At 46.7% G+C, this 72,089-nt stretch overlaps 1 long non-coding RNA gene across 1 annotated transcript; it reads left to right on the top strand.

Annotated features, from left to right (window-relative positions):
* Positions 1-62,066: 62,066 nt before the first annotated feature.
* Positions 62,067-63,531, top strand: LOC138520639 (uncharacterized). Its single transcript, XR_011282830.1, has 3 exons — positions 62,067-62,112; positions 62,858-63,004; positions 63,124-63,531. It is a non-coding gene; the product is annotated as an uncharacterized lncRNA (long non-coding RNA).
* Positions 63,532-72,089: the final 8,558 nt, after the last annotated feature.

Raw genomic sequence — 72,089 nt, 5'->3', positions numbered from 1 at the left:
CAGACAAGTGCCTCAGGCCATGTCAAATTATTATTGCCCGATCTGAAGAGTAACATTTCATAGAAAAATGCGTCTCTTCATTTGCATGCATTATTCAAAGTAAAGAAGAGTGGGTTTCAAAAAGATATTGATTTTAGAACTTAAATATACTACTACTGTCATTTTGAATGGGAATAACTTTTAGATTCCCTCAAAAATAATTGTACTCTCAAATTTACTAAATAGGGAGCAAATTACTCCCACTTAAAAATGTTACCTAGAGGCTTGGGTCTACCCCTCCCTTATGACATCTTCCTTTCTGGTGTAAGTTGGATTCTACCCCAGGTGTATTTCATTGGTTGTTCCCAAATGGACTGGTCATGCCTCCAAAAGGTATCTGTAGAAATTGATCAAACGTCCCGCCGCCATTTTGAATTGTCTTGTGGAAACGGTTACCAGATGCAGCTGATCAATGTAGCTCTTCTCGTCCTCCTTGTGCCAGGCGCAGTGGTGAGCGTGGAAGCTCAGTGCTCATCCAAGTTCTTCCACATGTCTCCTGCCACTCCAGCTGGTAGTTGGTGTTCCGGGCTATACTCTAGGTCAGGTGTCTGCCACCTTTGGCTCACCATATGTTTATTTGACTATGACTCCTATGAGCTCTCACCAGTGACTACGTAGCCTGGGGCTGATGGGAGTTGAAGTTCGAAACTGCTGGAGACCAAAAGGTTGCAGAACCCTGACCTAGCTAAACCTCCTTTTCTTTTCAGTCTTGTCTGTCAACTTCTCGTGGACATACTAGTCCCACTTCCGCTCCTCGAAGTAGAACCAATGCTTCCTGTCAAACCAGCAATGCTCATAAAACAAGGAGCAAAACCAGAGTTCTGGTACCCTCATCACAAGGCTAGTCTGTTTAATCTGTTAGGTATGTGCTCAAGGTGGTGTGTCTGGGATCTGCTGGTGCACATTCAATGCAAATGAGGTGAACATCCACAAATGTTCACCAACGTTTTTAGATACGGACCTAATTTACAGCTGAATGGCCTGGATTTAGTAATACATAAAATATGCAATAGTGCACCACGTTGTCCTACTATCACATGGGGGGTCATTACAAGGTTGAAGGTAGCCATGGCGCTAATAGCACCATGGCTACCCCCTTACTGCATACCGGGTCTGGGTTCCTCGAATGAGGAACTACCGGGCCATTCCAAACTTGGAGGACCCGGTAATTCCTCATTCAAGGAACCCGGACCCGGTACCTCCCCATTCCCATTCGAGCCCCCATAAGGCTCAATGGGAATGGGGAGCATGCTAATAACGGGCCCGTCCAACCTTAAGCGTACGTACTGTTTGTAATGTAAAGCCTTACCAAAGGTCATCATATTAATTCAGCTATTCCTAAATGTCTACTATTGAGACTTCAAATCCCTAGGCATGCCCCAACAACCACCCCACCGCCCCAACCCGCTCTTTGACAACTCCATTGGCGGCGGCAATGATTCATGGTAATTGATACGCGCGCTAAGTTTAAAACGTTGTGTATATTCAGTAATGAACACAACCAGTCAGGAACAACCTACATTATCCACACATTTGCTAAATATATTCATTCCCCTTTGTTCATTATGCGCAGCAGACCTCGATCTGGTTTGCCAAACACCAAGGCTCCCTCCAGGGCATACGTTGTGCTGTGTAAATTAAATAAAAACTAAACTAAACCACTCAAGTTCGAAGTTTACTTACAATCCTTCCGATCTGGTTGCCATCTCTCTCAGGTTGGTGAATTTGGCACCTTTATGGTCACCTTACAGGTTCATGGTCTCAGTTTGTGGGTTTCCTCACCTCTTGGGTTGACTTTCTCTTTATCTCCGAGGTTTTAGGTTCCCACGCCTCTCAGGTTCAGAGAGCCAGCACATCTCACAATCCATTTCTCTTAGAGTCTCCTCAACCCTCAGAATAACAATTTTCACCCATCTTCATTTCTGTTTTTCCCAGGGCCTCATCCCCCTCAGGTTCAAGGTTTCCTCCCCTTTACGATTCAGTTCCTCTCATTACCTCCTCACCCATCTGGTTCAGCGTTTCTGTAGGTTTTAGATTTGAAGTCTCCCAAGGTCTCCTTTCCCCTCAGGTTCAAGGTTAACTCCCCTTTACGATTCAATTCCTTTCATAACCTCCTCACCCTTCGGGTTCAGATTTTCTGTAAGTTTTAGATTTGCAGTCTTCCAAGGTCTCCGTTCCCCTCAGGTTTCATGTTTCCTCCCCTTTATGATTCAGTTCCTCTCGTAACCTCCTCACCCAGTGGGTTCCGGTTTTCTGTACATTTTAAGTTTGAAGTCTCCCAAGGTCTCCTTTCCCCCCAGGTTCAAAGTTAACTCCCCTTTAAGATTCAGTTCCTCTCGTAACCTCCTCACCCTTTGGGTTCAGGTTTTCTATACATTTTAGATTTGAAGTCTCCCAAGGTTTCCCTTTCCCTCCGGTTCAAGGTTTCCTCCCCTTTACAATTCAATTCCTCTTGTAACGTCCTCACCCGTGGGGTTCAGGTTTTCTGGAAGTTTTACATTTGAGGTCTCCCAAGGTCTCCTTTTCCCTCAGGTTCAAGGTTTCCTCCCCTTTACAATTCAGTTCCTCTCGTAACCTCCTCACCCCTCGGGTTCAAGTTTTCTGTAAATTTTAGATTTGCAGGCTTCCAAGGTCTCCTTTCCCCTCAGGTTCAAGGTTTCCTCCGCTTTATGATTCAGCTTCTCTCGTAACCTCCTCACCCATCGGGTTCAGGTTTTCTGTACATTTTAGATTTGAAGTCTCCCAAGGTCTCCTTTACCCTCAGGTTCAAGGTTTCCTCCCCTTTATGATTCAGTTCCTCTCGTAACCTCCTGAACCATTGGGTTCAGGTTTTCTGTATGTTTTAGATTTGAAGTCTCCCAATGTCTCCTTTCCCCACAGGTTCAAGGATTCCTCCCCTTAGGATTCAGTTCCTCTCATAACCTCCTCAACCATTGGGTTCAGGTTGATTGTAAGTTTTAGATTTGAAGTCTCCCAAGCTAAACCTTTCCCTCAGGTTCAAGGATTCCATCCCTTTACGATTCAGTTCCTCTCGTAACCTCCTCACCCTTCGGGTTCAAGTTTTGTGTAAGTTTTAGATTTGCAGGCTTCCAATGTCTCCTTTCCCCTCAGGTTCAAGGTTTCCTCCGCTTTATGATTCAGTTTCTCTCGTAACCTCCTCACCCATCAGGTTCAGGTTTTCTGTACGTTTTTGATTTAAAGTCTCCCAATGTCTCCTTTCCCCTCAGGTTCAAGGTTTCCTCCCCTTTACGATTCAGTTCCTCTCGTAACCTCCTCAACCATTGGGTTCAGGTTTTCTGTAAGTTTTAGATTTGAAGTCTCCCAAGCTCCCCCTTTCTCTCAGGTTCAAGGTTTACATCCCTTTACGATTCAATTCCTCTCGTAACCTCCTCACCCATTAGGTGCATGTTTTCTATAAGTTTTAGATTTGAAGTCTCCCAAGCTCTCCTTTCTCTCAGGTTCAAGGTTTCCTCCACTTTATCATTCAGTTCCTCTTGTAACCTCCTCAACCATTGGGTTCAGGTTTTCTGTAAGTTTTAGATTTGAAGTCTCCCAAGCTCCCCCTTTCTCTCAGGTTCAAGGTTTCCTCCACTTTATCATTCAGTTCCTCTTGTAACCTCCTCAACCATTGGATTCAGGTTTTCTGTAAGTTTTAGATTTGAAGTCTCCCAAGCTAAACCTTTCCCTTAGGTTCAAGGTTTCCTCCGCTTTATGATTCAGTTTCTCTCGTAACCTCCTCACCCATCGGGTTCAGGTTTTCTGTACGTTTTAGATTTGCAGGCTTCCAAGCTAAACCTTTCCCTTAGGTTCGAGCTTTCCCCCCCTTCATGATTCAGCTCCTCTCGTGACCTCCTGAACCATCGGGTTCAGGTTTTCTGTACGTTTTAGATTTGAAGTCTCCCAAGGTCTCCTTTCCCCTCAGGTTCAAGGTTTCCTCCCCTTTACGATTCAGTTCCTCTCGTAACCTCCTCAACCATTGGGTTCAGGTTTTCTGTAAGTTTTAGATTTGAAGTCTCCCAAGCTCCCCCTTTCTCTCAGGTTGAAGGTTTCCATCCCTTTACGATTCAGTTCCTCTCGTAACCTCCTCACCCATTAGGTGCATGTTTTCTATAAGTTTTAGATTTGGAGTCTCACAAGGTCTACCTTTCCCTCAGGTCCAGGGTTTTTGAACCTTTCGTATTCACTTTCTCCCAGGATCTATTCTCATCACCCTTAAGGTTAAAGATTTCTGCACCAATTTGATCACTTTCTCTCAGGGTCTTGTCACCCCTAAGGTTCAAGGTGCATGGATGTGATAGGTTGAGTTCCTCTGTGGGGTTTGTCATTCTTCAGGTGGAATGCTTCAGCACCTTTCAGATTAGCTTTTTCCCTGAGTTTCATTAGCGCCTCTGTGCATGCCTTTCCACCTCTTAAGTTGATTTTCCCTCAGGGATTCATAACCCTCAGGTTCAAGGATTCAAGTGCAATTCGGGTTCAACCACCTCTAAGGTTCACGGTAGCCGCAACTGTCTGATCCAAGTGTTCTTGGGGCCACCCTGCCCTCAGGTTAATGCCCTCACCTCCTTTCAGACACAGGCTTTCCATCTCTACGACTATGCTCTGACTCTCCCGCTCTGATGTTCAGACGTTGTCTACCCAGGCTCTGTCCTGGGAGCCAGCCTCTGTAGGGATCTATAGTCCTACAGATGAGTGGCCTACCAGCCATTTTTACTCCTTAAAATCTGGAAAATACACTCACCACAAATAAACAGGCAGCAACACGTCTTACTTTTTTAAAAAAATAGGAGCTTGATCCCTGCTTCCATCCTCACAGTTCCATGCATGTATCCAGATCAGTGGTAACAGCAGAGAAGTACCATAGGAACTCCAATATTATTTGTTCTTGATTTGAAGAGGAACTTTTAACATTAAAATGCATCCCTTAATGTGCATGAATTACTTGAAGCAAAGAATTGTGGCTTACTGCAGATATGGGTTTTAGAATCCGAAATATGCATAATTCTCTTAGAATGTCTGTGTTTTGACAATAGAGCATATGCATAACTATGCTTACCTTGATACCGGGCTGAAATCCTGTGCTGGTAAAGGAAACATTATCTCGAGATAGCCATGGGACCACAATGGAGTGACTGATTTTTCAGCCATTCTATCCACACATCCAAATCTTGAGGATGTCCGAATGAGTTTATATGGTTCAATGTTACAAAAACGTTATTGTTAGGGAGAGTGTTCTGAAACATGAAATGAGCACCAGGCCCAGTATGGATTATGTGCATACATTTTATCACAGACACATTTGTCAAATCTAAATGGTCATTCTTATGTTCTCAAAATACTCTTTGATTTTATGCAAAGCAGACTGGAACCCTCATTGGTACTATTTGTTGCCTTACTCTTTCCCATAGGGGTATATGAATGAGTACAGGAATATACCAGACTGTCCTTCTTGCAATGATAGTTCCAGTTTACTTTATTTCAGATGAAAAACATTTGTCCAGAAAAGCATAGATGTAAAATGTTCTCATTCTAAAAGGGTGTCCAGACATTTGGTCGACTGAAAACTGGTCGAAAGACATTTGGTCGACGCAATTTGGTCGAATACCAAATGGTCGAATTTTTTTTATTTATATATGTATTTTTCGGGTTTTCGTTTTTAAAAAAAGGGGGTTTTAGAAAGAAAAAAGGGGTTGGGGGGGACCCCCTCCCCCAAAAAAAGGGTGAAAATAAAAAAGAAAAAAAATTCGACCATTTGGTTTTCGACCAAATTGGTTTCGACCATTTGTCTGGTCGACCAATTTTTTTCGACCAAATGTCTGGTAACCTAAAAGCACCATGTAAGAAGTTCTCAACAGCGAAAAATACATGGGTTTGTAAAAATACCAGAGCAGGGCAACACTGTCTAAAATATTCATTTTTTAATGCCGAAACTAAAGTCCTTTTTCTTAAAGTAGCATGAATGGGACACAAAAGAGTGACATCCAACAACTCCTACTCCAGACCCACTTGGCAAATGCATCATTTGGCACAATTTTTTCCACCATACCATTTCGCATTCAATGCGTTTGTTTACTGGGAGCTGCTCAAGCCTAAATCTAGAAGGGACAATGCATGCATTTTTAACCCACATTAGTTAAGGTTCAGCAACTTCTACGCTTTTTTACAAAGACTAAGAGCAAACAGGTTTAATTTTTTCAGTACATTTTTTTCTATGTACGTGGAATTTGTTATAGAGAGTTTTCATGATCCGGCATGAGGTAGTATCTATAGTTTTGGGGTTGGTAAACCCCAAATTAAGACCTAATTTGCAGAATTAACTTTTTACAAACCATAACCATCTCACTGTATTGCACCAAAGTATTGCACCAATCACTTTGCAATAGGTTGGATAAAATATTCTTGTCAAGTCTTGATTTGATTTGATTATTTGTAATGCTCTCCAAAGCAGACTTAACTGTATCCGGGCGCGGATGATTAAGAGGCCTCGGCATGAGGTACTGAAAGACATGTGCACAGGCTTTCCCTGAACTAGGAAGGTCTACTTGAACAGATGGGTTTTTAGGGCCTTCCTAAACTAAGTCTTCTGTAGAGTTTCACCAAACAGGACGCCATGACAGAAAGAGTTTCATTTTCAGATTGTCCTTCAAATATGAAAAAATAGCCTTCTTGCGTATCCCTCTAGCGTGCTTTTTATTGATATATAGAAAAAAGGCTGTTAAGCGAAGGCTGTATAGGCATAAATGAGCTTAGAGGTTGGGTCTGATGAACGACCTGCCAGACGTTTTGGTAATTCAGCGTGCATCCCTTGTGGGATGAGGTGCACTAAATAGATGCCTGATTTCCTTTATAAAAGTAAGGAGTGTTTTCTAATTTTAATTCTATTTATGGTCATTTTGATTTGAGAATACAAGGATGGTTTATATAATTTATAATTACATACACAAATCATCAATGAGTACATCCAATTGAGGAAGACTAAAAGACTGATGTGGGAGCATGTATGCTGGTGTTTTTTGGTTCTAATCACTAGTGGTGAAAAGTTCAAATTCACCTAATGCACTTTTTCACCCAACACGGTTGTTCATGTATTGGCAGAGACTCCGATAAGTGAAGGTCCATGAAGCGACTTTTAAATTAGTCCAACTAAAGTTGAAATAGGTGAGGTAGTCAGAGGATTCAATTGCATATCTGTAATAGGTATATTTCCCTGATGAAGATGATACCCCAAAATGTATTTCCCTGATGAAGATGATACCCCAAAGATGTCGCCGGTAATGAGACCGGTGCCGTTAAATCCTAACCGCCCTACTACGAGTTCCCTTTGCGGGTCCTTACTTAACGCCTGCTTTTAGCAGGCGTTAACGACGGGACCCGCAAAGGGACTCCGGGGTCAATAACGGTACCGTAATTTACGGTACCGTTATTGCCGCCTTCTCATTGAGCCCTATGGGGGCTCAAATGGGAATGAGGAATGGCCCTGGTGAATGGGGAATTACTGGTCCCTCCGACCTCGGAATGGACCAGTAATTACTCCATTCACCAGGCCGGAGTTTGGACGAGTTCGGAGGCAGCCATGCCGCAAATAGCGGCGTCATTACCTCCGAACTCGGAATGAGGCCCATTTACTGTGACTAGGCAAACTCTTTTACAAAATAGCTAGGAACATAGATTCCATGACAGATACCACAATATCCTGCGTTCTGAAAATTGACTAAGTCACATAGGAACTGATGGATTTTGAGTAATTTCAGGTAGGCTGGAGATTGGAGAATTTAAAGGACAACATATATGTATTTTTTGACCAAGACAATCTTTCTAAATATGAAGTATGACTATGAAAGTATGAGAAGGAAAATGGGTAAATAGAGCTAACATCAATGAATGGCAGAATCTACAGTGTAGGACCTCCAAATAAGGTATTGTATTCACATGAACGAGAAATCATAAATACTTGAAACCTCTGCCAACTTGTGTGGCAAGAGGAAGCTTCACTCAGGTGCAGAGGACTTTCATTCAGGAAGTGGAGGCACTTGACCTGAGATTCCTTCACAGGTGACTTTCAGATGGACATTGGTGGAATCCAGTCCACCCAGATATGAATAGGAGAAGCATCACTAGCTGTCATGAACTACAGAACACGCCCCTTTTGGACTTCCTGGTCCTTGTCTCAACGGGGCTTACACTCCCTTGTACTTCCAACATGGCCGTCCACGGTGAAACACCTTCCTCGCTCTACACCTTAGACGTAGCGTGTTCTTTCCCGGATTCCTGGATCCTTGCATCCCGGAACTTTGAACGCACGCTGGAGTCGGAAGAGACTTGTGCAGCCTTATTCAAGACTCGATCAGTCTGCAAGAAGACATCGATCAAGCAATCCAGCAAAGATCGAACTCAGGTGAGAACGGGGGAACTCCTTGACAGTTTGAGACGCCAACCGACCGAACTCGATATGGACATGGAAGCGGCCGTCCAGGACCTGATGCGTGGCATGCAAGAGCTATCAACCGAGGTGCAGTATCTAAAGGCGGAAAACGCCGCTCTCAAACAATTAGTTATATCCCGTGATTCTGCCACAAAAGAAAGTGTGTTGCTGGGCGGCATAGTGGACAAATACGATGGCTCGGCAAAAACCCTTCTCGGATTCCTGGATTCATGTTTGGTCCACTTTACTTTTAAGCCCTACTACTTTTCAACTCCCAGGGCTAAGGTGGGGTTCATAATTTCCCACCTTTCAGGAAACGCCTTAACCTGGGCTACAACCCTCGTTACTTCCGGCGATGCTCTTCTAGGTGACTATGATGGCTTCATACAAGCCCTTAAGACCATGTTTGATGTCCAGAGCAGGTCTATAGTGCCCAGGAACGCCTGTTAGACTTTCAGCAAGGATCCCAGGATATGCTCACCTATGTTACCCGATTCAAGCAATTAGTCAAGGAAGCAGATTGGTCCCCTGAGGCGAGTTTTACCCTTTTCAGGAGAGGACTGAACGAGGAGATTAAGGATGAGTTGGCCAGAGTGGCTCGCCCAAACTCATTCCAGGCACTAATAGACCTTGCCATGCAAATAGATTTCCATATCCAGGAAAGGAAGGCAGAGGAGAAGAAATCCAGGGGTAATCCTCTGAAGCTGTCCTTTGAGAGTACTACCAAGACAGACACAAACCCAGGCTCAGTCTCTGAACCAGAACCCATGCAGATAGGAGCCTTCCGTGGACCTATATCTCCACAAGAAAGAATGAGAAGGATTCATACGGGGTTGTGCATGTATTGTGCCTCAGACAAACACTTGGTTAGGGAGTGTCCTCTAGCCCCTCCTCAGCAGCTTCTGGAGAGAGATGTTTGCTCCACATCAATTCCATCCTTGAACTCTCATGGACAAAACAATTTGGTGATACTACAGGCCTTCCCGTCGCCCTCCAAGAATAAGACCTATCCCATTCTGGCCTTGGTAGACTGCGGAGCTATGGGAATTTTCATTGAGCAAGACTGGGTTGTTAGTCATCATATTCCGTACGAGACATGAAGCATCATGCAGCCGGTGGAAGCAATCGACGGAAGATCCCTCACTTCAGGACCCATAAGCCTGTAGACAAAAGAGATCCAACTTTCCATAAACCATCATCAAGAGCGGATTACATTCAACATCATTAAGTCAGCTCATTACCCCATGGTATTGGGTATGCCCTGGTTACAGAAGCACAATCCGTATATCAATTGGACAGCAGGATCACTATTCCTAGGCTCAGAGTTTTGTATGTCCCACTGTCTATTCCTGGATCCCTCCTCGACACCCCCTAAAGAACCACTAAGAGACCAGAAAACACCACTCAGGGTTTCCAATATCATACAAGTCCCAGAGGCCTATCAGGGATATGCTGATGTATTTTCAACTGCCATAGTCCAGGCCTTACCCCCTCACAGACCTGAAGACTGTGCCATAGATACAGATCCCTCAGCAGTGATTCCCTTCGGCAGAGCAGAATGTTCATTCTTTCCGAACCAGAGAAAAAGGCCATCTGAGAATACCTGGATACCAACCTTGAAAACGGCACCATAAGACCCTCCAAATCTCCAGCGGGTGCTTTGTTGTTATTTGTTCCCAAGAAGGACACCAAGGAACTCAGACCTTGCCTCGACTATCGTGGCTTAAATCAATGCACCCTCAAAGATCGGTACCCACTGCCCTTGATCTCGGATATCCTGGAAGCTGTGAGAGGCGCCGTAATATTCACAAAGTTGGATCTCCGGGGTGCCTATCATTTGATCTGAGTCCGGGAAGGAGACGAATGGAAAACAGCCTTTAGAACACCCTTTGGTCACTATAAATATCTAGTCATGCCCTTTGGACTAGCTAATGCCCCCGCAGTTTTTCAACGTTTTATGGATAGGGTGTTTTCTGACATGTTATTCCTCTTCGTCATTGTCTATCTGTATGACATATTGATCTTTTCCAAGGATCCTCTAAAGCATGAAGAACATGTAAAGGCAGTATTATAACGACTCTGTGAACACAAACTTTTAGCCAAACCCGAAAAATGCTTGTTTCACGTTACTTCTGTTCACTACCTTGGGTTCATCCTCAGCCCAGAAGGAATTGGTATGGACCCTTCAAAGGTAAAGGCCATACTGGCATGGCCAGCTCCCATGTCAATAAAACAAGTTCAATCCTGCCTGGGGCTTGCCAACTTCTACCGGACGTTCATTTCTACCTTTTCCGAGATCGTTCAGCCGATCGTTGCCCTCTTGAAGAAAGACACCCCCTTTATCTGGTCTACACCGCAAGATAAGGCATTCCAACGTTTAAAGACAGAGTTCACGCAAGCCCCCATCTTGGCCCAACCCAACATAAATCGGCCATTCCTAGTGGAAACGGATGCCTCTAACTACGCCATCGGAGCGGTCTTGAAGCAGGAACTTGAGGATAAACTGGAACACCACATTGCTTACCTCTCACGAACCCTGACTCCCAGTGAGACTCACTATTCCGTCCTGGAAAAGGAACTGTTAGTCATCCGCCAATCCTTCAATGAATGGCGACATCTACTTTTGGGTGCTAGATATTCAGTTCAGGTCCGCATGGACCATCAGAATCTTCCAATTCTACAGTCGTTGGAGTGCAGGAACAGACATCAGGAGCGTTGGGCCTACTTCTTTGCCCAGTACCAATTCCAAATCGCTCATCTTCCCGGATCACAAAACATGATTGCTGATGCCTTATCCCGACATCCTGACTATGTAACCACTGAAGACAAGGCCTATCCTAAGATGTTTCCCCACACGATCTTTGTAGCTCAAGCAGTCAATCTCCTGGAAGAAATTTGAGTGCAAACCCAATTCGCTGACCTCTGGAAGGATATTTCAAGGAAGAATCCATGGAACCTAAGACTTAAGGGACAATGCACTGGTCATTCCTACACAGAAATTACAACAAAGAATAATAAACCTCTGTCATGATACCCTTCATTCCGGACATCGTGGCATAACCAACACCCTCCGTCCTATACAAAGACAGTTTTGGTGGCCTGGAATGAAGACCAACGTACAGCAGTACATCAAAGCTTGTAGTGTCTGCAGTCAAAATGAACATGATAACAAGAGACCGGCGGGTCTTCTACTGCAACCTACACTGCCAGCAAGGCCATGGGAATTCATTGCTACAGACTTTATTGTAGAATTACCACCTTCCTGAGGGTACACGACCATCATGGTTACCATTGACTTGTTCCCTCATATGGCTCATTTTACACCCCTGTGTAAACTGCCATCCTCGTCCGAGCTTGCTGGAATCTTCCTGGAACACATATTCCGTTTACATGGACTTCCTTCCAAGATCATATCTGATCGAGGACCTCAATACGTCTCGCAATTCTGCAAACATCTCTGTCGCATTTTGGGAATCCAACGCGCCCTCTCTTCTGGTTATCATCCCCAAACCAATGGGGTTACAGAACGTGCTAATCAGACCCTGGAGCAGTATCTTCGATGTTTCGCCACCAAGGTTCAGGATGATTGGTCGCTCCTGATACCCATGGCTGAATTCGCCTACAACAATTCTGATCATTCAGCACTTAAGACTAGTCCCTTTTATTGTAGCCAAGGTTTCCATCCATCGGTTCTACCCTCTGTTCTCCCTCATCCTACACCAGTACCTACTGTCGACTCCTGGATAGAAACCATCATCAACGTCCACCAGGAGGCCAAAGAAAACTTAGAGCCAGAACACAGACTAAGAGGTATGCGGATTTCAAAAGAAGACCAGGTCCTTCTTATGCAATCGGTGATCAAGTCTGGTTGTCCTTGAAATTACTACCCTGACATCTACGGCCAAACAAGTTGGCCCCTCGGTACTATGGTCCATTTCCCATCAAGGAAATTATCAATCCAGTTTCATACCGGATCAGACTACCAGACTCCTGGAAGAAAATTCACCCAGTATTTCACACATCCTTATTAAAACCCTACACCCAATCCTCCCGGAAATCCTACCGACCTCCTCCTCTACTGGTCGACAACCAATTGGAAAATGAAGTATCCTGAATATGTGACTCCAGGTATAAACAGGGTCAGCTTCAATACCTGGTTGAATGGAAAGGATATCCTCCTAGTGAAAGAACCTGGGAACCACTTTCTAATCTCAAGGCCCCTCGACTACTCAGAAGATTTCACCTTATACACCCGGGCAAACGCAGAGGAACGGGCCTTCGGAGGAGGCATGCTGTCATGAACTACAGAACACACCCCTTTTGGACTTCCTGGTCCTTGTCTCAACGGGGCTTACACTCCCTTGTACTTCCAACATGCCCGTCCATGGTCAAACACCTTCCTCGCTCTACACCTTAGACATAGCATGTTCTATTTATAGACCACGCCTCCCGTGGCTCCGCGCATCTCAATGCTATTGCGAAGTAGCGACCAGACGTGTGCTCCGTAGCTCGCGGTATTGTTTCCCTTGCTTCTTCCAGCCTACCCCATTCCTAGTCTCTTTCCTTCCTTTCTTGATTCCTGGACTCGTGTGCTAGTTGCGCACTCTGTTAATTTCCCAGATTCCTGGATCCTTGCATCCCGGAACTTTGAACGCATGCTGGAGTCAGAAGAGACTTGTGCAGCCTTATTCAAGACTCGATCAGTCCGCAAGAAGACATCGATGAAGAAATCCAGCAAAGATCGAACTCAGGTGAGAAGGGGGGAACTCCTTGACACTAGCAGCATGAACACTGAGCTGAAGTCCTGAACGCTCCGTCCTAGGTGCATCGCCATCTTTTGGGGAAGCAATATGGAGAATAATCTTAGCCAGTTGGATGTCTGCCAATAGGGCACCCACTCCAGTCCATATTGCTATTAATGCACGCATCAGAGGGTCTGAAGCCAATGCTGCTGCAGCCCAGTACTTGAATGTTGCATAGAGTTGGTATCATGGGTAGATAGATTACAGGTCTGGGGATTGGGTAGATAATGAGTCGCATAGTCGAAGTGGAGAGAGAGTCTAAGAATAGACCTGTAGTATGTTCTTTTCTAGAATGCCATACCTGCTCAATAGGCAGAATCGTTGGGTAGATAGTGGCCTCTCGCCTACAGTGGAGTAACTTTTCTGAAAATGTTGGGGGAACATGACATCTAAATGACAAAGGCCACTGTCAAATGAATGGGACAAAATGGTGTGCCACAAATGTTGGGGGGGACAAACACCCTTGTGCCCCCCTCAAATTACGCCCATGCTGGCCTACCAATCATGTACAATCCTCACCAACTCTCTTGCCATTTACTTGCTCATGCTTACGTGTGCTCCACAACAAACTCTACAAAGTGTTCTATGTAGGTATGTGCACACGTGCTTTGACCATCTGTAGAAGTGCTCATCGGTCGAGGATCAGTCCAGGAGTACTACAGGCACCCCTAGTTAACCACTGTAGCATGATGTACCATAAAGATACCCACTTGTGCTGGTGATGTCGGGATGCACTAAAACAGAATGAGAGCAGAGAGAGCATTGCACCTCTGCCCTTGAAAGCTTTACACTGTGTTATTCTTAAATGTAATAAGTTCAGACATGGGGCCTCATCACGAGTTGGGCGGAGTGGTAAAATGCAGCAGTAATGCCATTACTGCTGCATTTACTGCTTCGCCCAATCCCGTGTTTCGGGGCATTCACCTCCAGCTCTGAGCTGGCGGTAATAGCGCCCCCCAACCCCATTGTGTCCAATGGACCCAATGGGAATGAGGACTTACTGCCCTCCCCACCCCCGCAACTATGCAGTGGAGTTTTATCATCCTTGCAAACAGGATATACTTCTGTGATTAATGTCACACATCAGCGGTTGTGGTTCCCTTTTCTATTAAGGGTGGACACAGATGTCATCACTGCAATAGTGACCGGAAGTGAGGTTGATGTTTTAGCTGTTTCTCATACTACAACAATCTGGTCCAGGTGTTATGTCATGTTCATATAATATTGGTGATGCATACAAATTTTGATGGCCTAACAATGTCTTTCCATAACGACTTTAATCCAAACGTGTTACATAGCACCAACGAATTAATGGTGGTCAGATTTGTTGACAATCCAGTCATTAAACTCATATATTAGCCTAGAAAATTGTGTCATTGATATATGTTTCATCTGTTATTACAACAATAATTTTAGCCGTAACTGACTTTGGCATTCAAGTCTTTTCTCCTTTAGGTCGAAGGCTAGCCCTGGATTAAGGATTTGGGGGAGAGTGATCACCACCGCCTTTGCTTATTGGTCAAACTTCCCACTAGAACTTTTGTGCCAGCATCTGATGGTTTGGTTGCCCCTATACTCATTGGAAATTACAATCATTGGTTGCACTAGTATCAACTCAATTTGGAGCTTCTGTTACTTGAGTTATATTCGGATTTAATTCTTTTGTTAAAATACATTTGGATGATATAATTTGTGCTTTTGGCCCGGCAGGACTATATGAGTTAATGGTCATTAAATGCACCCCTCTGTGATTATATTGAGGGCTGGCCTTCTAAGGCAGTCAGACACAAAGAAATCTTGGTTTGACAAGGAATGCAAAGATGCCAAATAGAAATTGACTGAATCGCCCAGAAGTGCTTTGGCAAGCTTAAGAAAGAATCTAAAGATCTTATAGAAGGAAGAGCAAATGAAGAGATGGGAATTGTAAACACTTTCCGTAGAATCATTCTAACAAGATGGATTATACTGCTTCAGACACTGATATACCTGTGGAAAGTGGATTTGTTAATTTCCAGTCATTGTTCAAAAGACCTCAAATTCACAGCGATTCTGGAAAGTAGAAAGATGGCTATATGATGGGGCACTTTTTGCGAGAGGTAGACAATATTATGATTTTTACATTAACTGGAGACACAAAAACGTTTAATGGCTGTAGCCCCGATATGGTGTCAAGTGACTTGTTATGCCATGACACCCCAGTTTGGGCTCAGTTTTGAACAAAACATTTTAACAGAATGAACGCTGAGCATGTTTATCTGACCAGTTGGCAGTAATCGTCCCAATATTCAAAGAGGGAAACCAATTTTCCTGTTAGACAGCACAGATAAAATATGTTTGCCAAATTCTGCAGAAAAGACTTCCTGTTTGGCTGAAAGATAATAATATCATCTGCGTGTACAAAGCTGGTTTTCAGAGGCAAACATGGTAGACTAAGTCTCTCGGCTAAATTGTTTACTGCAAAAATGTGTACTTAAGGGACAAAGCTTACATTTAATTTGTGTCCCTTTAAAGTCTATATTTGACACAATCCCTCATAATTTTCTAGGATCTAAACTTTTCGTACTGGGTGTTCCTTCTGACCTCATGAGAGTTGTGGACGGTCTCTACTGGGAGAACTTTTCTTCAGTCCGGTATGGTACTGGGGAAGAAACCTCCATGAACTTTCTGGTCAATATAGAAGTTAGGCAGGGCTGTTCTCCTTGCAGCTCTTATTGTAAGTATTAATAAGTTGGAAGCGGATGCCCCAGTGCTAGAAAGACAGAAAGATGGGCATATTAATATTTACAGATGATGCCATCTTATTTTCTAAGATTAATGCAGTCCGCAAAACAAATGAGTGTATTTTATGATGCATGTAGTACTAAAAGCTTAACGATTAATACCAATAAGATGAAGCATATGATGTCATGTTGATTTATACCACGCACTGCTACCACCCAAGGGTAGTCTCCAAATGCTCAGGGGCTTTGCAAGAGAAGAGGGCTCGGTGTGTTAGTGGGGATAGGATGATAAGATATGTTCAGAACCAGGAGGAACTTGGCGCCTGTGAGCATTGTCTTGCGTGTGGTAGTGGGTGTTTGTTTCAGAGGCCCTGTGTGTTGTAACCGTCTGGGTAGGACTTAGTGCTTTGGCTGTGTTCTAGTGTTTGTGTTGGGTGTGTTTGTCGTAGGATGTTAATGTGGTGTTTGTAGTCATGTGCACTGGTTAGTTGTATCCATAAGGGGTCCAGAGTCGCGGATGACTGTTAAGTGTTCAATTGTATTGTGTTGGTGCGCATTTGTGTAGTGTCGATTGATTTGTGGACTATGTGGAAGGGTGTTAAATCTAATGTCTCGGGAGGATAACTCAGGTGCAATGCACCTCGACTTGGAACCAAGACAACGCGGAGCAACACAGTTCAATCCCCGGGTCCGTGCTTAGAAACCTATGGGTATTAAGCATGGTATAAATAACCAATTATAATTATAATGTTATTTCCAGAGTCTCAGAGAGTTGGTTGGGTGCGAGCATTAGATTAGTTCTCTGTGTGTCTATGTGTAGTGTGGCTAGCCCCTGGTTGTGTGTAGTGGTCATAGGCTGTGCAACGGGCAATGGGTGTGGGGGGCGGGCACAGTTATAATTGGTTATTTGTAACTTGCTTAATACTCAGAGGTTTCTAAGCGTGGATCCGGGTATCAAACCTGGGTCGCTCCACGCCATCTTGCTTGCAAGGTGAGCGCGTTACCCCTGAGCTATCCTGCTGGCCCAAGTGGCATTGGTTATGTTGGAGGAGCAGGAAAGGGGGTAAGTAGGTCATGTGAGGAATCTAAGGGCGTCCTCACTTTCCCTAATATATCCTCCTCCAGGTGACCAGGGAAAGGCTGTCGCTATCGGATCCTGACCCTGGGGATAGATATGCGAGGGAGAACTACCTGGGTGGAGGTGAATTGGGAGTGGAGACAAGGCACCCTTGGGTGAGACATGATATCCCCCATTCCCCTTTCCCAATGAGTCCACCAATCCTCAGGCCTTCATAGGCTGTTGTCACTACCTGCCCTATTGTTGCCAAAAATCTTTCCCAAATAGACACCACCCTGGTACTGGGACGAGGAAGAGGGATGACGAGTTCAAGATCGTTATGTAATTAATGAACATTGCCCACACCTGAAGCCAAGGGGACAGTATAAATGTCCTGCTCAGAAGCTGGAGGTGAAGCCAGAGAGACCCATGCCCAAGTGCTGCAGACTCATTGAAAGGGAGGCTGATCGTGGCGGGAGCATTCAAGAGGTCTCTGGTAGCAGGGCTGGCCTGCATACCCCATGGAGTCTGAGAGACTCTCTTTATATATAGCAGAAGTGGTGGAGACCCTGGAGGAGATGCACGCTGAGCTGGGAGAAGCGACAGTCACAGCGAGCATGCCGCTGCGGAGATGAGTACCTAGAAACAGTATAACCAGTGAGTCAGAGAAGCCTGAGTGACTCCGGGATGCTGAGGAGTAGACCGTGTGGTTGCTATAGGTCGGGTCACTTGCAAGTGAGCGAGAAACCGTTTGGCCGATATGAATGCAGGTCGAGTTTGAACTCAGTCAAATTACTAAATACTTTTGATAATCATGATGACATGAAACTGCTAAGAAAATCGATTGAAAGGTTTTGTGAATGCCGAATTGTAAAAGAGATGAAAGAAAGGCAAACCTGGAGAGGAGCAAAACCCCAGGGTGAATTAAATGAAAGTGTGAGTTTAAGCAAGCTTTGTCAAGTGCCAAGAGGAGGTGGTAAGCCTTGCCAAGAATTAAGAGAGGACAAGCATTTTTTAGGCCCAAGAAGACAAAACATTTCCAAGTGTTAAGAGAGTGACAGTATTGGCAAGGCCAAGACAGGGCCAGGAAGAATTCTGATATTTGAACTTGTGAATATGCCAGTGAACAAGTGTACAAGTTCCCAGCAGAAGAGTATACTGGGAATTTTATGTAGGTTTTTTCAAAGTTTCTACAAAGTGGCCCATCTGAAGAATCCACGAAAAGGATGTGAAATGGGAAGAACCGAAGTACCACTGTCGAGTTGAAACAGTGGCAAGGTGCATACAAGCAAGGAGCAGTAAGACAGGTGTGTCAATGGTGTGACCTGTAATGGGTGGCCTGTTGGCCTGACAACTTTGCCTACAGTGAGAACACCTACATATGAGAAAGCCACTTGAAATACCCCAAAAGGAGCTTGTAATTGAATATAAAGGAAGTTTGGTGTGATCTGAAATTAAGGAACTGTACTTTGTGAAATTGGGGAAAGGTAACCAAAGCAGAAGAGCTGGAAATTATCCAGAACTGTGTTTTGGAAAAGCTGAAAGATTTGAAAGCTTGGGGAAGGGAACCCCTTTGCATTGTGAACTATCTTGAACCTTGGGGAAGGGAAACCCTTTCCAAACCAAGAGCTAAAATAAGCTCTGACCTTTTATTTGAACACTTCTTGTTTTGATGCTGACATCCCTACACCTTGTATACAAATAGTTGTGAGGGCAAGCTTAGGTTTTGGACACAGGCAGACTTTGTCTTTGGACTTCCTGACGCGGACTATCCTTAGTTTATTTAGGTAGGGAAATCCCACCTTAGCAGTTTTATTTTGTATAAAAGTTTATAACCCACACTTTAATTCAGTTGTCTGTGTCTACTTCATGATGCCTTCATAGTAAATTGGTTAGTTTGACGATGCCTCTTGCGTGAGTCTTCGGTTGTCGCTTGATATTACCTTCCATTTACTTGGTTGTTTTCCGTCGGCCAATCTCACCTCCTCTCCAAGCGTGGCGGCTGACTTCCCTATGGGTTTGAGGGCAAAGGGTTGTTTGTACCTAGTGTGTTCCTGGTCACTCGGTCGGGTTTAGTCGTAGTAGTTGATATTGGACCTTTTGTGCCATTGGCTGCTTAATGGGTGCACAGCTGATGTTATAATAAATTGAGCAAGGGGTCTTGAGAGGGCGGACCTAGTTCTTTAGGTGGGCAAATGTTAGGGTGTTGCTTAGGTTTTAATGCTTTGCCTGTCTGTACTTTACTGGGTGCATAAATCGCGTGTGGGTGTTGTCCCTGAGTCTGTCTGTTGATTGGGCGGCCTTTTGATGTGTACAACAAAAAGGAAGCTGAAAGTGAAGCCTATTATTTTTCTTTCGGGTGGAAAACTTCAGAATGTGGATCAATTTGATTATCTTGGAGTCCTTATATGCAGTACCCTAAACTGGGCACCACAGATAAAATAGAGCTCACTCATACTTTCCCAACAGGGGAGGCCCTTGGATCCCTTTTTAATCAGTTTGAGGATAAGGCAACAGTACCAGGGCTTGAGATTTATAGAACAAACGCTCACAGTGCTGCCTCATATGGATCTGAACTGTGCGGCTATGGGAATCTCATAGTACTGTCCAAAGAGCAGAACTGGGAATCTGGGGCTTGAAACATGATGCCGCCTCAGTGGAGCTGTTGCTATTGGTTGAAGGCTTGGAGTTCACCCAATCTGGCTGATTACAAGAAGGCCCATATTGATTATGTATCCTAGCCAGGTGCCAGGGATACGGCATGGAAGAGGTACATTAAAAGTATATCAGCCGCATTGGATATGCGCTATACATGGGGTGAACTGGCGGGCATGACTTACTCTACAAAAGCAATACTAAAGGAACCACATAACGAAAGGAAACATTGGTCTGATTCCTAATGAGGGGGGAGGGAACCAAGTCTGCGTTCATCCTCTGAGTCGCACAAGTGGATTGAGATCGGTCCATATGAAGGGTGCCCAATTTTCACCTCAAGGTCTTGAGAAGGTGAGTTGATTTGAGTAGTCTCAAAATAGGTTTAGATGCGTCGAGTGGATCTTTTGAAAGTAGGGCTAACGGAGTCCTACATGTAATAAGTGGGAAGATGCGGCAATGAAAATGGTGCCCTATGACTTTGTTCACTTTTCTCTTACTTTTCCTCCAAGTCTTTGCACATAGTGCACCTTCTTCATACATGTGCATGAGCAAAAGGAATAGATGCATGCGAGGAGTCGATTCAGTGGAACTGCTTGCACCTGGAAACAGTAAGCAGTATGGATATGAAGATTCTCTCTCTTTCTCTCTCCCCCTCTCTCTCTCTGCCTCTGTACCTCTCTCTCTCTCTCTTGTTGTTGGGTGAGTGTTTGCTATAGCCACCGCCAGCTATTGGTGACAGCAGTGTGAGCAGAGAAACCACACAGATGTCTTCAAGGAGGTAAGGGTCTAAGGGGTGCTATATTTTGTTATGACTCAAGGTGAAATCAAGTCAGCAGTGACAGAGGCATCCCTTGAGGTGGGGACTGGTCTGGTATTTGGATACATACATTGCATTGGCATCACATGTGTCTTGCAGAAAGGTTGCCATCCCACTGAGGGCTCGTTGTCCATATGGGGGGGGCTTGAGGGGGAAACAAAGAGGTTCTGCCACAGATACTGGGATTCTCATAGACCTTGTAAGGGATGAGAGGACCACGCTGCACGGTCTGCAACTGCCTTTGTTATTTTCTTTCTTTCTTAATTTGTTGTGTTTGCGCAGTAAATGGCATTCATGAAACATTAAACATTGCCTTAGTGCTCACAGAGGAACAAGATGATCAGTTTTAATATGAGCACGACACTTTTCAAGATGGATTGGTATTGTGGGAGCCAAGATGGTCTGTACGCTCGGTGAAAGAAGCTTTTTTATTTTAATAAAAAAAGGAAATTGTATAATTATATTGACATTGTAAACTGGTTCTATTTACCCATTGCCAATGTTTATTTCTAATGAACACCAGTATATATTGCAGTCATAATGAAAATGTTTGAGTTTCACTGAGAAAGGCATGTTCTCTAACAGTTAGATTCAATCCTGTTGCACTTGAAATACCCCTATGAGAAAGCGCAAAGGGATAAATAGCACCAATGAGGGTTCGTTGTTGCTTAGTTTAGGAAATTAAAGAACAATTTGGGAACAAACAAATGACCACAGATCTTTACATTTTACAACTATGTATGCGATGAGATGGTTGTAAGCTTGAATCACTAAGTACATAATGCACACTGGGATTGGGACTAGTACATTTTTCAGAACCTTCCCCCTAACATTAAAGTGCCTGCAATGAACCATACATACTAATTCAAAAGCCTATGGATTTGGGTGTGAGGATGAAATGGCTTCCACATCTGTTCCTCCAACTGTGGAGAGAGGTTCTAAATGATACTGAATCTTACAAGAGGAGGCGCTGAGAGGGGAAGCCAGGCTGAGCGCATGTCCAGTCCTCAATGAACAGAAATACTTATATAGTGTGTGTGATTTGACCTGGAGAAGGCTGTCCATGTTAGTTAAATATCCGAAACCAGTGCCAGCAGACGTCGATGATTTCTTAGTGTGTTGATGTTTATATTTGCCTGTTAATGTTTATTCCTGCAATTTATAGAATTAAGCATGAATGTGTGAGCCTGGTGTGGAATGAAGAGATTCTGGTTTTGAAATGATTTGGATCAATTTAAAGAAATGCACCTGAGCCTGATGCACTTCATCAATAATCAATTCTTAAAACGGTCAACAAAGTGATGAAAATGTATGTTTATACATAACAAGAAGAGGAACATATATTTTTACAAAATTCCCTTGCAATGACCAGGATTTATGTTTATGTGGATGTAGTCAATGTGAATGTTTTGTATTGAAATGCTAGTAGGATTTCCCTGGGGAACCAAAGTTGGGATTCCAGACCAAACACTTGACCAGGACCTCAGTGACTTGAGTGGCCGTGGAGGGGAGCTTGGACACAGGACAGGACAGGTTGGATAGGACACCAAATACAATCACATCAGTGCTTCTTTCACATGCCTGAAGCAGGTAAAACAAGCACTGTTCAGTTGGGTAACAGCAGGCTCTATTGTGCAAGAGCAAAGATGCAGTTAAGTTTGGCATGTGCACAATATAAATCATCGCTATTATTCCTACTGTTTGAGAGTGTCATGCTAACACTTGGCCCATTCCCAAATAGACGAATGTGAAAGAGACTTTGGGCCAGCTGTCACTCACCGGATAATTGGGGAAATGTTCTATTCTAGTGCTTGCACATTCTGTCCTGAAGATCTGCGTCGTGGTACGCCCAGTGAATAGGAGGCACGTGTGCATGTGTTTGCATAGTTGAGTCACAGTTGTTAACACCAGCAGCTTTTTGACACCCCACCCTACTGACCAAATTCTTATCAAGGGTGCTTTAAAGCATGATGACAGCTCCCACAAGGTTCTCCTGCTGCCCTGGCAGTCCCTAAAATGGGGATCGCCCAATTTAGTCATTGAGAGCTATAACCACACCAGGCTTTCAGAAGAACCACTGTCTATGTGTATAACTCCTTTTTTGATTCTTGAATCAAGTTTGTGCAGATATATCAAAAGCATGAAGTGGATTTGGGTCTTGGGGACCAGACCTGAACAATCCTGCCTTGCAGCATTGAAAGGAGACGGGATGGGTAGTTTTAAAGGAAAAGCAAGGGAATCTAAACTGAGAATTTCACAATCTGGGGACGTGCAATGACCTATGGCCAACTTTCTGGTGGTCTCGGGCCAAAGTAGCAAACTGATCAGTTCAGACTATAAAATTGTTTAAAAATCATATTTACGATTGTTTTACAAGAGAACCAATTATTCTGTTCAATCGTTTAAAAAAATGTAAATATTGTATTATTTATAATTTGTCAATCTTATTTTAATTTCAATTATTACTTTTATTTGTTTGTGAGGTACAATGGGATCACGTCACATTTTTAGCCAGGTGCTGCCATTTTTTTAATCTTTAATCTTCTCACGTGGTTTGCGGAACAGGGGAGAGGCCATTTTGTACCACTTCCCATTGGTGCAACACTAATTAAATAGCGAGCTGATGTCACGTGCACGTTTTTTAGAGGCGTCATTAGCGACATTATGGGAGATGTCGTGTTTCAATCACTTACAATATGTAATAAGTCATATACACTGTTGAGCAAATGTTAACCTCCTGCAAGATGTTTTAGCACCTCAAGCTCCTGCAGATCATGAGTCAAAGGCCACAGGGGTTTGAAGCAGCCAATCAGAAAACTCAATACTTGACAGTGCTCAAGGCAGCCAATCAAAGCACTTAAATATCTAATAGAGAAGCAGGTTCTACAAAGAAAAATAAAGCCCTCTTCCTGTTTCCTTGTGAGTTGTACTAGGCTATTGGTGGGAGGAACAGGGTGATTCCAGAATAATACATTGCAGTCGAGTGTGCTAGAAAGAGTGACCCAAAGTACATGAGATTGCATTGAGAGCGTTGTTTGAAATATTTGATGTTTTTAGATTCTACAAACATCAATGAATTGTGATCTAGCTTGGAGGGTTCACAAGAGAATTTTGAATTTTGTATGGTTTTGAATGTTTTACAAGTGTTTGTCACAATGAGCCAATGAGTTACTGTGCTAGCGTCCCACACACAGCTTCACTGAACACTTCTCTCAGCAGTGAACCATGCAGGGGTGAGCTCTAGCTGCATGTTTCCCACACACAGCTTCACTGAACACTTCTCTCAGCAGTGAAACATGCAGGGGCGAGCTCCAGCTGCATGTTTCCCACACACAGCTTCACTGAACACTTCTCTCAGCAGTGAACCATGCAGGGGTGAGCTCCAGCTGCATGTTTCCCACACACAGCTTCACTGAACACTTCTCTCAGCAGTGAACCATGCAGGGGTGAGCCCTAGCTGCATGTTTCCCACACACAGCTTCACTGAACACTTCTCTCAGCAGTGAAACATGCAGGGGCGAGCTCTAGCTGCATGTTTCCCACACACAGCTTCACTGAACACTTCTCTCAGCAGTGAAACATGCAGGGGCGAGCTCCAGCTGCATGTTTCCCACACACAGCTTCACTGAACACTTCTCTCAGCAGTGAAACATGCAGGGGCGAGCTCCAGCTGCATGTTTCCCACACACAGCTTCACTGAACACTTCTCTCAGCAGTGAAACATGCAGGGGCGAGCTCCAGCTGCATGTTTCCCACACACAGCAGCAGTGAAACATTCAGGGGTGAGCTCCAGCTGCATGTTTCCCACACACACAGCTTCACTGAACACTTCTCTCAGCAGTGAAACATGCAGGGGCGAGCTCCAGCTGCATGTTTCCCACACACAGCTTTACTGAACACTTCTCTCCTGCTTGTTTCCCACACACAGCTTCACTGAACACTTCTCTCAGCAGTGAAACATGCAGGGGTGAGCTCCAGCTGCATGTTTCCCACACACAGCAGCAGTGAAACATTCAGGGGTGAGCTCCAGCTGCATGTTTCCCACACACACAGCTTCACTGAACACTTCTCTCAGCAGTGAAACATGCAGGGGCGAGCTCCAGCTGCATGTTTCCCACACACAGCTTCACTGAACACTTCTCTCAGCAGTGAAACATGCAGGGGTGAGCTCCAGCTGCATGTTTCCCACACACAGCAGCAGTGAAACATTCAGGGGTGAGCTCCAGCTGCATGTTTCCCACACACACAGCTTCACTGAACACTTCTCTCAGCAGTGAAACATGCAGGGGCGAGCTCCAGCTGCATGTTTCCCACACACAGTTTCACTGAACACTTCTCCCAGCAGTGAAACATGCAGGGACGAGCTCCAGCTGCATGTTTCCCACACACAGCTTCAATGAACACTTCTCTCAGCAGTGAAACATGCAGGGGTGAGCTCCAGCTGCATGTTTCCCGCACACAGCTTCACTGAACACTTCTCTCAGCAGTGAAACATGCAGGGGTGAGCCCTAGCTGCATGTTTCCCGCACACAGCTTCACTGAACACTTCTCTCAGCAGTGAAACATGCAGGGGCGAGCTCTAGCTGCATGTTTCCCACACACAACTTCACTGAACACTTCTCTCAGCAGTGAAACATGCAGGGGCGAGCTCCAGCTGCATGTTTCCCACACACAGTTTCACTGAACACTTCTCTCAGCAGTGAAACATGCAGGGGCGAGCTCCAGCTGCATGTTTCCCACACACAACTTCACTGAACACTTCTCTCAGCAGTGAAACATGCAGGGGCGAGCTCCAGCTGCATGTTTCCCACACACAGCTTCAATGAACACTTCTCTCAGCAGTGAAACATGCAGGGGCGAGCTCCAGCTGCATGTTTCCCACACACAGCTTCACTGAACACTTCTCTCCTGCTTGTTTCCCACACACAGCTTCACTGAACACTTCTCTCAGCAGTGAACCATGCAGGGGCGAGCTCTAGCTGCATGTTTCCCACACGCAGCTTCACTGAACACTTCTCTCAGCAGTGAAACATGCAGGGGCGAGCTCCAGCTGCATGTTTCCCACACACAGCTTCACTACTTCTCTCAGCAGTGAAACATGCAGGGGCGGCATGTTTCCCACACACAGCTTCACTGAACACTTCTCCCAGCAGTGAAACATGCAGGGACGAGCTCCAGCTGCATGTTTCCCACACACAGCTTTACTGAACACTTCTCTCCTGCTTGTTTCCCACACACAGCTTCACTGAACACTTCTCTCAGCAGTGAAACCTGCAGGGGTGAGCTCTAGCTGCATGTTTCCCCACATTTGCACCCTTTCGGAGAAGTATATCTGGAAGGAGTTGGGCACATCTCGAGAAATCCACTCCATAGCTTTCCCTACTCTGTGCAGGCTAACCAGCATTGTCTCTGCCCGCAGCACAATTGGATGGAAGAGGAGAGGCTTGGATCCCAGAAAAAAAAGCAGACAGAAACCATAGGGATCACTTGTAATGTTGGCCACCATGTTTGTGCATGGCGGGAGCCATCAACAGTAGAAAGGTACCTTCTATCGTGGACGTAAATCCATCCATATACCATATGCCTCTCCACTTGAGAGTGACCTTTCTATCGTTAGTTCTTTTTGGGTGTAAAAAGAATTGCTTCGTTATACAATACAGCACTGGAGCTTGGCGAGCCAGACGGGGCGCGGGTCAAAACTGGGGCTTTGGCTGGACCATCCTTTCGAGTCAGTGCCTGCCCAAAGCAGGAGCTGAACACAAGCCCCACCTGATGCAACCTGTTCCAGAAAGTTAAAGAAAACAAGTTTAAAAAAAAAAAAAAGTTTCTTTCCTGACATGACACTCCTGTCCAGCCCCTCTGACACTCATTGACTGGGGCAGGGGAGGGAATCCAAGCCCTTCACTTCCTGGTATGGCGTGGGGAGCATAGTGTCTACTGGTGAACAAACTGGTGTCAGGTTTGGAGCATGTTGCTTCACAAGGTAAATGCTGCAGCCCACCATTTTCCACTCCTGCGGTCCTGTCCCCTCCCTCTCTGACAACACCATCCCCTTTTTTCTCCCCGGCTGCATTGCTTGTGCCACTATCCCAAGCACACCAGTGATAACTCCCCTCTATGAGAGCGCTGATACCCAATTTTCTCTCCCCAAGCCTCCATTCCCTATGTTACCATCAAAGGACACCAGCGCTGAAACCCCCCTCTAGCCCCTGAGCACCACCATACCATTTCCATTTTATTGTTATGGTTGTTACCCCGCCCACCTCGAGAACCCGGAAGGAGCAGGAAGGAGGGAGGGACATCAGAGGTGGGGCTACATCCTTTTCAGAATCTCATTGTGCATTCTGATATGAATCGCTGTTTAGTTATGTTATGTCATTGTGAGTTATACCGCACACCTCTACCATTTTCATGGTCTCCAGGCACTCTGAAAAGAAAGGGGGTCTTGAGAGGGTTATATAGTGGGATCTAGAAGGAAGACGCAAGAGATCTTTGCTGTGCTGCTGGTAGCTTCAGTTTGGAAAAAGCGGTCACTGTGTGCTTGGTTTGCTTTTGGTTGGTAAGGGGTTGTCAGTGTTTTGATATATACGTGTGTATGGGGTAGTTTGTGTGTGTGTGGTGTAGTTTTCTTAATTGTTTTGGTCTTAGTTGGGTGTTGCAGAGTGTGTGCACTTTGTGGTGGTTTCAAGTTTCCGCTGTGGTAGAGGTATGCATGTGTTTTGTATGGTGGTTGAAGGTTAGTATTAAGGTTATTAGAATGTTTTTTGTAGGGTTAGTAATGAGAGTGGTATGTGTGCTTCCCTGTGAGGCTTCTGTTGGTTTAGCTGGGTTCATATCCTTGTATGGTGGTTTGTATTAAAAATTATTTATTTCATTGCAGTATTCTGGTTTCGGTTCATCAGGTTTTAGTTGTTTTGGTTTTCAGTGTCTCTACTTGTGTTCTGGTTGGCTGTTTCTCTTAAATGGTATTTCCTGTTTCGCTCTGTGAGTTAAAGAGACATGTTTTTAGTAATTTTCTGAATTGTAGGTGTTCTTGTGTTGTTCGAATTTCCTTCGGGAGTGAGATCCAAAGTTTTGCAGGGATGCAGTAGAGTGCTGATCCACCAAATTTCAACTTTGAGCATTGCTTTGGTTCGAGGTGAATTTCATTGCTGGATCGCAGTGTTTGATTTGCAGAGTGGGATTTCTTTCTGTAAGAATCCCTCTCCTGGTCGTGGTTTGCTCTGTAGGTTATGCAGAGTGTTTTGAAGAAAATTATTTTTTTGAGTGGAAGCCAGTGTTGGGTCCCATGATGAATCCTGCTGAATCATCAATAATTCCCCAGTGGCAGTCTCCCCCTCCATGGCCAGGGAAAGGCAGCCGCTACCTGATCCTGACCCTGGGGGTGGTGTCAGAAGGGAGGATCATGGATGAGGAGATTAATTACCGGGTAGGGGTGATGGCACCAACAGGAGGGATGCTGTATTTTCCCCCTTTTGATGAGGAGGAAATCTTAAGTACAGAATCTTTAATGGTATATTGTTGTGACAAATCTGATGTTTATAGTAATTGTAATGATATTACGACTGTTCAATCATGTAATGCAAAATCTATTAAAACCTCCTTGGACTCAAAGTCCCAGAAATCATCAAATACTGTGATGAGGAAGAGGAGCAGGAAGTTAATGTGGTGGAAATGTGATCTTTAGAACGATATGCAGTCTAGTTGTTACAAAGCTAATCAGCTGTGCAGGTCTTTTAAATGCCCAAATCACCTTCAGCTGAGAGAACAGGAAAATAAATGTGAGCGTGGATGGAGAAAGAAGGCAGGTTGAAGAGTGTGCGGAGCAGGAAGCTTGGCTGGTGGCAGAAGAAATCCCATGAAGGACTGTGGGGAGATAAAACGCCAGAAGTCAGTTGGCGGAGTTCGGGGTGTTCAGAGAGGAGCTCCCGGTCAAGAGGAAGCAGAGTGTGCACAGCGGAGCCGTGTGTGGAGACGAGGTCCCGCAAAGCAGTGCTGGTCTTGGCAGCAAAGGCAGGAAGAGCCTTTGCGGAGACCCAGCAGGACTCTACCATTGAACGGGAGCATATCCCAGTCGCAGCACGAAGAGCAAGTGAGTCAGCCTTATAGTGAAGTCGGCCCACGGGACATGCAGATATGCTGATAAGAATATGATAAGTACTTTTTAGAACCAACCTAATAAAACTAAATGGAAAAGGTGAATGTGGTGCAATTTCTCTGACATGAGATGTCAGTTGAGGGGAAACCTGGGACCAGCATTGCCTAAGCCATGAGACATTGCAAAAAGAACAAAAGGGGCAACTATGGTGCAATTCTCATGACTTAAAGAGGTCAGTTGGGAGCATTGCCAAGAGTCAAGAGAGATTCTTAAAAGGAAAAGCTTGAATAAACCCTCAGATATTGTATGACGGTTTGGGTGACATTGGTAAGTAACAGTTATTGAGAAAGTGAATGAATAGAGAAGCCTGATAAGGATATCAGGGAGTGAAACCTTTTTGGACAATGATACCTTGCAGGTGAGTACACCAAGGGATCTCAGTGGGCCAAAGGGGGGATATTCCTGGCAGCAGAGTAACCAGGAAATCAAGAGTTTCCAGTTGATTAGTTTCCTGGCAGGAGAGTGTACCGGGAAACTCACTTTGAATTGGTATGTTAAAAAATGATTTGTTCATTTTAGCTTTTTATTTCCGTTGAACATTTTTTCAACCAGAACCTTTAAAAAGATGTGCCTTACGCCATGTTTGAACCTCTATTCTGAAAAAGACATTTGTTTGCCATCCTTAAAATTAATAAAGACTTCCCTTTACCTTATTCAATTCAAACCAACACTGTGGAACGGATACTTTGTTTTGCCATTCTGAAAGATCAGAAGAGACTTCCTTTTTTCCATATCAGCCTCATGGAAAGAATATTTGTTGTATCACCTTGAGGAGAGTATTGGGGAGAGAGAGCCATTTGTAATGCTTTTAAGAGGCTAGTCTTGACACTGTCACCCGCAGGCGTTTCGACTGGCGGTTTCTTCCGCGCTGGGTTTTCGGACGTAGGTACGGGAGGTACTAGTCCCTCCTTTGTGTCTGTTACTTTTTCCTCCTTGTAGCGCGGGCCGCTGGGAGTATATCTTCTCTCCCGGCCCAGCGGTCCCTGCGTTGCAACTATCCTTTGGAAGCTCTCGCTCTTCCAGGTTTCTTCGCTCCTGCCTCGCTCTGTCCAGGCTTCTGTCACTCGCGCCCTCCAGCGAGTGTTCCTCTTACCTTCTCTCCCCTCCAGTTTTCTCTGCTGCCGCCGCTCCCTCTGTGGTTACTGTTTTTCTTCTTTTGCTGCCCCGTCCCCGCGGATAGGCGCCGGCCCTTTCCCTTCGCTTTTCTTTTCTCTCTCCGCTACTCATCTGGCGCTTTTCTCCATTGCCTACCTCTCCTCCGGTCCTCGCCCCACTTGTTGCATTGGCTGGTGGGCGTTCCGTGGAGCCCTGTCCTCCGGCTCCCCACTGCAGGACTCCCCTCTTCAGCTGCAGTGTTGCCTTCAGTTACTCATACGGATCCAGTCTATTACCTACCTCCTACTCATCTGAAAGTCTACTTTCCGCTGGAACTACGCCTTCCATGCTACAGACCAGAGAAGTCCAAGGGTTTTTCCCCATTCGGGGTTTTTCCCCTATTTCGGCTTGGTTCCGGAAGGGAGGTCCTCGGACAGCTGTTCTCCTCAGCGGTCACGGTGGCCTCCCTCCGTGACAAGCAAGCTCATCGGAAAAAGGAGAAGGATTATCTACTTCGACGGCGTCTGCAGGACCCCGACAGCAATTCCGGCAGTTCAGGTGAGGAGAGTTCGACAGAAGGGGGAGAAAAGGGAAAGCAGGCACTTAAACTGTCACAGATTGCAACGCCAAAGAAAGACACGATGTCAGCCGAAGGGCAAGTGCAAGAGCTTTGGAAGGCAATTCAAGCTATGTCTCAGGAACTTCAGGGAGTCAAAGCTGAGAACGCCCTCCTTAGACAAATGGTATCCGCCAAGGAACCCCCTCCTCCAGAACTACCGCCTACAACACTATCCTCGGGAAAGTTTGATGGTGCCCCCAAGAAAGTGAAGGAATTCCTAGAGGCGTGTACTGTCTACTTTACTTTCCGACCCCGCACTTTCTCTACAGACCAAGCGAAGGTCGGCTTCCTAATCTCGAACATGACGGGCAACGCTCTGACTTGGGCCACTCCCCTAGTCACAAGCAACAATGCCATTCTTCAAGATTACGCAACGTTCCAAAATTCTCTGAGACAGACTTTAGAACGCCCAGAGTTGTCATTTACTGCTTCTGAAGAGTTGTTGGATGTAAAGCAAGGTTCTTTGGACCTCCTGTCATATATCTCTACTTTCAAAACAGTAGCTTCTGGCGCAGGCTGGCCAGAACCGGCACAATATGCAATTTTCAGGAGGGGTCTAAAAGAGGAGATTAAGGATGAGTTAGCCAGATCTACTCGCTCACCTACTTTCTCAGACCTTCTAACTGCTGCACTACATATCGAGTATCGCCTACAGGAAAGGAAGACGGAAAGACGCAAACAACGAGGCTCAGGATTCCTCCCGGATTCTCGGGCATGCTCTCCCCCTAGTCGCTCTCCCGCTGCCGCTTCAGAGGAACCGATGCAGATTGGCCCCACAAGAGCACCTCTGACTGCTGCCGAAAGACGGCGAAGAAGAGAAAAGGGACTTTGCGCTTACTGTGGTTTGGATCAACACCTTCTAAAGGACTGCACAGAACTGCCTAACAAGAGGCAGGGAAACGAGCACCCTCGGCATCAATAGGGACTAGTGTCCGGGGGTTTCCAGTTCTGTCTACTCGTCCCTATGTTTCTCTAACAGTTTCTTCTTCTGACTCGAAGGAAGATTCCAGACTCATGGTAGTTTCAGCTATCATCATGATAGAAGTCGAGAAGGTGGAGACTCTCGCATGATTGGACTGCGGAGCAGCAGGAAACTTCGTTGATACCCTATGGGCCGATAAGGTCGGTCTACGCAGGATACCCCGGAAGGAAGGTCAGAAGATAGAAGGAGTTGACGGCTCTCCACTATCATCCGGACTCATCACCCATACCACTGAAGAGCTTTCCTTAACAGTTTTTCAGCACTCGGAAGTGATAAGGTTCGACATCATCCGGGCTGCACATTTTCCAATAATTTTGGGAATCACATGGCTTCGCAGACACAATCCCCAAATCGATTGGACAAATAACCAGCTGAGTTGCTGTTCTGCATACTGCACCGAACACTGTCTTCCACAGAAGAGTCAGAAGGGCCTTCAATCTATTACGGCTCACACCTCCAACTGTGTGGGAGTTTTTGCACTACCCAATTTTTGCTTGAAATACTCCGATGTATTCCAAGAAAGCCTTCACTCCAAACTGCCACCCCATCGGCCCGAGGACTGCACCATAGATTTGGTACCCAATGCACTAGTTCCATTTGGCAGAATGTTCTCTCTAACACTTACGGAGAAGCTTGTGTTACGAAACTATTTGGACACGAATATGAAGAATGGGCTGATTCAGCCTTCGAAATCCCCTGCAGGGGCTCCCTTATTTTTCATCAAGAAAAGGGATTCTACTGATCTTAGACCCTGTATAGACTACAGAGGTCTAAATAAGGTGACTATCCAAGATCTTAATCCCATGCCATTGATCTCCGATATCATCGAGGCTGTACAAGGAGCCAGAATTTTGACCAAACTCGACCTCAGAAACGCATACCATCTGCTCAGAATCTCCAAGCGTGACGAATGGAAGACGGCATTCCGCACCCCATTCGGCCTGTACGAGTATAAGGTGATGCCATTTGGACTGGTTAACGCTCCTGCAGCGTGTCAAAGATTTATGGACAGAATGTTTTCTGACATGCTTTCCACTTCCGTCATCATCTATTTGGATGATATGCTGGTCTACTCCTCAAACTTACAGGAACACATCGTTCATGTCACTCAAGTTCTTGAACGTCTACAAAAGAATGAGCTATTGGTTAAAGCCGAGAAGTGCACATTTGCGGTACCTTCTGTGCAGTATCTGGGCTACAATTTATCAGAAGAAGGGATAGACATGGATCAAAGGAAGGTTCAGGCCATTCTCGAATGGCCCGCCCCCACATCTGTCTGAGAGGTGCAGAGGTTCCTGGGGCTCTCCAACTATTACCGAAGGTTCATCCCCAACTTCTCGGAAGTGGTGTACCCCATCACTCGCCTACTTAAGAAGGAGGCCTCTCCGTTCCGCTGGTCAACCGATACCGAGACAGTTTCAAGTTGCTCAAACATCTCTTCTGCTCAGCTCCAATTCTCCGACGCCCGGATCAAACTCAGTCTTTCATCCTGGAGACCGACACCTCTGCAATCGCCATCGGAGCGGTACTACTTCAGGCTGTCGGTGGCGTGGAACATCCGGTAGCTTACTTATCCAAGACACTCTCACCCAGTCAATTGAATTATTCTGTCCTAGAAAAAGAGCTGTTGGCAATGAAATTGGCTTGCGATGAACGGCGCCATCTGCTCATGGAGGCCCGACATCCCTTCCTTATCAGGACTGACCACAAAAACCTGAAAGCCCTCCAGGAAATGGAGTGTTCTAATTCCAGGCAAGCACGTTGGGCCTATCTTTTCTCGCAAAATATGATTACCAGATTTCTTACATTCCTGGGTCACTAAACCGTCTGGCAGACGCCCTATCCCGCAAAGACTCCAGCAAGGAAAGGGCCTCGTTATCCGCTGAACCCATGTTTCATCGCAATCGGATATTGGCCCTTGTTAGTTCTTTCCTACAAGAGGTTAAAACCGCTGTGGTTCAGGAACTTCCCCAATTACCGTTACACTCCGACTCTCCTTACCAGGAGAAGGACGGCTGGCTGTTCTTCAAGAAACGACTGTATGTTCCGGAAGGCCCGCTGTGGAAGAAGATTCTGGATTGGTGTCACACTTCTCGCCTTGCAGGTCACCGCGGGGGAATCAACACCCTGGAGCTCATCTCGAGGAATTTTTCCTGGCCCACCGTGAGAAGAGATACCCTGGACTTTGTGAAGACCTGTCCTATTTGTGCTCGGTCTAAATATCCTACAGGGAAACCGTTGGGGTTACTTACCCAAGTTGAGATGCCTACTCGCCCCTGGGGGTTGGTTTCTATGGATTTCATTGTAGACCTACCGGAATCCGAATCCTATACCTGCATCATGGTCACGGTAGATGCGTTCTCCAGGATGGCACATTTCTCTCCTCTTTCTGATGTTCCTACGGCCACCAGGATGGCTGATGTGTTTGCACGAGACATCTTCAGACTTCACGGTTTACCTGACAAAATCATCTCTGATCGGGGTAGTCAGTACACCTCGAGATTATGGACAGCCCTGTGTAGCCGATTGGGGATTGAGAGAGCACTCTCTTTGGGATTCCATCCCCAATCCAACGGTATGACGGAACGTCTGAACGCTGCTCTCGAACTATATCTGAGATGTTACGTCACTCAGCATCAGAACAATTGGGTTTCTCTACTCCCTACTGCAGAATTCTCGTATAACAATACCAGACACGCTGCCATTGGTCTCTCGCCATTCTTTTGTACTCATGGGGTCCACCCTAAGTCCATTCTTCCGGAGGTTCCCAGTTTCACCAACTCCCCAGCGGCCGAAGAGGTATTGGATCAGATCAAGGATGCCCATGCCACGGCATTGCTGAGTTTAGAGAACAGCAGGAGACGATCGAAGATCGGAGCAGATAAACACCGCAAAGAATGTCCAGATTGGAAGCCAGGTGACAAGGTGTGGTTGTCCACCAGGTTTTTACCCAGATGGACAAGGCCCTCTAAACTCTCCCCTCGCTTTCTGGGCCCTTTTCCCATTCTTCTCAAGATCAATCCTGTGGCTTACCGTCTTCGGCTGCCTCCTTCTCTGAATCGCATTCACCCTGTATTTCATTCATCTCTCCTTAAACCTTTCTATTCCGATTCTCATCACAGACCAGTGCCCAGACACACTCCCTCACAGACACCCAATCAAGCTGAATTTGAGGTGTCCAACATTAGAGACTCTAGGTTCTACCGAGGGAGGTGGGAATACCTTTTGTCCTGGAAGGGTTATCTGGAGTCGGAGGACTCTTGGGAACCTGCTTCTCAGGTGCATGCTCCTCGCTTGCTCGCCAGATTCCACCACCTGCACCCGGGGAAGCCTGGGGTGGTGCGGACTGGAAGGGGGCATACTGTCACCCGCAGGCGTTCCGACTGGCGGTTTCTTCCGCGCTGGGTTTTGGGACGTAGGTACGGGAGGTACTAGTCCCTCCTTTGTGTCCGTTACTTTTTCCTCCTTGTAGCGCGGGGCCGCTGGGAGTATATCTTCTCTCCCGGCCCAGCGGTCCCTGCGTTGCAACTATCCTTTGGAAGCTCTCGCTCTTCCAGGTTTCTTCGCTCCTGCCTTGCTCTGTCCAGGCTTCTGTCACTCGTGCCCTCCAGCGAGTGTTCCTCTTACCTTCTCTTCCCTCCAGTTTTCTCTGCTGCCGCCGCTCCCTTGGCGGTTACTGTTTTTCTTCTTTTGCGGCCCGGTCCCCGCAGATAGGCGCCGCCCCTTTCCCTTCGCTTTTCTTTTCTCTCTCCGCTACTCATCTGGCGCTTTTCTCCATTGCCTACCTCTCCTCCGGTCCTCGCCCCACTTGTTGCATTGGCTGGTGGGCGTTCCGTGGAGCCCTGTCCTCCGGCTCCCCACTGCAGGACTCCCCTGTTCAGCTGCAGTGTTGCCTTCAGTTACTCATACGGATCCAGTCTATTACCTACCTCCTACTCATCTGAAAGTCTACTTTCCGCTGGAACTACGCCTTCCGTGCTACAGACCAGAGGAGTCCAAGGGGTTTTCCCCATTCGGGGTTTTTCCCCTATTTCGGCTTGGTTCCGGAAGGGAGGTCCTCGGACAGCTGTTCGCCTCAGCGGTCACGGTGGCCTCCCTCCGTGACAAGCAAGCTCATCGGAAAAAGGAGAAGGATTATCTCTTCGACGGCGTCTGCAGGACCCCGACAGCAATTCCGGCAGTTCAGGTGAGGAGAGTTCGACAGAAGGGGGAGAAAAGGGAAACCAGGCACTTAAACTGTCACAGACACAGAATATTGTGAATAGTTTGCTTGAGATACCTCAGGGGAAGGGAGCCAACCCTTGGATAAAAGAAGTGTTTTGTTGAAGTTACATGTTTGAGTTATTGCACTTTTCGGTTGAGTTGAACCTTTTGTTTGTATGTATTAGTATGAGGTCATATTGAGTTTGGACACAAGGTCATCCTGCTTTAGTTTTAGTTTCATAGGAAGGGACACTCTTGGTAGGTTAGGGAAAGTTAGGCCTTTATCCAAACCCATTTCTATTTTTAAAATGTCTAATGTTGAGAATGATACCTCTTTGCGTCTGCCTCTAATTTCTGACCCTTCACAGTTTTCAGTGCTTGGGTGATGCGTTCTCTCCTGGGGAGCCTGGGGAGTAGTCTTGCTGCTGCGTTCTGCATTCACTGTCAATTTTTGGTGAGGTAGAACAGAATTCCTGACACAGATGCTGTTGGCATAGTCTATTCTTTACATGACAAGGGAGATGACGATGAGTCCTCTATGTGGAAAGGTGATGAAAGGCAGTATCCTCCTGATTGTGCATAGTGCCACGGGCTGTATGCCGTGTTGCTTCCCTGGCAACCGTAGGCTTGCTAAATGCTCCTCACGGCCGCACACTTCACGGTTGCCATGGCGCTTAACACAGCGATACACCTGCAGAAGGCCTAAGCGGCACGTGGCCTAGATAACCTTGTAGAACGCCTGCAACACGTGACCGCAACAACGTATATCTGTTGCGTAGTTCTCTCCCACTGCACATCTGATTGAAGTTGTACCGCGTTACTGTGTTTGCCTGTAATTCCTTTGAAATCCATTGTTGCTGACCCTTGGAACATTTTCATGGACTGCCTTGCTTTTCCCTTGTCTGCCGCTTGATGCCTCCTGCTACTCGACATCGGACCGCTTCTTGGATTGACTTGCCTCTCCCTTGGACTCTTGCTTACCTCCTGTGAACTGACTCCGGAACGCTCATGGTCTGTCATTGTTCCTCTACAGAGAAGTCTGTGTTCTCATATCAGGTATACCATCCCTCTGGTAATTCCGGACTATTGTGCCTGTCTACTCATTCTGGGTCACGTTCCTTTCCAGCCTGCTTTCTCAATTTTGCCTGAATTTACAGTACTTTAGAACTACATTTCTACTTACCACCTTGGATTGTTAGAACTATCAAGGAGAGTGTACATTGGGATGGTATGCTGTTTTCTCTCTGAACTGAACAAACTCTCCATTGGATTCTAGAGCACCCTTGTTCTGTTTGGGATTAGACTTACTAACTCACCAACCTCCCATCAACATATCCAGCGTTGGTACCCTCGTTACTTCCAGCCTTTGGAGTGGAGCATCTTCTGTACACGCCTGGGTGCTGCTCTTGATTACACAAGGTTAGCATGTTCCCTTATCCTCGAGTATCCTAATTTCTATCACTTCCTTTGCTGATCTCTCCCCCTCTCTTTTCTCCATTAGCTTGGCATGTATTCCGGTATGTTGCTATCTCTCTCTCTCTCTCTCTCTCTCTCTCGAAAGGTCGCCCACTGTTGAGGAGACCCTCCTTGGGTTTTGAATGTGTCTTGGCTGATTGGATTGGAATTTACCAACTGCATTTCTGCTACCTGATCCCTCGTACGTGGGCACGATACATAGGTAGAAGATGCACTTTTTTACAACTGTGTTGACCTATGGTTTGAGTGTTAAGTCATTGGCCCCCATTACAAGTTTGGCAGCTCAGGAAAAATGCTGGTAAAAGTACTGGATATTCTGTGACCAGCACTTTTGCTGGTGGGAGTTCACTGATTTACCTCCAGCCAAGAGCTGGAGTTAAATCATGCGCCCACTGGCAAAAAACAGCCAGTATTTCCAGCACCAGTATTACCGGTGCCCGAAATATCAGCAATCCCATCCATGGAGCCCTATGGGACTCCATGGATTGGGGATTTACCACCCTTTCCACCACCGGTAATATCCCAGTAATTCTGGGGTATTAGGTGGCAGAAACGGTAGGTCAGTTTGCCGGTATCCTACCGGAATTATCTGCGGCATACCGGCAAATTTGTAATGAGGGCCATTATCAATTAATGTTCTGAGGTTTTGAACTACTTTGGGAGGTTCCCAGCGATTTCCCATTTTGGTAGGCCATGGAATGTGGTGCTGGTTCGACAGGCTGTTGGGTGTGATCATGATATCTGTTTTGCATGGGTTGAGTTGAAGGCCGTTGGTGTTCATCCATTTGTTTCTTTCTGTGAGGTAGTTGAGAAGGGTAAGGCCTGGTTTGCCACTAGTGTTAATTTTATTGATGATTTGTGCACCATCTATGTAGTTGTAGCAGGTAGGTCCATGTCTTTTGATTATATTTATGAGTGGAGTCAAATAGATTTTGAAGAGCATTGGCGAGAGTGATGAGCCTTGTGGAACTCTGCAGGTTGTAATGCGTGGTGCTGAGTTGGAGGGGGTTAGCCACGTAGTTTCCATTCTCTGTCAGTAAGATTTTTACCAAAGCAAATCCAGGTTGCTGATTCCTATTTCTCAGAGTCTTTTGATGAGGGTTTCATAGTGGACTGTATCAAAGCCTGCTGATAGATCTAGTAGTATTAGCGCCGATGTGGTGTTGGAGTCAGCGTTGTTTTTTAGATCGTCCCGTATGGATAGTAATGCTACTTCTGTTCCTCTCATGTGTCTGAAACTGACTTGTGGCTGGGTACTAATATCCAGTTGTTTTCCAAATGTTCCAGGATTTGTTCATATATATAGTTTTCTAGGAGTTTTGCTGGATACAAAATGTTTATACTGGTCAGTAGTTGGTTAAGTCTTCTGTGTTTTCAGAGGGGTCTTTAAGGAGTTTTTTGATGGATGTCGATTTGTAGCATTGTGGTACATTTCTTGTTGCCAGTGAATGGTTAAAGAGGTTGCTGAAGTATTCTGCAGGTGTTTTATGGGTGAGTGCTAGGGCACATTTTCTATTTGCAACTTTCCCTCTGTAGTTTTCTATTGAACCTCATTCGTTTTGCTCTGTTTTTGATCCTCTTCTGACTGGCTGAAGGGAAGTAAAGCCTTTCCTTGCCTCTTCCTCACAGGTTATGGGAAAACCGATCAGCCCTTCATACTATCAGTACCGGAAAACATTGTTTCCCTTTTGAATTCTTGTATTTTTTAGCATTGCACACAGCATCTTACAATGTAGTGCAAGGGTAATATTTTGTGTCACCCTGGCTTCTTACAGAGGATTTTTAGTTTGTGTGATTGTTATGAGTTTAAAGGAAATTCTAGCATTTATATGAAGACGGTGCAGAGCTTTCAGAAAAGTCATCATTTGAGCGTGCCTTGGTACATTCATGATGATACAGGCAGTCATATATTGGGGAAGCTGCAGGTAGAGAAGAGATGTTTCAGTTGTTCCACATTATAGGCATTTCAATAGTTCAATCTTGCACCACAATGGCTTTGGCCACCATGGGTCAATGTGAATTGGATGACAAAGGCCTAATCTGTCTCAGCAATATTAGTTGAAAGTTGGTTACTTGAGAAGTTGGTTACTAGATCGCAATGTATTGGTTACTTGAGAAGATATAGAGAGGTAAGTGTCCGCAGAAACACAAGAGGTCTTAACAGAGTGTTATAGTAGGTGGATGGAGGACTAACCATCAATATTTCAGTTTTGTCTTTACTTAATTCAAGCCAGTTCTTAGACATCCAAGATTCTATGTTCTGGGAAACACATTGAATGTTGCTATGATCACCTTTGAGATTAAACATTATGTATTTGTCATTTGCATAATTTTGGAACCTCACTTCCAGTTCTGAAAGGATATCATGCAGAGGCTTTATGTAGATGTTAAACAAAATCGGAGAGATGCAAGCTTCTTGAGGTACTCCATAATTCACACTATCTCGATCAGATACACAGTTTCCCACTTTGAGACTCAACATTCTATTACTCAAAAAAGAGGATAGACAGGTGACAGCTTTCTCAGGAGCGCCAGTTGTTTCACAAACACGTCAAAGGAGAATAGTGTAGTCAAGACTACCAAGGCTGCTGATAAATCTAGATGCATCAAAAGACCAGGGGATCCCTGATCCAGGATCCTTAGTAGAGAGTCCTTTACCTCAAATAAGACCATCTCTGTAGCTGTAATGGGGAGGAATCCAGATTGTCTGCCTCCTAACAAGTGCTTAGGTTCTGGATGAGAGTGTAATTGGATGGAGGCAGCTTTATCAAGCTCTTTAAGCAGGAAAGCAGAGTTTGTTATTGGATGATAATTAGCACAGTCATTAGTGTCCAGATTAGGTTTTTTAAGCAGGGGAGTGACCCAATCTTGCTTAAGCTCATCTGCTCCTTCTCCAAATTGGTGACTGTTCTGCTGATTAAGTCCACACCCTCTTTAATGACAGTGGATGTGCATGGATTCCCAAAGCATTGTTGCTTTAAGACTAAGGGCCTCATCGGGAGTTGGTCACTAACCCCAGCGGTATTACCGCCGGGGCTATTAGCCCTACCGCCAAACCCCCCGGTGCTATTAGCGCATGATCAGGGGTTTGGGGAAATGGTAAGTCCCCATTCCCCAATGGGCCCATTCAAGAATTTCCCATTCCCCATTAGGCCCAATAGGGAATGTTCAGAGGTATACCCGCCGGTTGTAATAGTGCTGAAAATCATCACAATCGCAGCGGATATGCCCCCAGCTCAGAGCTGGGGGTAAATCCACCAAGCCCGTGATTTGGCGGACCCTTGAATGTGGCGGTAATAGCGTTACCACTGCATTTAAGGGTTACCGCCAACCTCGTGATGAGGCAGTAAGAGTAATAGTTTTGATATCCTCTGAAGATACAGATTTAAATTCATATGTGCCCATCATTGGCAAATTTGAGGAAGAGGGTACTATTTGTACACATGACTCTTGCTGTTGATGCTGAGTAGCAATCCATGTTAGAGCACTAATACAATTTCTAATTGCTGTGATCTTATCTGCAAAATGAGGATTAAGTGAGTTCCACCAAGACGGAGTATACAATGTGGAGTGGGGACTAATGCCCGGATTCTTTGAGCTTTCTAGGATCTTAAATAGTTCTATAGTAGAATTAGCTGTAGCATCAATCTGAAGAGAGCAGAAAAGGTGTTAGGTCTCAATGATGGCTGACTTATATTTTTGTCTGAGCCAATCTAAGAAAGAGGCAGTTATCATCATTAGGATTTATTCTCCATTTATGTTCTCATTTAAGTATCCACTTTAAAAAAAATATATACATTTTAGCCATATACTACTTGTTATTTTTAGTATTGATTTTAACTTTTTTTGTTTGAATGGGAACAAGTTCGTCCATAATATGAGAGAGACCAGTCTATTACTTATAAGCTACTAGCAGTACCACCCAACGTTGCAGAGGACTGTAGCCGGCATGCATGAGAGGGTCTGCTCCAGCCTTGTGTATGTTATATTGTATCATAACTTCGTATTTTTGAAAAATCACAAAATCGGCAATCTTCCCAAATCACCTATACTGATAGCACAGGGCTGGAGCCCGCTCCACACCTGTGCAGGACAAATGGGTGGGGTTGGTCAAATTTCATTGCCAGTACACCCCAGACTGGTATGCCGACCTTGTGTCCTAACATCCTATTTTTAAAAAAGTCGCAACATCGGCTATCTCCCGAAATCACTTAAACTGATAGCACAGGGCCGGTCCCCTTCCTGTGCAGGGCAAATGGGTGGAGTTGGTCCGATTTCACCATCGGCAGGACACCCCAGACTGGTATGCTGACCGCGGGGCAAATTTTCAGCCCACCAACTGTTATGGGGTTGGAGCCAACCCCGGACATCCAAACACACTTTCACAAATACATATATATAGATAGAAAGTATTTGACGTAGCATCTTCTTTTATATTAGTCTCCAATTTAACTCCTGCAGGTCCAGGTTTTTTGATAGGTAAATTCTCATAGTTTCTATATGTGATACTAATAGTATCATCACACGAGCCACGAGCAGGGAGCTATAGAAGGTCAACAAGTAGAAACAACACTAAAGCATGGTCAGACTAGTCAATTGGCTGCGTGAGGTGTCTTTTATGAGTTGTATTGTATGTAATAACTCAGTCTCTATTGCAACCTTGAATGTGAGTGGACTGTGTAGTCATGGCGATAAAGCCAAGATCTGAGTGGGAATATAAAGTTATCCCATCATTCGGATCGCTAAAATCCATCTTGAAAGCACCTCACAAAATCAAAAGGGCAGTCATTTTCATATATGGTAACAGGATTGCCTACATCAGTCAGGTAAAGTTGGAACCACAATGCGGGAAGCAGTACATTATTAAAAGCTGAGAAGCTCATGACATAGGGCCTCATTACGACCCTGGCGGAAAGTGACTGACCGGACCGCAACAGCGTAAATAGCGTTTCCGCCATTGCACGAAGGAGCAAAGTGCGGCCAATCACGACCCATCGGGCACGAGCATTACGCCATGGCGGAATCCGAAAGGCTGCGATGGCGGAAATGACCCCAAAACGGCCCTTACCGCCGCCGTACGCTGCACCAGGTGCAATACCGCCACCCATCTTAGCGGTCACCGTAATGAGCGGTCACCGTAACGAGCGGGCACCGCAAATTACGGCCACCGTAAATATACGGAAACGGAAGTAAAAGCATGTGGCCGGAACGGGAAACAGCACGCCGCACAACTATAAAATCCGAATCCCAACACAACCATTAAAAATCCGACCCTGACACACATCCCAACCCGTTAGCAACCCCAGTTAAAAAAATAAATATGGGAAAGGTAGCCAAGAAAGCGTGTGACCGCAAGCGGCAGGTACACTTCTCCCGAGAGGAACTGACCGTGCTCACCGAGACCCTCCAGGAAAATTCCGCCGTCGTCTTCTCCAGTCAAATGACCAGGACGGCCCTTGCCAACAAGAAGGCCATATGGGCCCTGGTGGCACAGCGCGTAAGTGCGGTGGGGACAACACCCCGCACGCCACAGCAATGTCGCAAGCGGTGGGACGACCTGCGGATCCGCGTACGCAGCATACTTTCTGCGAACAGGAACATCGCCACAGCTACCGGGGGGGGTTCAGAGTCGCCCATCAAGTTGACCCCCTGGGAGGAAATCTGCGCCTCCACCATAGGAATGGAGAGCATAGAGGGAGTCGGAGGGATGGAGAAAGGAGTGCCGACATCCGGAGAATCAGGTAGGTTGGCCAAGAGAAACAATGCGAAATCCACAAACCACGAACATGTGCAGTACCATGTGACCCCATAGTGCAATACATACTTTGCCCTGACAGCGCCCTCTAAAAGTCAGAATGAACAAACAAATCAATCAAGAAGCCATAAACAACCCCTACATGTGCAGCATGCACCCCCTAACTGCAGGCAGCCAAATGAATGCATCCTCAATCCACACGAAAATGAGACCACCTCCAAGGCCCAGTCCCAAATCAGCCTCATGTACCACCCCAATGCATTTGATACGTTGCCATTCCAAATCCGACAGACCCATAACTAACGCTCGCCCCTCTTTACTCCACCACAGGGTCCGATACCAACGACGAGCTGCAGGACACCCCTACCAGCACGCCTGCAAAGAGGGCCAGGACCAACGTCCCAAGAGCCTCCACCTCAGGTGCAAGGATCAAGACACGGCAGCAGCAGGAATCAAGTGGCAGCACACTGGAGGGGACTGCAACAGGCACCCCAGCAGCCAGCAAGTCCACAACCCCAGCACCACAGGTCCCCCCAAAGAACGTATCTGATGGCACTGCCTCTGGTGGTAGCAGCACCATAGGTGACACAGCTGTCATGCCAGCATGCTCCGACACGGAAAACAGTGCTGGCGACGTAGGTACCATCCATGACCTTTCCCAATCCCCCTGCATGTACCATCCCCTACACCATGACGAAACCACGCAGGGGCACCCTGAAGACGACGACTGGCCAACCCTCACAAGTCCTGTGCCAAGGCAACATGTGTTGAGCAGCCCCCCTGTCACACCACCGCAAATGTCCATGGCCCAGCAGAGGCAACAGTCCCTCGACCTGCTGATCGAGCAACAGCAGGAAGCGTCCACGCTACTCAAGGACCATGCAAATGAATGCGGGGGTTCCAGGGCAGCCATGGAAACATCCACCGAGACACTCAGGGCACAAATAGAGAAAAGTAGTGAGAGCCTCAGGGGAGAAATGGAGAGAAGCACCGAGAGCCTGAGAGCACAAATGGAGAAAAGCACCGAGAGCCTGAGAGCACAAATGGAGAAAAGCACCGAGAGCCTGAGAGCACAAATGGAGAAAAGCACCGAGAGCCTGAGAGCACAAATGGAGAAAAGCACCGAGAGCCTGAGGGGGGAACTGCATGCGACGTCCAAAGACGTTTGTGCTGAACTTGCTGCTGTGCGCCGTGTGCTCTCGGAGCTCTCACAAACCCTCAGAGACATGCATGGACGCGAGCAGGCAGAGACATCATCCGTGGCAAGTTCCGTCCAGGGCAGCCCCCAACGCAGATCTGGCAGGAACCTGCGCTCCACGGGCAGGGGTGCCCCTGATACCCGTAGAGGGGGCTTGCAATAGCGTCTACCCACGGACAGCATGCATATTTGGACACTGGTGTTGGGGGGGGAGGTAGTAGGGTGGAGGGGGTGTGTTGTGCTTCACTGGGTGGCGGGTCCATAGGGTGTATGAATCAAATCACATTCACAATACAGCATCTCATAATCATCCAATGACATGTGTGGACATTGATATTTGCGTACGAGGCCTTCATAGGCGTACAGTCCACAATGTGCCTGTACTACACACACACAGTGCCACAGGTCCCCTTTCCGTGTAATAGGCACCATGCGTGGTTGCTAGAAGCATGCATCTATGATGCTCTGTCGGATTGCACGTGCATCCTGTGCCTCATGGACTCCTTGAGGTGCCTCCACATCCCCACCCTCATCATCATCATCATCTTCAGGTGCATGCAGTACAGCGTCAGGGGGCATGGGCACATTCCTACGTATGCACATGTTGTGCAGCATGACACATGCCATGACCATCTTAGAAACCTTCTCATGGCTGTACATGAGTGCCCCGCCAGACCTGCTGAGGCTGCGGAAACGAGCCTTCAGTAGGCCGAATGCCTGTTCAATGACCACACGGGTACGTGAGTGGGCATGGTTGTAGTCCTCCTCATGCTCGTTCTGTGGGTTCCGGATTGGTGTAAGGAGCCATCTCTTCAGTGGATACCCGGCATCACCTGTATGAGACGAATAAAGGGTGTCAGTGGAATGATAGTGCTAAGTAGCCCCCCCCCCCCCCTGCAAGGTCATTGACGCATCAAATGGGCCACGATGTCATGCATGGAATGAGACTCACCGAGTAGCCAGGATCTGTGCCCTGCGTGTCGCTCCATGTAGCGTGGTATTCTTGTGTTCCTCAGGACCATAGAATCATGGGTAGATCCTGGAAATCTGGCACAACAATGCGTAAATATCTTGTTGGAGTCACACACCATTTGCACATTGATTGAATGAAATTGTTTCCGGTTGCGGTACTGGACCTCCATGGCATGTGGGACAACCAATTCAACATGGGTGCAGTCGATGGCACCAATGCAACCCGGGATGCCGCCAAGTGCATGGAATCCCACTTTAGCGTTGGTAATCTCCTGGTACGTGCGTGGTAGTGTGATGTGGTCGTCGGCGTGCTTCAGGAGGGCATCGTGCACTTGGAAGAGTGTCCGTGAGAACAGTGGCTGTGAAATGCCATGCAACTGTCCCACTGTGTGCTGGTAGGTGCCTGTGGCCAGGAAGTGGAGTGCAGACACCACCTTCAGTAGGGGTGGGATGGCGGTTGGGCTATCTATCATGCTCACGAGGTCAGCATGTGTCATGTCCACAATGGCGATTATGGTGTCCCGGTCCAAACGGTAGAGGGTGTGGATCTGCTCAGCAGTGAGGTTGAACGGATCGGCTCGGAGGCGTGGGATTGCGGGCCGCCTGCGTGGTGGTAGTGGCAGTGCTTGTGGGCCTTGCTGACCCTGCCTTGCCCTCCTCCTCCTCCTTCTCCTCCGTCTCCCCTGTGCGCCCGGTTGTTGTACCTGTTGTTGTTCGTCGTCTTCTTGTAGTTGTAGCACTTGCAGTGCTATCTGGTCCCCCAGGCCCAACATCGCTAGTCCTGCCGGTAGCATTTTGGAGTGGGAGTGGTTGTGGGAGGGGTTTGGGTCTGCAATATATGTGCTGTCGGCCTGTATGGCCTCCACCTGTGCTGATTGAATGAATCTGTGGCAGATGCAATCCCTTCTGGCCGAGCACGTCCCGCACGTAAGGCTGCATTTGGCCGCATGGCATCTTGGGATTGGAATCATGTATCTAATCCCGATGGCAGTGTGATGTACTTTGACTGATCTTCATGGTATGCTCCCATTGTTACACATGCTATGATTGCAGCCGCTTACATACCTGTGAAGAGTCAGTGGCATGTAGGGCTCGATCGATGGCCGACCCTCATGCAGCACAGTAACGTACTTCACCGACGGGCGTGGCGTCCCATTTGTGATTGCAGCCAGTTAGCATCATGACACACAGCCGCACTACATTGATGTAATTGTGAATGCAAGCGTTCACAGAAGCCTTTTCGACGTAATGTTGCAAGTGAGGAATTCGAAGGCCAGCATTTTGGGTTTTGAAGTAGCGGCGAGGATACGCCCACAGGTCTGGCTGGAAATGTAACGTTCTATTGTAGAATGTCCTTGGGACATGGCCCATAACGAGCAGGCAATGAATGATATGAATTGAATGGGATGCGCAATAGCGTAGTGGACGATAAGGCAGGACGTTCCCAAATCCATCTTGCTTCACAACACTACAGATCCGGCCAGGGGCACAGTGGTTTTTGCGGACTGCATTACGCACAGACGCGATGGAAGTTTCACATATTATGTGAGTGAATATTCATGCGTTTTCATTGCGGGATGAGGGAATGATGAATGGATGCATGGACTGATGATTCCGTTTAGGGTCTGCCATGTCCATGGGTTTTTTGATTCACTCCCCTTCCCCTGCGTTATGTGATGCAAGGCTGCCATAGTGGGACATACGTCTATCTGCCCTTGTCGGATCCTCCCTGTCTCGACGCGCCTTCATACACTTGTGTCTAGGCACGTTACTAATCCCATGTCATGGGTTCTATCTTGACGGACGCATGCACAGTAACCGACGTTGCCAATGGTGTATTTAGCTCGATTGGTTTCGTTATGATTCGATACTGATTTAGGGGTGTGTATATTCCTTTGGAGTGGGCTAGCATGCATATGGGTGTGGATTTGGTGTGTTGAATGAAGATTGTAATGCATCATGAGTCCCGTAATGCAATCGGTTAATTTGTGTTTCTTTTGGGTGACAGGTATCTCCTGCCCTATTGCAGATGCCATCTCTACGCCACTCCTCCAGATGGTTTTTACTCTCGACTCCTGCAGCTTCGGGTGAATCAGTGGAGCACCATTTCGATCTTATGGGACGATCGCCAATGGGCCACATGCCCTTACGCTGTACTGGTGGCTAGGTGCAACATTTCGGCCTTTCAGCTCGACTAGTGCCTGCCTCATGGGACGGACCTGCGGTTCTTGCCGCTTCCATGTTGCCTTTTGGAACGTTGATGTAGGCCCTGTGTGCCATGATGGTACAGGGCGTCACACAAGTGGAAGCCGGTCAATTATTGCAGATGCAGCCCTCGGTGATGATGGTTGTTTTGGTGGTATATTGCAAATTGCTGTGGGGCCTTTGTCATTTGGATGTGCATTTAAATTGTATTCCGATATTTGTCGTGTTGCGTTGTTCTTTGCAGGTGATGTGGCGATTTTCGCTTTGTGGCGGTATGTATTGCGAGATGATCTGCATTGTGTTCCGCCTTCTGAGTTGAGTTGTGTGGTACAGTACTGGCCGCGTTTGCCTACGTAGCACAGTATGGTCACGGATAGGGGCTGCCATTGTGTCTGTTTACATGATGTGCTGTTCAGGGGCGGGGGATTGGCTTTTGGCCGACTGGTGCCTGTCAGCCAGGTCGATTGGTGGAATGATGGGTTGTTCAGAATGTGGCTGGTCACAGGTGACTGTGTTTGCGTGCGTTTGTTGGAGGGGGACTGGGGTCATGTCCATTGGAATAGCTTCTGTATTGATGCCATCTGTGCCCTGCAGCTCCCATCGGCCCCTCTTGGGATGAGCCTGGCTGCTCAGTCACTCTGCCGACTTGTGTGGTACATGCTTCTGCTGATGGTTGGTTTGTTTACTGGCATGAGTACAGGGCTGGTGCAATCCCCCTCAGGATGCTGTTTTGGATGTTGCCTTGCGCTGGTGGCAAGCGATGGGGGACTACTGTTGTTTTGTGTCATGTGTTCTTGATTTTCATTTTGATGTATTGTACCTTCACATGCCTGTGCTGCGTCAGTACGGCTATGGTGACATGCCGTACATGGATGCCCACTCACGGGGCGCTTTGAGCCCCTGCATGCTTTTCTACGTTGGCATGCATGGGTGAATTGTGGATTTCACTGGTTGCATGGTGTGAGTACATTGCGCCTGCCAGGAGTTGTGCAATGAGGCCAGGGAGTGGAGTACAGGCACTCAGTGGGACATTTACGGTTGGTTCACGTTGCCGTATTTCTCGCCATGGCGGAATGGTACTTTACGACGTGCTTGATGGCGTTCAGTACATGTCCGCTAGGGTCAGAATTCGCGTACCGTTGCGCCATGGCGGTGATTCCGGTTTTGCAAGGCGCGCGTGCGCGTACTTGGTGCAGTTAGCGTTGCCGTTCACTGCGGTGTCGCTAATGGCATCGTACTTTACGGTGACGGGTCATGATCGCAACGAGCGGTGTTCGATGGCGGTATTGCATTTCCGCCATCATTTTCCCATTTCCGCAAGGGTCGTAATGAGGCCCATAGAAAGGTTAATACGGATGCTTACATTTCTCATCCGGGAACACCAAAGTGAGAGTTGCTTTTGGTGGGAATGGAAAGGAGTCCCTTAAAAAGACCTGGCATCCCTGTTTTCTTTTCTGTTTCCTGTTTGCAGTCAGCAGAATATATCCATTAGGAAGAGCAGAGGCGACGGTGAAGACAGAAAGCTTGCATAGCCTAGTCTCTGTCAAAGGCATGTAGTCAAAACTATATGGTGTCATGGTGTCATAAGTCTCAACTTGGTGGGAGGGGATTCCTCTGGCATTCACAAGGGCACACCAAGAGCCATGCATGCTAGCGGGCATAACATTAGATACAGTTGTAGGAGCCCTGGGTTCCAAATGAGATAAAGAAAGTATTGCAGCAGCGACTGGAAAAATGCTTGCTGCACTAACATGTTTATTAGTATTCATTGTAGATTTAGTGTCATACATGTTCCAGAAGCTAGTTGGGCCTGGCAATCTCCTGCTGAGCTGGAGATTAAATACCAAAGGAGATGGGGGTGATTTGTACTGATATTATAATCTCATACTAAGTGAGGATGGACTTCCTTCTACTCTCACACCCTGGAGTTCTTTTGGAGTAAGAAGTTATTATTTGGGTGCATTAATAATTTGGAGGGAGTTTGACGAGGATCAATAAAGGTTAGATAAGCAGAAAGCCAGTATATGCACCCGAGGCTCACACTATTGCAATTCCGTGTTATTTAAAGTGCTAACGGATATTGCAATACTGTGCTCATGTAAGTCCACCTAGAAAAGGTTCAGAACTTGTGGATGATATTTGTGAAATGAGAAGACATTTTTGTAAATGTTAGGAATGGGTCAAAAGGCTTTATAACCTTGTGTGTAAAATCAATGTAACTATAATTAGGTGCACTAACCTGGAAGTTTGCCAAAGGCTAGAGAATGGTTCCAGGCCCCCAGGCCCAGCCAGGCACAACAGGCACAACAGGCTTTGTAGGGACACAGGCCTGTTATGCCCATTGGTCGTAGAACATGATGTGACACTGGAGCGCTGAGTGCTCTTCTCCAAACCCTGTTCCCTGCACCACCATCCCCCAAAAATCCCAGTCCTTCCTCTCCCCCTGTTTTATGCACCACTTTTCCTGGGACAGCTCAGGTTTGGCCGGCCCTTAAAGGCAAGCAAGACCTCCAGGCTGAGCCCTGCCCATGAATTCCCTGCCTTTTCCAGTTCCATGCAGTATTGGGGCTCTTCGAAACATGCCGCCTAAGTCAGTCAAAAGATGTTCACATCTGTTGCGGAATTTAAGTAAAACCTAATGTGCCACTTGTAACCCTGTCAGGGACCTGACTCTGTCAACAGAGGATGGGGACCCCTCTTTACCTGAGGCAGGAGGATTGCCAGTGTGTTTAACAGAACAGTTCTGCCCCAAAGGAGCCGGGGAGATTTGGAGGGCACCAGTCTCTGCCCCTTCTGCCTGTGCCTGGCTGCAAAGGTGAAGCACCACTGTCAATCACCCCATACCTGTTCTGCACAATGCTGACCAGCCTCTTTCTCCCGTAGGGCTCCAGCTACCAGGAGTCACTGCACCAAATACCTGACCTCAATACTCACTGTGAAGAGAGGCGATCAAAGAAGGTTTCCTGGCACTGTCATTCAGGAAGACTGCACTAAAAGTCAAATGCCTGCTTGATGAGCCATGCCTTCAGCTTTCGATGGAACATTGGAAACGAGGAACATAGGTGATGAGCCAGTGGACGGGAGTTACAAAGAGAGCGGGCCATGACAAAAAAGGGTATTACCCAAATTGTTCGAACACAATTGTTCGAATGACCGAATTGACCGAATGTCAAGGGTCCGAATTGACCTTTGCACAATTGACAGCATATATATATATATATATATATATATATATATATATATATATATATATATATATATATATATATATATATATATATATATAAAATGGGGGATTGCCGGGGGTTTCCCCCAGTATATATATGCAACAATTGACCTTCACAATTCGGTCAATTGGGCAAAGGTCAATTGTAGTTCGAACAATTTGCATACAACCCAAAAAAGGTATGGCCACTCCTTTGTTGGGGAGGTGCCATTGAGATACCATAAGAAACCTGAGATTGGAGTGATGTAGATTTCTCATGTCAAGGTAGGGTTGACTCTGTCTTAGACAGAAAAGAGGGAGCAAAACGAACAAACCTGCAATAAACATTACACAGCATTTTAAATTGTAGCTGCTGCTTAATCATCAGCCAGGGAATGTTGGTAGGATAGCGGGAAAAGTCAGAAGAGCAACAATGTCCAAAAATAAGACAGAAGGCAGAGTTTGGTAAAACTGTGAAGATGTATCTCAGAAGAAGTGGGGTGGGAAGTGCTTCTTTGAAAACAAGGGAGACCTCAGACAAGGGGGAAGAATGGAGAAAGGAAAAAGGTGGTGTTCACACCAACCAAAAGGAAAAGCAGATGCAGGTTTAATGGAGTTGAGAGTGGTAAACATCAAGCCAACAGTGGGGCTGGAAACCAGCTGAATAAGAATTAAATGGATGATGAAGTCCATGGGTAGATTAAGAAAATGGTATTTGAGGGCAGTCCCCCCAACTTTTAAAATCAATTAGCACGACCAAGTGGGAACAGATAAGGGCGATCAATTAGAGGTTACCAGCGAGAGCAGAAGTGCATTAAATATCAGGCTCAGCACGATAAGGAAAGACACGTGAATGGAAATGGCAGCATAGATTTTAATCTTAAATGACACTGTTGTGGCGTTAGCGCAAGTGGGAAACAGAGTGTGGGCAAAGTTGGGAGAGGACCCGAAAATAACAACTCCTCACCAAAAGAGGTGCTATGATCCAAATGAAGAACAGGACATCCTGGAGGGAGGGTGGTGGGGATGGCTGGTCCAGAAGAATCCTATGATGTAAAGAGCATCCTATAGGTCCTCCAACAGTAGGTCTGAGATTTCCATGACATGTGTAAGTAATGATCGGTCTTTTACAAGCGGCGATCGCATAAGAGAAACAGCAGGACTGTTGTGGATCAATACATTAGATGTGTCTTGGGAAAAGAAGGAAAACAATACAAGAAAAGGTGTAGGAGTGGACTCAGAAAGGAAGGAAGAAGTTTGGCTTCAGAACGGGCAGGAGCACTGAAACTTCTCTCCTGAACACCCGTGAAGACTTACTCTCTAATCTTGACTCTAACCTTCCTTCTGTCTTTATTCTCCTCGATCTATGCTCTGCTTTCGACACGGTCAACCACACCATCCTGCTCAGTCGCCTCTGTGACAACTAGTATATCTCTAGTCAGGCCCTGTCCTGGTTGACCACCTTTCTCACTGACCGACCCTCCCAGGTCCAACTTGGGTATTTCCACTCTTCTATCTGTCTTTCTTCTTGAGGTGTTCCCCAGGGGCCTAACCTTTCTCCCAGGCTTTTCAACCACTACCTGGCACCTCTTGCCCACTGCATCGCTACTTTATGTTCTAACTTTCAGTGTTATGCAGATGACACACTGATCTCCTTCAGGCTCCCCTCAGCCACTTCTGTTCCTTCTCTCATACCATACTGTCTGGCTGCAATTCATGAATGGTGTGCTGCCAATGACCTCTGCCTTAATGCCAGTTAGACTGAGATCCTCCTCATCGGGACACCTGCTCCCACCTTTCATATCTCTCTCTGGCTGTCCTCCCTGGGCCATCTTCCTTCTCCTTCCTGTGAGGGTAAGAATCTTGGCGTCATCTTCGACTCCACACTCTCCTTCTCTCCTCACATCGCTGATGTCTCTAAGAAGTCACACTATCAGCTGCACCTCCTCAGAGGTATTCTTCCTTTTCTCACTTTTTCCTAGAAGCTCACTATCTCCAGAGCCCTGGTCCTCTCTAGGCTGGACTATTGCAACAGCCTCTTTCTTAATCTGCCTGTCTCTACTCTTCAACCTTTACAACCTATCCAGAACAGGACTGCGAGACTTCTCCTTGGCCTCAAGCTCAGGGATCGTATCTCTCCAGATCTTAAATCTCTCCACTGGCTCACTGTGGCTGCAAGGATCAAGTACAAGACCCTCTGCATCATCACAAGGCTTTCTGGGGCCTGGGAACACACTACCTCCAACTTTCTCTTCCTAAACATCTTCCTTCTTGAGCCCTCCGCTCATCCACCTTCAACTCTCTGAGGGTCAGACGCTTCTCTAAGCAGAGAATGGGGGTAGATCTATGTCCCTTGCTGGGGCCTCCCTCTGGAACAGCCTCCCTGTCTCTCTCAAACTTGATCAGAACCACCTCTGGTTCCGGAAGCAACTCAAGGCCTTCCTTTTTGCTTCTGCGTTCTCTCTTCCACTCCCTTGCTGAGGTCCCTGGCTGCTCTACACACGGGTCACCTGGCCAACCTCTGAAACTCGGGCCCAGGCTCCTACATGACCAGTTGCCCACGCACTGCCTCTGGGCTCCCCCAACACTTAAGGGTCTGTATCTGCAACCCCACAGTCCCCTGTCTCTATGCACTTATGAGCCACGCTTCAGCAGAAACCTTTTGAGTTACCTGCACTCCCCCCACCCCCCACCGGCACTTCTCCCCCTCCACTCTCCCCGCACTTGCGCGATCTGCATAACACAAGGCTTACTAAGATTGTTGTTCTGTCCTCTCTATGTACCCCCCTCCTTTTCTTGTTGCGCCTAGAAACACTTGTATATAGGTGCGTTATAAATGACTTATCATATCATATCAAGTGCCAGGAGGAAAAAAGCAGAAGGAAATACAGTGGAGGTGTAACATAAGCCCAAAAGGATTTTGCAGGAGTAAAAAGCTGGAGAACTGATGGAAGCACCAACCTTACCGAAGGTGCCGGGGCAGGCAGGATCCAGAGGAGCAGAGGGGGACACGTCCAGAAGCCACAGCAGGCACATCCAGCACACAACCACCCTTGCCTTTTATGTGCCTTTGGTGCGCTGTTGGTGTTCCCACTGCGCGTGGCCGCAGGCGTTGTAAGCATAAGCATATAAATTCCCAGAAAGACATATGGAGGCAAAAGGAGCAGGGCTATCCTTCACCGTCTGCAGGACATCATAGAATAACTGGCCAGATACAGCAATAAAAAACAAAAAGCACAAAGTGCTTTAAAGTGCAACGTCCAGGAATGTTCATAAAGTCAGTAGAGCAGCAAATGTGGTTAAAGGGAATGTAAAGAACAAAGTGCAAGAATACCAATAGAATCAGTGTAGCAGTAAGCATGGCTACATTTAATAAAGACGTCCACTAATAATGTGACATTAATTAAGATACATGAAGAACAGTGTGCTGGAAGACCAATATTCTAAGCCGAAGGAGAAAGGTGGGTGCATGGGATAATGGATAAGAAGGCAAAGAGCAGGGCAAAAAACTAGGGTACAACAGGATATCCCTCTTCCAAAATTGATAAAGAGGGAAAAGAGCATCCACCCTCAATGCACTCAGATCTAGACTGGGGAACAGGGACTGTTGCAAATCACCTTGAAGACTGAAAGGCTCAGGGACTATTCTATAGAAGAAGTGAAGACTGCTCAGAACATCTGACCTGACATCCCCCCTCCTGATCTATAGAAAGCCTGAAGAGACTGAAGATTTAATTGTGCCCAGCACAACACACTTTTTGCCACATAATGGAGAAAGAGCACCTTCACACATGGGCCTCATTGCGAGTTCGACGGTGCAGGAACAATCAGCGGTAATAATGCAGTAACTCTGTTACCGGCGAATTATGGCACCGCCAAATTACAGGTTTTGCAGTGAGGTGGAAGAAAAACATCCAACAAAATACTTGTGGTAATTCCAAGGCCTTACCAGCAGAATCTAAATGTGCCCATTTTGGCGGTATTACCGCCAAACTCCCCATGGAGTCCTATGGTCTCCAATTTATGGGGACAAAGATCACTTGTAATCTGGCAATAATACCGCCATTGGTAATACTGCCACTGGTAATGTCGTTGGACCAAGTGGTGGTAACGGTAATACCATTTGGTGGTATTGCATGGTATTACCGCCGAGATACCACCAAACTCGCAATGAGGCTGACTGATAACTTGAATCTTTGCAACCATATTGTTACGACCAATAAGTGATTTGCCCTTGAGGTGTACCATAAGTGCTTTGCACACAGCTGATAGTTATCTCCAAATCTGAGGGGACCCTGATTCCATTTGGCTGGCATATGTGGTCAAACCCACTGGTGGGAACCGCACCAGGAGATGTGAGGTTGACAACCACCATTATTGTGACTGGCATATTAGTGTATTAATGAGAACGCTCATGGGGTAATTCATAGGTGCAGGACACCAGTGTGCCGTGAGATCATTCACCAAACGCCTAGTGCGAAATCAGGCTCAAACAAATGCAAACACTGTGTCCACCTCTTCACCCAAAGACAACTGGCAATCAATGACTCAATCTATCAACCAATCCTTTGCCAGGTGGAAATGTCATCAGGTTTGGTGCTTGATGACATATTGGACAGCTCTGAAGGAATCATGGGTGTTGACAAAGTGCTAGGAATAATTTCTCACTTTGAGGACCACAACCATATCTAATTCGGAGTGCCAGGGTTGTTGCTATGTCTGGAAAAGATCTGGGGCTAAGCTAAAGTCGGGACTGTCCGGACTTGGTGCTAGCTAGCCTTTTGGTTGTAGTCCCTGGGCTTTTATCCGGGGCTACAACCAAAACACCCAGGGCTATAGCCCCTTCAGCTCCCCCCCCCTGGCAACGCCTCTGGGAGTGCCCATGAGACATTTACGTCAAAGCTGCATGGATCTTTCATGATCAACCAGTCATCCAGGTAGCACTGCATCTGAACATCTTGACTATGGAGAATCACCACCAATAAAACCAGCACTTTGGAGAATACTCTCACAGCTGATTCGAGACCAAAAGTGAAGATTCCAAAGTGATACTGACACCCTTGGATGGTAAACCTGTGGAACCGCAAGTATGAGGGTAGGAATGGTACATGGAAATGATCATCCTCAGTGGGGGTAATGTGCGGCCCTTCCGATGATTTTTCCTAAAAATCCCATCAGTGCAAGTCAGAATAGTCAATGGTGAGGGATCATGGGAGTGTGGGCCAAAATATCTGGAGTTGCCTATAACTTCTCTGGATTTGAGAATTCTAATAAATCACCTGAGAAGATCAGGGGAGTGGTGGATTGGAGGGTCACCATTTTGAAAGGTGTGTCACTGGACCTGTTGATGCATTAAAATCTATGGTCATTCGCTGTGCCCCTTATGATTTGGGGACAAGGAAGGGGTAGATAAATGATCCAGCCCCAACTCACCTTAGGGAACCTGAACTATTCTCCCTTTCAGCAGAAATGTCTAAATCTCCTTGAGAGGAGCGGCTTTCAAGGAACCCCTGGGCTAAGGAGTAATGAGAAACCCTGATTTGGTGCATTGGAAGGAAGCTGTATCGAATTCCCTCCTCGCCCAGCCTCCCCTTCTCACACTTGAAGCTGGCCTATGGCTTGAATGGAGATAGGAGGAGGAAATAGAGGCTTAGTATCATGAGGTCATGGGGGACGAGCTGCTTGGAGAGCAACAGGATTTCTCTTGTTAGGCTGAAAGGTACGATGGACATGAAACATGCCCTTCTTGGAGGTGCGCAATGATTGTTAACTAGAACTTGTTTTTGAATGCATTTATTTTGTATTGTGTTACGGTTTAAATGTAATATATTTCATAAACATTACACACGTTGCATAATTCATTACAAAACTACTAAATACATTTCCTTTAAACCATAATTTGAAAACATATAGTAGTAATCCAAAGCCATTTTGTTCAAATACATTTTTCTAGACTTTAAAAAATTGATTGTGCAAGTTTCACAGTGGCATTTGATAATGGGTGTACGAAGCATCTAAGATTCGATACCAAAGATTTATTGAGGCCAAAGGAGAAGGATCATAAAGAAAATGGCCCAGGAAAGAATAGGTGATAAATGTTCCTAAGTTTCTGTCTTAGAAGCGTCCCTGCAGAATCTACATGATCGCTGCGGCACAGATAACCTTTTTCGCATTCCCAAGATTTCCATCATGGGCCACAGATTTAGGCTTAATCTAAACAGGTTCTCTCTCCCTTTCCTGCCAGGAAATGTCTTTAGGTATGGAAGTACTCAATCAAAAGATGTGTCTATAGTAGCAGCATAAGCGAACAATTTGTAGGCTGTACATGCTACAATAGTCACAATCCAGTCTGATCTCCATAACTTTCTTTTCACAAAGTTGGGATTCTGGGGCAGGGCTCTATAGAAGAAGAATTGATTTTACTCACTGTAGCCAGACAGTTGGTGATCCTTTGATCAATAAACTGGCAAGTGGATTTTAACATGCACTCGTTAAGCTTAGCATAGATAAGATCAGGAGGAGGAAGCAATGATTTTTGCAAATATTAGTAAGATCTTCCAATTATCAAGACTTCCAAAGACTTCCTAATTCAAAACAAATGATTGGGGTGGGTGTACCCATTAGTAAGTTCAAAGTTATTTTCCAAATATAACCCCCAATTCTCGGCCAAGGAATAAAAGACGGGCTGGATTCTTCTCCATAAAAAATGAAGGGAACTACTTTGCCTTTGTGGTATAGTAGTTAGGACATGACATTTCCCAAATGTATGGTCTATTTTACCTAGCTGAGAGCATCTTCTTAGGTCTTCTCTGGTTGATAGTCACATCCAGATATAACAGTGAATGAACCTCCCGTAGTTTCTGTTTATCAAGCGTGACGAATCGAGGGTATTTGTCATTTCTCCCCAAGCTTGAGGCTAGGGAGGGGAGCCCGCTCTGCAAGACCCTCCCTAGGGGTATGGACAACTGGGACCTTGATAGGAGTGACTCCCCCTTAAGGAACAAGGACTCCCATTCTGAGGCGGAATTGCCTAGACCCAAGTCCATATCAGCCTATATGGGACTGCCTATGATGAAGATCAACCAGTCATACTTATATTTGGCTTCAGGCAATGAGGGAATAAAACAGCAATGTCAAGAAAGATGAGGGATCTCTTTAAAATAAGACATGCATGTAACTGGGATGGGTGAGTCTTGTGATGAGAGAGAGTATGGTACACAGGGAATACCCCCTTATCTGATTAATTCTTGGAGAGACGGAGCAGAACAAAGTCGCAGAGCAAAGTCGCAGAGCAAAGTCGCAGAGCCGTGACTTCTGGAAAGGCAAGGAATGCCACAGAGAGACGCCAGAGAGCCAATGAATCCTGGAACAGGAGAACCATTGCCTGAACGGGGACACAAGACCTGTACAAGGTGATGGCGTGACCACTAATGCTTCAGGGTGGGCGAGACGCCCAATGAAAGAGCTAGCGAGATGCCAAGTACCTGAGTGTGCGCTGAGCCCAGTGCGGTTCACCTGCATCAGAAAAGGTACGTGGAAATCGAGAGAGGCAAGAGGACGCCAGGGAAAAGTAATGGGAAGAGAGAAAATGCTCAAAGTCCCAAATATGAAAGTCAGACAATAAGTAAACAGAATTGTAAGCATATGGAACCGACACCACAAAGTGTAACGACAACGTTGCATGGGAAATAGATAAGAAGTGGAAACGGCAAAACTTTTAAAAGTCTGTAAGGAACTGGCCAATCCTGCAGCAGCATCCTCTTCTGTCACACCCACCCAGTATCTTTGCTCGGCCCTGGCTGCACACTTCACTGCAAAAACCAAAGACATCCTTTCCTCTCTCACTTCCACACCACATAATACACGAACACCTCTGGAGCCTCCCTTGGGCCCTCCACCACTTCTCCTCTCTTCTCTCACTCCCATCACACCTGATGAGGTCACCAGACAAGTCCAGTCTGTGAAGGCCTCATCCAAACAGGTGAACCCCTACCCCTCCAAAACTATTAAGGACAACATTGACTCTCTCGCTCCAGCCTTGGGTGATCTCTGCAATCTCTCTTTTGCCACTGGAGTTTTCCCAACTTCTTATAAGCACTCCCTTGTGCACCCTCTGATTGAGAAACCCTCTGCTGACCCCTCCATTCTGGCAAACTACCACCCCATCTCTATCACCGCTTCCTTGGGCAAACTCCTGGAGAAGCTGGCTATATCTTACCTCACCCTCCACACTGAATCTGCTGGTTGCCTTCACATCCAGCAGTCTGGCATTAGAGCATCCAGAGGCACAGAAACTGCTCTTCTGAACACCCATGAAGACTGCTCTCAAATCTTGACACTAATACTCCCTCTGTCCTCATTCTTCTTGACCTCTCCTCTGCCTTTGACACTGTAAACCACAACATCCTGATCACACCTCTCAGTGACACCCTGGGAATCACAGATCAGGCTCTGGCATGGCTAACCTCCTTCCTTTCCAACTGCCCATCGCAGGTGGAGCTTGGGTCCTTTCTCTCTACTATCACTCTTTCAACCTGTGGTGTTCCCCAGGGTTCTAACCTATCCTCCTGGTTCTTCAAAATCCACATGGCTGCCCTGGCACGTGAGACTTGCCACTTTCACCTCTAACTTCCAGTAATATGCAGATGACATGCAACTCCCCTTCAGGCTACCCTCAGCCACTTCCTCTACCTCGTTCATATCTGACTGTCTGTCCACTATTCAGTCATGGTGTTCTGCAAATGACCTCTGCCTCAACACCAGTAAGACTGAGCTTATTCTCATTGGGACTCCTGCTTTCTCACTCTGGTTGGCTTCCCTTGCTCCTGCGCCCACACCCACCTATGATGCAAAAAACCTTGGGGTCATCTTTCACCTCCACTCTCTCCTTCTCCACTCACATTTAAGACATTTCTAAAAAGTCCAACTACCAGCTGCACCTCCTCAGAGGTACTCTTCCTTTTCTCATCGTCCCCTAGCAACTCACTGTCTCCAGAGCCCTGGTTCTTTCAAGGCTGGACTGTTGCAACAGCCTCTTTCTCAACCTCCCTGCCTCTGCTTTGCGCCCTCTGCAACTCGTCCAGAACAGAATCGCAAGACTTATCCTTCGCCTCAAGCCCAGGGACCACATCTCTCTGGCGCTAACATCCATCCACTGGCTCCCCGTGGCTTCAAGGATAAAGTTCAAGGTCCTCTGCATTGTCCTGGGACCTACCTATCTGCAATGATGCCTACCTAAATACTGTCCTTCCCGAGCCCTCCGATCATCTACCTCCAACCTTCTGCGAGTGAGCCGGTTCTCTAAGCTGAGATTTGGAAGGAGATCTTTATCCTGAGCAGGGGCCTCCCTCTGTCTTGAGCCTGATCTCCTTAGGTTTCAGAAACTCCTTAAGACATTCCTTTTCTACTCTTCCTTCTCTCTCCTTCTACCCGGCTAATCTCCATCTCCGCTCTATCGCTCTCTCCCTCCTTTTTCCACATAGCTTCCTGCCTGGCCGCCGGGTGTACCTCAGAGTCTCACAGGTCCCTGGTACCATTGCCAGTCCTCTCACACTAGCCTCCGGGCCTGCACCTGCCTCATCGCTACTGCCCTTGGTCAGTGACCCATGAGAGTGGCATCTCTCAGCCAGCACTTATCCAGCTTCTGACTGACTGGGCACACTTGGACTCCCCCCTCCCCTCTTCTGTGCTGTCTGTGCACTTGGACGATCTGAACGTACCATGCCTGAAAATCGTCTATTTATCTTCCCTGTTCCCACTCCTTGCATGGTGGTGCCTCAATGCACTTGGAAAAACTGCAGAATCTTTGTCAGACCTATTTGCTGTTATTTACACTGTTAATTGTATTATATGCACTTACTCTGCCTGTGCAGACTTGTATCACTCATAAATTCAATAGCTCTGAATGACTGCTGTTTTTTCCCTTTGTTCCTTCCCTTCTTGAGTGCTTTAAAACACTTGCCTTGTGTATAGGCGCTTTACAAATAAACATTACCATACCATACCAAACGAATACCCTCAGAGGAACATCACGCCAAACAACTCCAGGCACGTTTGACAGAAAGGGGGTACCCTAGGAAATCCATCAGGATGGCTTGGAAAAGGGCAGCCAAAAAGGACCGCACAATCTGCCTGACCAAAAGAACCAAGGACCCCATTGACCGGACCGTGTGTGTCACCACCTTCAACCCCGTAGGCAACCTCATAAAAACTACGATCAACAAACATTGGCACCTAATAAAAAACAAAGGGACCTTAGACAAGAAACCTCTATTCGCATTTAGGAAGAACAGGAACCTCAGAGATACCCTAGTGCACACGTTTCTAGAACCAGAGAGACCACAGCCAACACTATGGAACCTCCCACCGGTAGTAGGCCACTAGAGCTGTGGAAAATGCATCGCATGCCACTTTACAGAAACCAGCAAGACCTTCACATACAAAAACTTTGTCTGTACAATGGAAAATCACACCAACTGTGAGAGCAAAAACGTCATCTACGTGATAAAATTCCCATGCGATCTCATCTACATAGGGAAGACCATCAGACCCATCAAGCAGAGGATAAGTGAACACCAATCTTGTATCAGAAATTCCATACAAGACAAACCCCTTGTCGAACACTTTAACAAAAAAGGCCATACCAACGAGCAACTCACGTGGACTGTCCTGCAGCAACTTCAACAACAAAAAAGAGGAGTAGACATCAATCTAGCCCTCACCAAGCTGGAACAAAAATGGGTCCATAGACATGATACAGTCAAAACTTTCCTAAATATCACTGTTGAGTGGAAACACTTCTGGGATTGATTACCCATGAGCCTACGTCCGGACAGGTGGACTACGCCCACATAGTGGATGCTGAGATCATTCCATGGACTTATATCAGCAGTCCCTAGTCATCCGGCATTCTCCCTTCATATAGCGAGATCACCATGGGAAGCCAGGAGGCTAGAAATGCCACACTGTACCACTTATTGTTAAGAGACAGAATGCATTATTAACTAATCACCCTTGGGACCACGGTTTTTGTAATATAATCTGTGTGCTTGCACTTAACAACACCTGTTGCATTTGCTTTATAAGATTGTGGTGGCTTCTTTTTTGTCATTGTAGTTGTTCATCTTGGCAATGCCTCATAGTGGGCACATCACTGCCTCATGTTCAGTCACGCCACCAGGGGTTGATAGTACAACGGTACCCACCCATGGTGAGCACCCTACCTACCCACATTAATACCCATGTGATCCAGGTGGGCGTACAGCGCTTCCCCATGCACAAAGCAACACTAATTCCATCTGTCCTGTGAGATTGTGTTTTTTTCCTTATGTCATTGTACATGTTGCATATATACACACATCATAGCCCAATTTTTACTCATACCACCAGGGGTTGATAGGCCATCACTCTGCCAAACACCCACCCAGGGTGAGCATTCCACCGACCCACATACATTCCTATGGCGTCCAGGCAGACTTACAGCTCTCTGCATCTCGCACACCCATGAGCATCACAGGTACGTTTTTTTCACGTGCACTGTGCTCTAAGGCCATTGGCTGACTCTCCACCTATTGCAGGAGCAGTCTCTCACCCCCAAGCTATGTGCTCACTCATGTACACATCCAGCACCCCATTGGCTGGAACAATTACCATGGGTGTGTTTTTAAGAATTGCACTGTCACATCCTCTACAGCAACCATTGCCGCGAGGAGTGCAGCTGCAACCTTCACGCACCAGTACGTTTTCCTTTCTCTTTCGCCACTCTGTGGTTTTGTGACAAGGGTGGGGGCACGTCCTGTACTCCCTCACGACCGCACTGGTGCAGTTCTTACTCACGACCGCACTGAGGCAGTTCTTAGTCTGGGAGGCTCCCGAGCACTACTCACAGGCATTAGAAATGTTTGTCGCTGCCGTGTAAAAACGTTTTGAAAATGGAGTCACAGGTGCTACTTGACTCCATGTTATGTTAAAACGTTCTGGCCTCACTTTTAAACAACACTGTGCTTAGCACACACGTTCCTGGCAATTCACGGGCTGGGTCTTTAGTCATCACGATGGCAGGACTTGATAAAACCCTGCTCGTCTCCAGCACACTATGTAGGGGCAAGTTACTACAGTACTTCTGCCACTACTCGGCGGCGCGTCATAGATCCAATTTCACCGCCGCGCATTACAACACTACAAAGTAGCTTTGTGGAGAAATGCCCGCACTTCCTCCATGTATTTAGCTTACTGCCAGTCACCTTCCGACGTTGCACACTGCCTACTCACCGCAGCCCTGCTCACTGCATGATTCTTTTACCTTTACCAAACAACCATGTTACCATACCTTGCGGACCCCCCCACCACTGGTGTTTTGGCCTTGTGTTTCTTACATACACGACTTGCACAATCCCACGCAGGATGTGCCTTAAGACCTTTCTTCACCCACATAGTCTAGATCTGGGGTGAAAAATGGTTTGTTAACCTTCTTTTTCACAGCTCCCAGACGCTCCAGGCCCAGGTTTCCAGCCTCCATGACCTGATTTTTCCGCGTCATCCCATGTGACCTTATGACATGGGCGTTTACAGTCCGGCACTCCTTAAAGGACTTTCAAGCACAGCGCCCCGCTGCAACTTTAGCAGAAGGTAAGCTGTACCCTCAGATACACCACCAGTGTATTTAGGCACTAATCAGCCATTATTTAGTAATACTTGAATTGATTAATGACTCCCTGAGATCCTTAGAGCTATCCCTTCCCCCACAGATTAACCAAACGGACAGCATCACGATCAGCAGTCATCCTGATGAAGGCCACCAACACCCCGGCTCTTACCCAGCGCTGCATAGCCGAAAGACTCCAGTGTCGATGTTCTGTGACACAATCCCTGTGTTAATGTATTTATAGATAGTGTTGTGTACACCGTCTTGTTTAGATCCCCGGACTTACCACCTCGTCAACAATCCTATGTTCTCACTTACCTGTATTGTATACTTGTGCATCACTTTGGAAATTGTACCTCAACAAGTAAGAGGTCAATACTCACCTGTATTTCCTGTGTTAAACAATGTCTGTCTGTTTACTTTCGTGCTTATCGAAAGTCATGTAAATATTTAATTTTATAATCTGTGCTAAACTGTTTTGGAGGCAAAATAAAAAAGCATCCAAACCTGACAGCTGTGTACGGATCTCCCACCCTGATTTCTTGCATTTTGTATAAAGGTACCCTCCTGGGCAAATCAGGACTCCGCCAGGCGCACTTTATATACTTCTTGGGGGTCATCCCTATAAAGGAAAGGGAGATACCATGTTTCATCTGTTGATGTCAACTCCCTCCCATGAGGGTTGCCTCTCACATGAGATCCTCCCTCTCATAGCCGCCCCCAGGGTGAGGATCAGGTAGCGTCTGCTGTCCCCTCGCCACATGAGGATAGGCTACCTCCGGGAAAGGAGTGGTCACATCATCAGATTCATCACAGAGGTCTACCAGGTACTAAGGGTACGATAGTAGACGAAGATATAGGAGAAGAGAGAACACAAAATGTTAGCCCATAAGACTGTGTTGCACTTGATGGTAACCATTGCCAGACTGTCTGAACCAGGGGTCAGGGGCCCTTGACGGGTTTGCATGGTGTATTATTTCAACAATATCCTCCAAGTCAAAGTCCAGGTCATTCCTAAGATTTAAGAGGCCATCTAGGCATCGTTTTCCACAAAGTAATGTTTGCAGGTAGACTCATGTATGGCATTAGATTGCATGTAAATCTGCTATTTCAGTTGATTGTTATTAACAGCCTGAAAGGTCGAAGCATATGTTGTGCGTCTCTTTGGAGCATTAGACATTTCTGGGCTTTTAGCCAGTTTTGTATTTTAAAGTTGTTTTGTAGGGTAATAGATTCAGTATTGTTGGACTTCCTAAGAATTCTCAATTCAGCCTTTAGGTTTCTCTTCCTCATCCTCACCTCTTGACAGTTGTAGTGGACACTCATCGAGCCTATTGGTTGGTTTCGATGTGAGATTTAGCAAACTGTGTAGTCAGATCGATTATAGAAGCCTCTATCTTTGAAGGGTGGTGCATCAACATATCTTTATTAGTTTGTATAGGTTAGTTTAGTTTTTCATTATATTTTGCTACATTGCGAGCATTGCATGATACTCTTGTAGTGTGATTGTGTGTATAGTGTATATATATATACGTGACCAAGCGCTCAGTTGAGCGTGAAACGTGTTGTGTGCGGGTCGTGCTTACGGGCGTCCTGCTTCTGTTATTGCTGCTGCCTTACCAGCCGTGTTTTTTACCTATGTTTTTTTATATTATACGTTACATTTTTGACCAATACTTTGTTGTGAGCTGTGCTATTTTTTCTGATATTGGTTCTCCATCTGGCCCGCGGAGAGTGGGGTTCCCTTTTTCCTCTTTGTTTCATTAATATATATGTATATATATATATGTAGATATACATATATACATATATTTGGTTATTTGACGTGCTTAATACAAAGAGGTTTTTAAGCACGGACAGGGGATCAAACAAGACAAGCGCGTTGCCACTGAGCTATATTTTACGAGGTGGTAAGATGGTTGTACAAGAAACCAAGTTCAGCCTAATACCCAATGTGAAATGCAAAGCTGTGTGCTCACTAGCTGTCATACTCACAATTGTGAAATCTTCATATAGGTCAAACAAGGGAGGCGAGAGAAAAATGTAATCGAAATTAGAAGATAGACCTTTTCTCCAGGAGGAAGATCTAACTTAAATCTATCATCGGTCATATTCAGCCCCCAAGCTCCAAACAAATTAATTAAAGGCTGACCTCTAGCAATAGAATCTTCTTGGTATGAATTGATGCTATGGGGAGCCAGTCACAGGCATGAAGAATTAAAGTCAACCACCACCATAAGGTCACCCATGTGGGAGTTGCACCAGTTTTTGATGCATTTACTAATAGCGTCAAGAAACAAATTAATAGAAACAGAAGAGGGGTTGCAGTATACATTGTTTAATAATCAGTCACGTTCCGGGCCCTGCCCCTCACCCCTCCAGGACAAGTTTATTGCAAGAAACATTTATTGGTTGCAAAACAGGGCTGTATTTGGAGTGGGAACCTTGGAGTTTACTGCTATAAGAAGTCCACCTTTAGGTCTGCAAAAAGTCGCGCCGCCGGGTGGTGGAGAACTGCAAATCCACCCAACACTGGTTTCTCTATAAGCCATGTCTTTTGAAGGCACATGGCATCAAAAGCGTTCAGGTGAATAGATTTTTGATTGCGAGTGGTAACGTGGCAGTGTCCTCGAGTATTCCATGAGAGGTTGCTAAAAGGTGGGTTCCGGGATACTCATGTGGTTGAATAAGGCAGGCTAGAATTGCCATGCAGAGCTGTTGCCACCGACTAGTCTCGTTCCTCTTCCCACCTATCCATGGGTTGCATACCGTATGTCACAGCACAAACCATCCTTTGGTAGGCCTTATTTTTGTCCAAAGTTATAGCCAGTTGTTTAGCCTGCAGATTGCTCACAGAGAAATGGTGAGTTCATTTGGCTAGGCTTTTGGGCAATGCAGAAGGGCCTCCCAAAGTGAGACAGGGTAACTTGCCTCATGGCAGCAAGCTCAGGAGAGGGCCAGCCCCCTCTCCTCCAATCTGATAAGGGAGACAGCAGGCTCTGGCACTTCAAAGCGCAGGAAGGGCGAGGTAATAAAAGTACCTCACCCTTCCACAGAGACAAATGGGGGCCGTGCACCCAGGTGGAGGGTGCAGCCGAACACCCAGGCAGGGAAAATACAAAGAGATCCCCCCCCCCCCCGTGGGGGGCTTAGACTGTCAGCCGCAAAGGCTGGCCTGGGGGCTGTGTCACAGCCCCCGCAGAAGTACTTCAAAGACCTGGGGCTTCCCAGGGCCTATATAAAAGAAAAATCACAAACTGTTTGTGGACCCTGCACGGGGACCCAAACACCCTAAAGGAAGTTTGCTGTGTACTCAGCCCGTGGATGCGCCGAACAAAGTGAGGGCTGAAGCCAGAACACGGCCATAGCCGATCAACCCACCACCAGCCAATTCCGGTGAGTACAAAGGGATTCCATCCCCCCTACAGTGGCAGGTCAGCCAGGGAGAGTGGGAAGGGGCCCCCCTCCCCGACCCGAGGGCGCCAAGCGTCAGTTGGGGGGCGGGGGGAGACAAGGTGTTAGGAAGAGGTGGGTAAAGGGGGGGGGGGGTTTGAGCCAGGACATCCCCTTTTTGCACAGCTTAAAGGGACATGGAGAAGGAGGAGGCAGCCTCTATGCCCAACACCACAAGCAAGAAAGGACCCACCCACCCGACAGATAGGCACAGGAAATGTTATTTGACTAAATGTATTATGTATTAATATGTGTTTGAATTTTCTGCAGGATTGTCGCAGTGGAGGTACATGGTGCTCCAGGCTGGTAGGCCTGCTGGAATCCACAAGGGACAGGCAGTAGCCCAGTTTGACGGCAGCGGAGTGCTTAACTCAGCAAGCCACCGGGATGGGGGAGGGAGATGTGGGGTGGTGGGGAGGAGTGGGAGGCAGAGAGGTGCATGGATTCAGGTGGGTGGCGGAGGGATAGGCAACTGAAGGTAGGGCCGGCCAGGCACAAGGAAACAGGGTGCAAGGGAATCCAAGTAGTCAAAAGGGGGGAAGGGGACACATGTACGCAAAAACAGGCGCAGCCACTTCAGTTTGCAGAGGAATAGTGGTTGGGGGCCAGGGGGGAGCTAAAGGGGGGGGTCTCGGGTGGGGGGGAAGAACCCCAGGGGAGCGAGGGTCAGACAACGGCGGTAAGAGAAGGTGGAACGAGGGAGAACAGGAAATCTAAGGGGGGCATGCATGAGGGTAAGTCACACAATTAACGGGGAGCGAGGAGTGGCCATTGGAGACTGGGGGGAAAAGGCAGAGGTAGGTCCCGGGGGGATGTGAGGGAGGGCAAGGAATAACATAGGGCCCTGGAAGAAGTTGGGGTCGGGGTACAGAGGGGTGGGTAAAGGGAAAGGTTAGAACACTTACACCTGACCAACAGGGAGAAAAGGGGGGGCAGACAACAGGGGTGAGAAGAAACTTAACGATCCTGCACCTGGGAAAGTGGGAAAAGGGGCACCGGCTCAAAGTAAAGCCGTCGAAAATGTGGAGTAAAGTAACGGCGTCAGTTCCGCTTAACGGATGCTGCTCGCCAACAAGTTGGCTCACGAAAAGTAATGTGGGAAAAGTAACGGCGTCAGCTCCACTTAACGGATGCTGCTCGCCAGTCAAATTGGAAGTTCATGCTAAAGTAAAGTAAAAAGTAACGGTGTCAGCTCTGCTTAACGGAAGCTGCTCGCCATTCAAGACAGGACTTCATGGAAAAGTAAAGTGAAAAGTAACGGCCTCAGTTCCGCTCCACGGATGCTGCTCGCCAACAAGAGGATACCCAAAAAGAAAAGTGGGAAAGTAACGGTGTCAGCTCTGCTTAACTGAAGCTGCTCGCCAGTCAAGTCGGAAGTTCATGCTAAAGTAAAGTAAAAAGTAACGGCGTCAGCTCTGCTTAACTGAAGCTGCTCACCAAGTCGGGAGTCCTGGCTAAAGTAAAAGTAACGGCGTCAGTTCCGCTCCACGGATGCTGCTCGCCAACAAGGGGGGAATGTAAAGGGGTGCTGCTCAGAGTAGAATATCCTGAGCAGTACTGCCAAATGCGAGTAACGGAGCACCTATAAGCTACCTCCTGCTTAATAAAGCAACTGCGGCCTATACATCCACAAATAAATGTATCTGTGTGTTATTTCAGTGGGGGGGTTGGTGAAGGGCAGAGGAGAGGGAATGGATTGGGGGGGCCGCCGAGGTAGCAAGGTCGCTTCATGTAACTGATATCACAGTACAGGACCCAGGATGGCTGAGTTTGGGGTGTGGCGGCTAAGCGTCTTTCTGCTCTTTTGAGTACTCTGCGCACTCAGAGTCTCGTCTTTTTCTTGCAAAAGTTTGCTGTGTACTCAGCGTCTTTTGCTTTCCTTTCCCTGCAAACCATGAACATAGCCAGCACAGGGCTACTGTTTCAGGACAGCGAGAGCTTTCGGCATGGGAAAGGACTAGCGCGGCGAGTATCCAGCGCAATGGCGCCATCCAAGGTCTTCAAGCGGTCTGCAGCAGTGAGCAGGGTACAGCGTGAGCCAGGCGAGCAGACCAGGAACTTCGCCAGAAGAAAGAGCAACAGCAAAAGGAACCCGGCGCAGGCGGCGGCTTCGCGACTTTGATGCAGGTAAGTCAGCGCCTGCGCCGCGGTTCCAAAGCAACAGGCCTCTGGATGAGTCCTGTATCCGAAGAGGCAGGGTTTTCGGAAGAGAAGCAAGACAACATGAACAGCGGCGGGAAGCATACCGCAGGGGAGATTATAAAAATATAACATTAGTGCATTATAATCAATAATCGAACGCAAGAAAAACAAGTTTTTTTATAAAACAGTTGACACACCAATTAAGCGATCGATACAGATAAGAGACCCCCCCCCAAAACTTAAATAAATAAAAAATACAAGTTTGCCCTGGGCGTCATTTGTAAAATAAAAACAGCATGCCCAAAAACATCAGCAAGCGAAAGTACAAGAGCAGATTGAGGGACAAACAAATATCCCAGTACTACGGACAATGATCGAATATACCAATGCAACTTAAGAATAGTAAAGCAATAATCATGAAAGAACAAACGGATGTTCCACAAGATATCCGAGCAGCATTCTTAGCCTTTGCCACATAAGGGATCTGAAGGGCAAAGCAACCTACAGGGGAAATGAAAGTTTGAAGTGAACGCATGGCAGCAGTCCGTTCATCTTGCAACACGCTTTTCTATGTCAAGATAAGAAGTTCATACACATTGTAGCGGCACCATTTCTGCTAAACGGGGGTCTGATTACACCCCTAACAGCCAAAATTCTCATGCAAAACACGCCGTTTCAATTTTACACGCCAATAGCACGACGAGCAGAGTGCGCGCTCTTGACACTTTGTTAGAGCTTGCCAACGCAGTTTCGGATCCGGGTAGGCCCAACCTCTGCTTTTTTATCCCTCGAGGTCGATAAATCAGCATCCACACGCCAGGGGGGAATAAGAAGCAGTGCTCAGATGCCAGAGGGTCGTAGCACTAGTTAAATGCAAATTATTACAGCACAGGGCTACAACGAGTAAAGACGAGGGGATTGTTTTCTGTGGTTAGCACAATAACATTTGCACACACACAGCAGACCAGAAGAGGAGCAATAAAACCAAAAATAATAACTCATAGGTTTTTTTCTGCTAAAGGGGTGAAACAGCGTGTTTAAGCCAGAGTGAACTGACTCCGAACCAACTCTGCTTGCACGACAGGACACTCCTCTCTCCTCCGGAGACGTTTAAAGAAATCACAATTGGGAGGCAAAGTGACATGAAGCAAGGGTCCGACATCCGAACAAAATATGGTGGTTACCAGGGGAGTTGCTAGGTCTGGAAAAGACCCGGGGCTAAGCTGATGTCAGAACTGTTGGGACTGGGGCAGGGGTGTTCTGGCCCATAGGGAACTCTGGAGATTTCCTGGTGGGCCTCTGCACCCTGGGCCTCCTTTGTGTGGTATTTCCACATTTTCTCATAGGAAAAGCATTGGGCTTGCTGAAAATGTGTCATATGGGGCCACTTTGAACATTATTTCCAGGGCCTCTTTTGGTCCCCAGTAATTATTTCCAGGGCCTCTTTTAGTTCCCAGCCCACCCCTGGTAAGGGGAAACAGTCAACTAGCCCCACAGAAAACAAACATAGGAGGAATTTTCGAATCACGTGAGGCAATCTCAAAACAGCTGAGCACGTTCTTAAGAAATAATGGATAACTATTGCCCACAGCAATAAACCCCTCTTTACAAACGTACTGCAGCATCCAATAGTACCCTGATACGGGGTGAGGCACATCATTTACCTGACACTGCTGAAAGAAAAAGACAGTTTCCAAAACTACTGGTCAGAGAGCACAGCGAGTAGAGCGCTCGTCTTTGACATCTGCACAGAGCCTGCCAACGCAGTTTCGAATCCCAGCAGGGCCAAACTCAGCCTTTCATCCTTCCGATGTCGAAAAATGAGCACCACACATCATTGGGCAATAACCAGCGCTCAGAGGCCCGAGGGTTCATAGCGCTATATAGATGCCAAAGCAAACAAAACTAAACAATTGTTTACCATGCCCATGAGACAAGTGTTTATTATCTACAAACCAGTACCCTGATACGGGGCACAGCAAAGCATAGAACATGCCACCCAACAAACGGGGTAGACCCAGGACAGCGTGCAACAAACCAAATTACCACAAACTTTACAAGTAGCACTCAAGTAGTACGCTAAACATCACAAACTGATCAGACCAGGCACAAACCTCCTTTCAGGATGAACAAAGGGGGAACCCAAGAACAAAGGAGAAAGTCCCGGTGGTCATGCGGCACTACATAAGAACAGCAAACAGATGGCACTGAGCACTCAAGTTTTGTACGCCCGGTTAGAACCGGCCGATGAAGTTTATTAAACCCGGCAGAGCCAACACTCAAGCCAAGGCGAACAAGCAGCCAGAAACAGAAGGCTATGATAAGGAGATCGCCTAGGAAGAGATCGCCAACTCCAAGCAGCTATCCAAACGGAGCTTGCCAAATATTTCTGTGTACGCTGAATAAACAACAGACCCCTGAAATGGGTTCAAAATAGTGCCTCACAAATAAGGAAAACTCGAACTCATGGACCCAGTTGCAACAACACTACAGAGGTAGTGCAACAGAAGCAGATCAGATCACAGGCACACAATGGGGCAACGACAATACAGCAAAAAAGAGTGTAAAAGCATTTCTGGACATCGGATGCTATCCGTAAGTAGCCAGGGGAAGAAGGGGATACGCCACCAAAGAAACCCACTGATGGTAAGTAAGAGAAAGCTTGCAGGGGGCACCAGAAGACTTCACAATTCTCAAACCTACCGACGATCTCACAGCCAGCCAGGGCCCCAAAGAAACACATACTCAGGCAGACAAAACTCAAGCCAGCCCCATAAAGCCATGTAAAGAAGGGAAACAAACAGCTAAATTAGGACAGACAACCCAACAGTCAGGTAGCAGAGCAAACAGAGTGTTTGCATTTTTACATCTGCTCAGAGACTGGGGTTCCAGTGTCCAGCCCGGGCAGTACCAAACACAGCCCACAGCCTATTGAAAACCCAAGGAATTATCCATCTCAAAGGGTAAACCCGCACAGAAATACAGAGCCGGGCCCCCCTTTAGTACATCAAGCAGAGCACTCTGTTAACATTGGCCCAGAACCTGCCAACACAGTTCAAACCCCGGCAGGGCCAGAACTCAGCCTTTCACCCTCTGAAGGCGATAAACCAGCATCTCATGCCAGGGTCAACTAACTAGGTTGCCAACAAACCGTTTCATTTCAATTGGAGTTCCCGCAACATGCAAGGCCAGAGAGCCACGAGTGAAACAGAACCCGAAAACAGGTTCAACAAACTAACAAACAGTGGTGGGAAAAGCACCACACAGCACAAATATAGGGCCACCGCCTGAGAGCCGGGGCCTACAAACTAATAAGCAGCAGTGGAAAAGCACCACACAGCACAATATAACAGGCCAACGCCTGAGGGCCGGGGCCAGAGAGCCAAGTAGCACAGAACCTGGAAGCGGTTTCAACAAACTAACGAGCAATGGGGGAAAGGCACCACTCGGCACAATATAACAGGCCAATGCCCG

The sequence above is a fragment of the Ambystoma mexicanum genome, chromosome 13 (assembly GCF_040938575.1).
Source record: "Ambystoma mexicanum isolate Mex_15411 chromosome 13, UKY_AmexF1_1, whole genome shotgun sequence".
In the NCBI taxonomy this organism is placed as follows: domain Eukaryota; kingdom Metazoa; phylum Chordata; class Amphibia; order Caudata; family Ambystomatidae; genus Ambystoma; species Ambystoma mexicanum.
The sequence above is the reverse complement of the archived record's forward strand: the minus strand, read 5'-3'. Positions and strand labels throughout refer to the sequence as shown.